Source organism: Gossypium hirsutum, chromosome A03 (assembly GCF_007990345.1).
Source record: "Gossypium hirsutum isolate 1008001.06 chromosome A03, Gossypium_hirsutum_v2.1, whole genome shotgun sequence".
NCBI classification, from domain to species: Eukaryota; Viridiplantae; Streptophyta; class Magnoliopsida; order Malvales; family Malvaceae; genus Gossypium; species Gossypium hirsutum.
The window spans coordinates 22,593,579-22,665,667 of NC_053426.1; the positions used below are offsets into that span (position 1 = coordinate 22,593,579).

Below are 72,089 nucleotides of genomic sequence, written 5' to 3' on the forward strand. Positions count from 1 at the left end.
GAATTGGGCCTGTTGGCCCACTAACTCGTTTTTGGCCCATTAAGCCCAAATATACCGAAGTGCACGAAATTACGCACTCTGCAATCATACTGCTTGCGATTACCAAAATTAACAACCAAACCACCTCACAAGCGCTCGCACACTCGCAAGTTCACAAATGCCAGCTTTTCGGCTTTTCGGCTTTTGCCGATCTAATCTATGAGTGGGTGTTGTTTACACACCTATTTTATGACGATTCGCTAATGAGATCTCCCCCATGATTAACCTTGTTGATCTTACTAGCCTCCAAATAGATCTTGATCGCTAGCCTTCGATGCGCACATATAAAAAAAACCGAATGAAAAATAATTTTAATCTTGGCAAAAATCGATAGTCTCCCTAAAGTATTTAGGGGTTTTTAGCTTATCCTCAAATTACTAAATAAAGAAAAAATAAGATCTGAATGATTACCACCAAAGACGTTCTTGTCAGAAGCGTTTCCAACACTTTTCAAATCTTAGATCCACTATGAATCTATCTTAATCGCAAGTAGGAAATAGATCTAAAAATTAATTCCCGAATCACTAAAGTATGGATGTTTCGGATTTTAGTATAATGAAAAAGAGAAAATAGAAAAATAGGAAAGAGGAGATGACAGTACAGATTCGGCTTTAAAGGAAATTAAAGAAGGAAGAGATGAGATAAAAGAAAAGAAAGAAATGAAGAGTAAAAGAAGATAATTTCGGTTATTATCGATGAAGGAAAGATGAACAAAAAGGGAATAATTCATAAAAGCCAAAATTAAAAGAACAAATACGATACTTAATGCTTATTAAAAATTCTTTCTAATTTCAAACTCCCTTGCTTTGCTCCATGAATTAGGCATTTGAAATTCATCCAACCACCTAGCAGCCTTATCCACCGTTTGACCACTTCACCCTGCTACCTGGGAAGAGTTTTGGTCCAACTCTACTACTCTCCCACACGCATGCAGCAAAAAAAGGACATCCGCGCGCTTAGCAGCTCGAACCTGGGCCTTCCACACGCATAGGCACCCTGCTGGCCACTGCGTCGTAGCTTGCTCTTAGATATATGACAGTCGCAATTAAATTTAAACCTTAGCTGCTGAAGTCTTGGTCCGCCTAAAAACAAACCAAAATAACGCCAGCACCTAGATTCGAACTCGTACCCTCTTAGTCCCTGTAACGCGCTGCTGCCACTACACTAAAGCTCTTCTCATGATATAATCTGCTCACAACTAAACTTAAGACTTATCTGCTGCAGTCCCGATTTTGTTTAAAAATAAAACAAAATATGCTACTTACCAGACTCGAACTCCTAACCACATGCACATTCTTAACGCCTCCTTGCCACTTGACCACATGCCTCTTTTGTGTCACCTTTCCTCTCGAAATATTTATAAGGCCTTCTTGCAGAAATTCTTGGTTGTAAAAAAAACAACCATTTGCGCACGCCGTGCCTTAAACCCAGGCACCTCCCAAGCCTTTCCTAGCGTGCTTAGCCACTGGGCCAGGCGTTCCTTCATGCTAACTCAACCTAATTTATTAATAAGACCTACTACCCAGATTTCCTTAAGAGGCCAAATTTAAGAATTTTGTGGGCCGAACCCTAGACTTTTCTCCACACTATAAGCCCTTCATTACTTATTTAATTACCAATAATAATAATTTTATAAATATATCTAATAATAAAAATTTCAAATAATACAGTAAATAAAAATTTTCATAAAAAATTTTTCAAACATACATACAGTATATATTTTTTTTTCTAATAGTAATAATTTTATCCCATAATACTAATAAAATTTAAAATATCCGTATTAATAAATACAGTAAAAATTTTCTAGTAGTAATTCAAATTTTTTTTCTTAAACGATAATATTTAAAACTTCTTAATAATTCAGGTTTTCTTCTATCCGCATCTTAGACTTAAAGCCCAACTCTTCTAGGCCCCAAAAATCGGGGTGTTACAGCAACCCACTAATGAAATCCATCGTTACTTTCTCCTATTTTCATGACGGAATCTTAACTGGCTGCAGCAAACCTGAAGGCAATTGATGATTTGCCTTAACTTTCTAGCATGTCAAACATTTAGCCACAAAATTAGTAACTTCCCGCTTCAATCCTTGCCACCAATACAACTCTCGAAGATCTCAATACATCTTATTCCCACCAGGGTGCATAGCGTAAGGGCTACTATGCACCTTCCTCAGTATAGACTGTCTCAAATTAGAATCATTCGTGTAACAGCCCGATTTAGGGCCTAAACAGAATGATGGTTTTAAGACCATGAATTCGACGTAGGAAAACTTGTTTTTATTATATTTTTATGGTCTACAGTTTTACGAAATGATTTCATAAAAATTTTCGTTTGAACATTTTGATGTTTGAGCACTCAATTTAGTCGAAAGGACTAAATTGTAAAAAGTGAAAAAGTTGAGTTCTACTTGTTAAAGGTGTCAAACTGTTATGAGATTTTAAATTAGAGTGAAATTATGAATTTATTTTTATACAATGATTAGTGATTAAGTCTGATAATGCTTCATACCCTATTCCGGCGTCGAACACGGGTAAGGGTGTTACATTTAGTGATATCAGAGCTATGGTTTAGTCGGTTCTCGGACTTTCCTAGTATGTGTAAGAGTTAAGCTATACATGCCATATTACTACCTGTGATAGTGTGATGCCTTCCGATCCCGATGAAATAGTTTTGTTGAGACAGAAGTGTTTTCCAACCGAGCTACCATCGACAGTGTAAAAAGGTGTTAAGTAAGTTCGTATAATTTGGTGGATATATTGGTTACTTAAATTGATCTTGGCCACTTGTGATGATATGTGCGAGATCAAGTGTAAAATGAAATAGGCATAAGTGGAGAAATATAGACAAGTGAAAAGAAACGAAAGTTTACCTCGTTATAAACTCATCCATGCTCGTTTGACATTGATATGATATTATGTGTCTAACTTATTTGCCTAAGTGAATGTGATAAATAGATTTACTCAAATTTGTGGAATGTATGTTTGAGTGCATTTGTTTTAAAATATGAATATGTGTGTAAGTCTATCTAAAGTGAATTGTATAACTGTGAAATATTAAGATCAAATGAGACTCGTAAAAGGTAAGAGTACTAGTTCATGATGTTTATGTGATAATGAATGAGTCGTGAATAAGAATTTCTCTTGGAATATGAAAGATGAGATGAAGGGAAAGTTTATGTTATGATAAGTGTACATGTTGATTGGAAATTGTGTGATGCTATGAGTGTAACTTGTGAAATTAAATGAATGTTATGAGTAATTCTATTTGAGAATTATGAACGCATGTATAAGTGTATTTGTTTGTATAAGATGATAGGAGGGTTGTGTAAAATGAATATGCATGTTGAGTTATTTGAAGCAAATTATATATATATTGATGAGTGTTAAGTTATATGCATGAATATATAAGAGGCAAGTTAGAAGTGTTACGACCTCACCCCCTTTCAATAAGATTAACTGACAATGTGATAGCGTTTGAGAATGGTTTGATAAATAAACTCAGTTGCAGAAAAGATGTCAGGTTAATATGAAGGTTTTATGAATTCTGAAATGTTACAGTTAAAGAAAGATTAGACTTAGTTAATTAACTCATCCAGGTATGATGCTTAAAGTATATGATTGCTGGATTTTTTAAAAAAATAAATTTTGATTATGAATGAGATAATATGGATTTAGTAATGATAAAGTTAGACAGAAGAATAATGATTGAGCTGTATTAATAGATGAATGCAAAGTTTTTGGTTAAAAAAAAGTGAAACCAAATGTGAGAATTGGAAATAGTTTTCGATTAATATAGAGGTCATATCGAGTTGAAACTTAGTTATATTGGATTTCAATTTGATAGTGGGGTGATTTTTAAAGTACTGCTTTGAAGAAATTTTTTTGGGAGATGTTTAAGAAATTTTGAGAAAAGATATTGAATCTTTTTACCGGTAAGATTTTCGGGGACGAAAATCCCTAAAGGGGGGAGAAATGTAACATCTCGAAATAGGGCTTAAATAGAATAGTGGTTGCGAAACCACAAATCTGAGATAGAAAAGTTTATTTCGATTAATTTTTATGATTTACCGAGTGATTAGATGCATGTGTTAGAGTATTGATAAGAAAATTTATAGATGGCATGTTTAATTTTCCTATTAGGGCTTATTTGCAGAAGTTGCTTAACAGCCCGATTTAGGGCCTAAACGGAACGATGGTTTTAGAACCACAAATTTCAAGTCAAAAAATTTATTTCGATTAAGTTTTAAGGTTTATTTATTGATTAAAATATTGTGTAAAAATATCGTTAAGTAATTTTACTGATAAAGTGCTTAATTGGACTTTTATGACTAAATTGCAAAAGTTGCAAAATATGTGTTCTAATTCATAAGTACTTGATTGAAATGGGGGTTTAAAGAGGAGGTCCTTAAATAGTAATTACACCATTATATTTCGTTTGGACAAAAATGGGCATGAACAAGACAAAATTTTAAAGAAAGGCCTTAAGTGCATTTTAGTCATTTGGTAATTAAAAGAAATAAAAAGGGAAAATAAAGCCAAAATTGACTCATCTTTTTCATGGAGGCCGAAATTAGCATGGGGGAAGCCATGGCTAGGGTTTTCAACCTTTCCAAGCTCAATAGTAAGTCCGTTCTAGCCCCGTTTTTCAAGTTCTTTACGATTTTGGAATCCTGGTAACTTGATTAAGCTTATTCTAGCAATAATTTAAGCTAGGGTTCATATTTGGAAAAATACCCATAGGAGAAATGTGTTTATTTTGATATTTTATGGTAGAATATGAAGGCTGAAATTATGTTAAACAACTTTTGCTAAGCGATTTTAAGCAAAAATGAGTAAAACAGCTTAATCGGTAAAAGTTGTTATTGTTCATAACTATGTGTTAGAGTGAGAATTTGATGTTGTTATAGAAGGGAAAAATGATCAGCATGTCATAAAAAATAAGAATAAGGGATGAAGATTAATTCCCGAGCCTAGGGGAAAAAGTGTAAATATGCAAAAGTTTAGGGGCAAAATTGTAATTTTGTCAAAGTTTAAGTTAAGGACTGTTTTGAATAGTACATTAATTAAATAAGTAAAATATGATGTTTTAGATCCCGGAAAAGGAGATTTGAATCTAGAATGGGAGAAAATTTGAAAATCGAGAAAGTTGGTAAAATGACCGTTTTAGTATCGAGGTAAGTTCATATGTATAATAAGCATTAATTCATGCATGTTTCAATGTAAAATTGATATATTTACTATGATTGCTGAGGTGTTGAAAGTAAGTATAATTATGATGATTTAAATGTTGAATATTAATTCGACATGGAAATGAGAAAGTATGTAAGTTTGTATGTTTTTGTATTTCAGCATATTTTATGCATTGTAGCTGATTTTTGAATCATAATTGACTATTGGAAGTATGGAATCAAGTATTAGAAAGAGAGAGAAATCCCGGTTGAACCTTCGGAAAGATTGGATGATACAGATGGTATGTAGCTAGGTCACATGTATGGTGCTGAGTGCACATCATGTGTACAAGAGAGCTATGAGACATTATGATGTAGCTAGGTCGCATGGGTGATACTATGTGTACACCATGTAGACAAGAGAGCTACGGGATATATGTAGCTAGGTCGCATGCGTGGTTCCAGGTGAAGGACACCATGTAGACAAGAAAGCTACGAGATAAATTGGCTAGGTCACATGGGTGGTACTAATTGTTCACCATGTGTACAAGAGAGCCAAAATTATGTGTACAATCAAGCTAGGTCACATGAGTGGTGCTAAGTGAAGGCCACTATGTGTACAAGAGAGCTTGATTTTCAAGGTGGGTTGTGTGCAATACCATCGCGTATCTGTTATTATTCCGAAGCGTTCAACTGGGAAATTGATTAAATGAAATTGTGTATGACTTTGTGATGATAAGTGTAAGTATATACGTGTGTAACTTATGAGCAATATGCTCGATATGTGATTGGAAATTGGAAAGATTGTTATGGGAAAGTGATGAATACAATTGAAGTGTGAAAGATCAAAATTGATAATAAAACTGTTCTGGATAGTTGTAGTGACGTGAATCTAAAAATTTACCAAAAATAATAGAAATTGAATCAGAGACTGAATGAGATATCAAATTAGAGCTTAATGAGTCTATTTTCATATAACAAAAATAGAGCAAGCAAAGGAATTCTATATTTTGAGATATTTAAGTTTTTGAGAGACTAGTTCAGAATGACTATGTGATCCCCTGTTCTGACTTGGAAAAATCATTAAACATTGTAAAAAAATAATTATGGGATATAATTTATATGCTTGAAATCTTTAATGAGTCTAGTTTCAAATGAAATAAATAATAACATCCTTTGGATTCTGTATGAGGAGAAAATTAATTCGTAGTGAAGAGTGGCTATAACAGTTTAGTAGTGAAACAGGGGTAACTTCAATGAATAAAATGTACTAATTGGCTAGACAAAAAATTCTGAAAATTTTATGGTACGAATATATGTGAATCTAGTTTCAAGGAAAATTAACATTTTGTAATTTGGAGTTCTGTAGCTGCTGGTACTCTACTAGATAACTTATTTTGAACCTGTTTATGATTGTAATAGTGAAAGTATGTGTGTTTGTGATGGTAATATTCCAGGAACATATTGTGACTTTGTTTAAAGTATGATAATGTATTGTTTATTAATATTTACATACTTACTTACTAAGCTATAATGCTTACTCCCTTCCTTTCCTTTTTCCTATAGTGTAGCAAATGTTAGCTCGAGTTGGAGGTCGCTGGAGGTTAAATCACACTATCAAACTATTGATCGATATATAAAGGTTTTAAAGTATTTAAGTCTTTGGCATGTATGGAGACTCGTTTAATTGTTATTAAGTTGCTAGGAATTGGATTAAAATACTAACCTGTGTTATTTGAATGTCTCTATTGTATAAAATAATTTAATATTGATAGTCTTGATTATGTTATTAATTAAATGATGCAATTTATGAATGTGCATGCTTGCCTATGTGTGTGGTTGAATTAAAGCATGATATGGGCCTTGTAAGCCCTTTTTAAGGGACAGCTTGAATGAGTTTGAAAAAGTTTTAAATTAGAGTGAAATTATGAATCGATTTTTATACGATGATTAGTGATTAAGTCCGGTAATGCCTCGTACCCTGTTCCGGCGTTGAACACGGGTAAGGAGTGGTGCATTTAGTTGAGTACTTGTAATCATTTAAAAATCGAGACATAAAATTTCATCAATTTTAAACTTTTCAAACATATTCAAGACTATCTACATTAAATGACTTTATACAATAGAGACCTTCAAATAACATAGGTCAGTATTTTAGGCCAACTCCTAGCAACTTAATAATAATTAAACGAGTCCCCATACATGCCAAAGACTTAAAAATACTTTAAATCCTTTATATATCGATCAATAGTTTGATAGTGTGATTTAACCTCCGGCGACCTCCAACTCGAGCTAACATCTGCGACACTATAGGAAAAAAGAAAGGAAGGGAGTAAGCATTATAGCTTAGTAAGTAAATATGTAAATATTAATAAAAAATACATTATCATGCATTAAACAAAGTCACAATATGTTCCCGGAACATTACCATCACAAACACACATACTTTCACTATTACAATTATAAACAGGTTCAAAATAAGCTATCTAGTAGAGTACCAGCAGCTAAATTATTTCTTACTAGAGCTACAAAACTCAAAATTACAAACCGTTAATTTTCCTTGAAACTAGATTCATGTATACTCTTACAATAAAATTTTCATAATTTTTGGTCTAGCCAATTAGTACAGTTTATTCATTGAATTTACCCCTGTTTCACTGCTCAACTGCCCTGACCACTCTTCACTCCAAATAAATTTTCTCTTCTTACAGAACTCATATGATGTTATTGTTTATTTTATTTTAAACTAGACTCATTAATAATTTCAAACATATAAATTATATCCCATAATTATTTTTTTACAATTTTTAATGATTTTTCAAATTCAAAACAGGGGATCACGTAGTCATTCTGAACCAGTCTCAGAGAAACTTAAATATCTCAGAATATAGAATTTCTTTGCTTGCTCTGTTTCTATTATATGAAAGCAGACTCATTAAGCTTTAATTTGATAGCTCATTAAGTCTCTGATTTAATTTCTACTATTTTTGTTAAAATTTTAGATTCTCGTCATTGCAACTATCCATAACAGTTTTATTGTCAATTTTGATCTTTCACACTTCAATTGTATTCATCACTTACCCATAACAATCTTTCCAATTTCCAATCGCATATCAAGCATATTACTCATAAGTTACACATGTATATACTTACTTTCAACACCTCGGCAATCATAGTAAATGTATTAATTTTACATTGAAACATGCATAAATTAATGCTTATTATACATATGAACTTACCTCGATACTAAAATGGTCAATTTACCAACTTTCCCGATTTTCGATTTTTCTCCCATCCTAGGTTCAAATCTCATTTTCTAGGATCTAAAACATCATATTTTACTTATTTAATTAATGTACTATTCAAAACAGTCCTTAACTCAAACTTTGGAAAAATTACAATTTTGCCCCTAAACTTTTGCATATTTACACTTTTACCCCTAGGCTCGGGAATTAAACTTCATTCCTTATTCTTATGTTTCATGATATGCTGATCATTTTTCTCTTCTATGGAAACATCAAATTCTCACTCTAACACATAGTTATGAACAATAACAAATTTTACCGATTAAGCCATTTTACTCATTTTTGCTTAAAACCGCTTAGCAAAAGTTGTTTAACATAATTTCAGCCATCATATTCTACCATAAAACATCAAAATAAACACATTTCACCTATGGGTAATTTTCCAAATATGAACCCTAGCTTAAATTATTGCTAGAATAAGCTTAATCAAGTTATCGAGATTCCAAAAATATAAAGAACTTGGAAAACGGGGCTAGAACGGACTTACTATTGAGCTTGGAAAGCTTGAAAACCCTAGCCATGGCTTTCCCCATGCTAATTTCGGCCTCCATGAAAAAGATGAGTCAATTTTGGCCTTATTTTCCCTTTTTATTTCTTTTAATTACCAAATGACTAAAATGCCCTTAAGGCCTTTCTTTAAAATTTTGTCTTATTCATGCCCATTTTTGTCCAAATGAAATATAATGGTCTAATTACTATTTAAGGACATCCTCTTTAAACCCCTATTTCAATCAAGTACTTATGAATTAGAAAACATATTTTGCAACTTTTGCAATTTAGTCCTAAATGTCCAATTAAGCACTTTAACAGTAAAATTTCTTAACGATATTTTTACACAATATTTTAATCAATAAATAAATCTTAAAACTTAATCGGAATAAATTTTTTGACTTCAAATTCATGGTTCTAAAACCATTTTCCTGTTTAGGCCCTAAATCGGGCTGTTACAGTAATTTCTGCAAATAAGCCCTAATAGGTAAATTAAACATGCAATCTATAAAATTTCTTATCAATACTCTAACACATGCATCTAATCACTCGGTAAATCATAAAAAAATTAATCGAAATAAACTTTTCTATCTCAGATTTGTGGTGTCGCAACCACTATTCCATTTAGGCCCTATTTCGAGATGTTACAATTCGGCACACATATCCGACTTCAGAGACACAACATACCATCAGAGTTCAACCCAAAGTCTGAAGTACTACCACCCTCAACCTGTCAGAACCGAAGACCCAAAGACTCATCCTCCAGTTGTTTACCTTTAATCTACTCGATCCAAGTTGGTTTCACTTGCAGCTCAGCTAATAAACTCCATCGTCGAACAAGCTAAGTCGAGCAAACATTGCTCTCGGATCTGTCATCGCCCTACAGCTCAGTGCATCGACCACCATATTAGCCTTACCAGGATGGTACTCAATAGTACAATCATAGTCCTTAAGCAGGTCAATCTATCTATGCTGCCTAAGATTCAACTTCTTCTAAGTCAGGAGGTATTTGAGGCTTTTTTTTATCTACGTAGATAATGCACTTCTCACCGTAAAGATAGTGCCTCTAGATTTTCAAAGCAAAAACTACGGCGGGCAATTCTAAATCATGCATCGGGTAGTTTGCCTCATACGCCTTAAGCTGATGAGACGTATATACTGCCACCTTACCCTCCTGGATCAACACACATTCCAAACTGACATGTGATGCATCACTATACACCATGAACTCCTTCCCAGGTTCAGGCTGTATTAGAATAGGAGCCTCAATCTGTAACATCCCAATTTAGGGCCTAGTCAGAACAGTGGTTTTGAGACCACATATCTGACATAGAAATAATTATTTCTTGATTATTATGAGGTCTAGGATGAGAATGTATGCTTAGCAAAAATTTCATGGAGAAATTCTATGCCTAAGATGCTCAATTTGACATTAGGGACCAAATTGCAAGATATGTAAAACTTGAGTTGCAGAAGCTTTTAGCATGAAATTGAGTTGGATTATAAATTAGAGGTCCTCAAATAGTAATTTGACCAAGTTCTAAAAATTTGGAAAAAAAGGGCATGCAAGGGTAAAATTTTAAAGAAAGGCCTTAAAGGCATTTTGATCATTTGGTTAATTAAAGAATAAAAAGGGAAAAATCAAGCAATAATGTTGTCCATCTTCTTCATGGTGTGCTGAAAATTCAAGGGGCTCCATAGCTAGGGTTTTCAACATTACAAGCTTGATTGTGAGTGCTCCCTAGCCCCATTTTTGATGTTCTTTATATTTTTGAGATCCTTGAAGCATGTTTTAGCCATTTCTACCCTTATTTTAAGTTAGGGTTCATATTAAAGAACTTACCCATGTGTGACATGTTTGTATTTTGCTATTTAATGGAGGAATATGAAGGTTTGATGTATGATAAACATATTTTGTCAAGTGGTTTTCCATGGAAACACCTAAAAAAGACCAAGTTGCAAAAGATGTAAGAGTGGGTAGTAGAAAAGTGAAATAAAGGAAAATGTAGGCTGTTATAATCTAGAATATAATTTGGATAGGCTTGGAAAATTAAGGGAATGCATGTATTTCATTACACGAGCCTAGGGTCTAAAATGTAATAATGTGTAAAGTTAGGGGTAAAAAGGTAATTTTGCCATAGAGTGAGTTTTCGAGATGAATTTGAAGAATGTGATGAATTAATAATTTAAATTGTTTATATAGACTTAGAAAGACTAATTCCGGAAGTAGATCATGGAAAACAAAAGGTTTTGGAATAGTCGAAATCTATACCCGAGACATCATCCATGTAAGTTCGTGCAACTTAATTGGATGTTTATGCATGTCAACTTTAATTGTCGTGTTGAATTGAATGTGAAATGCATAAATAATGAATTGTATGAAAATGCCTATACGAAATTGATTGAAATGGGTAAGAATCTGTTTGAATATGGAATTCTGATGGATAGGTCACTTCTCATGAGAAATGGGATCCTGCATGTGTTGCAGAAAGGATTTAGCCCAGACGGGTAATCCATTAATCTCATTATGGAAAGGATTTAGCCTGGACGGGTAATCCTAAAACGAGCCTATTGAGCTTACGTTTCAATTAGGATTTAAGCTGGACTGGTAATCCTAGTTGACTGGATTTAGCATGGACTGGTAATCTAGATTAGACTCTGTAAGGTATTCTTTATCATGTAAAGGATTTAGCTTGGACTGGTAATCCAAAAAGGCCCTTAGAGTACATAGAACAGCTAGAATTTAGCCTGGACTGGTAATTCTGCTGTAAGAGATGTGGCTCGAGAGTGTACCTGATAGGGTACTACTGGATATGAATTGAAGGTTAATAAAATAGTACACATAGAGCACACTAAGTTATTAAATATCCATCGGGAATTCAAGGATTCACTAGATAAAATATTTGTAAATAACATGAGAAATACAAATTTGAATATGTATATGGTGTGATGAGCTCAACTATGGATCTTGAAAATTTATGTGACTAACTTGTTCATTGAGTGCATGTGTTTAGGGAAATTATTTATAATTGATAGGTAACATGGCTTATTGTGATTATGTGTTAAAATGACCAGTAATTTTACTTTCCGTTACATGAACTTACTAAGAATGGAATGCTTACCCCCTTTTTACTTTTCCTTATCTTATAGAACACTTAGACTCGTGAAGGTTAGAGGACGGTGGGAGTTTGATCGCACTATCAGCAATCTCGTTTTGGGTATAAAGGAACTATTCATTTTGATATAATGGCATGTATAGGGTAACTTATCTTTTGGTTATATGTGTCATTTAAATTAGCCAAGTGTAATGGCTCATGATAGATCATGAATTATTTTGTATATGGCCATGAGATATGGCTAATATGTTACTATTGGGTTGTAACCCTCATTAATTATGTATGCATGCAATGTGTTCATGTTGATGTGGTTGCTTGTGAATGATGGATGTAAGGTATGGCATGTTTATTTGGTGAATGGTCCATGATCAATGAGTATGACCACAACAATGCTATAAATATGTAAAGTTGGAAAAAAGGATATAAAAACCTAGAGGTCATGAATTGGTATGAAAAGATTAGGAAATGCATGTAAAAATCGAGATAGTGCATAGAGGTATTAGGGATACAATTTAATCATGGATTTGGATATTAGAATAGTTCAAATGTGATTCGTTGCATGCTGAAAACATGTATAAATGAGTGAGGTTTTAAAGGGTAGCAAAAAGGCTTGGAAAATAGCCTTGAAATTGTCCATATGGGTAGACACACGGGTGTGTGTCTAGGCCGTGTGTGACACACGGTCTGCCCCACGGGCGTGTGATCTGGCCGTGTGTCCCTTGCACCCTAATTTTATAAGTCAGAATGCCCAGTAGTTAACACATGGGCTAAGACACGGGCGTTTCTCTTAACCGTGTGAGAGACACAGCCTAACCACATTGTTGTGTACTCTGGCCGTGTAAAGTCTACACCATTTTTATGAAAAATCATTTAATTTTATTTGGCCACACGGCCTAGCCACATGGCATGTGACGTGTCCGTGTGACCTTATTTTGGTTCTGACGTCATAGTCAGAGAGTTACACGGCCTGAGGACACGGGCATGTCAAGAGCACACGGGCATGTCCCCTTTTCACACTGGCGCATGACTTTGCATTTAAGAAAATTTCCCAAGTTTCTCTAAATTTTTCAGTGTAGTCCTGAACTATTTCTGATGTATGTTTTGGACCTCTAGGTCCATACAAGGGACATCCCACATATGTTTGAATGTCTTTTGAATTAAAAGAAAAATTTATAGCCTGGTTTTGTTTGAACAATTGTATGTATGTCCGGTAATGCCTCGTACTCTGTCCCAACCTGAGATACGGGTAAGGGGCATTACACAGTCAGTACAGTCTTGAGCTTTTGAAAGCTCTCTTGTTGCACAAAAAACTAGACAAATGGTACATCCTTACGTAGCAACTTAGTTAAGGGTACTGCAATCAATGAGAAGCCTTCAACAAATCATCGACAATAACTTGCCAGCCCCAAAATGCTGTGGATTTCAGACGCATTCTTAGGTTACTTTCAATCCAATACAACCTCAATCTTTTGAGGATCAACTCAAACCCCCTCAGCAGACACCACACGACCCAAAAATGTTACTTCACGTAACCAAAACTCACACTTGCTAAACTTAGCATAGAGCTGTTTTTCCCTCAAAGTCTAAAGAACCACTTTGAGGAGCTCGTCATGCTCATCCTCAGTCCTTGAATAAACCAGTATGTCATCAATGAACACCACTACAAACCGATCCAGGAAGGGCTAGAACACTCGATTCATCAAATCCATGAAAGCTGTTGGTGCATTAGTCAGTCCAAATAGCACCACTAAGAACTCAAAGTGAGCATGTTAAGTCATAAATACAGTCTTATGCACATCAGCCTCCTTAACCCTCAATTGATGATAACCAGAATGCAAGTCAATCTTAGAGAACACAGATGCCCCTCGGAACTGGTCAAACAAATTATCGATCCTTGGTAATGGATACTTGTTCTTGATGGTCAACTTATTCAGTTGCCGATAGTCAATACACATCCTCATGGATCCATTCTTCTTCTTAACAAACAGTACCGGTGCTCCCCACGGAGACACATTAGGGCGAATGAACCCACGATCCAACAACTCTTGAATTTAAGCCTTAAGCTCCATAAGCTCCTTCGATGCAATTCGGTAGGGAGCGATAGACGCCGAAACTATACTAGGCAAAAGCTCAATCCCAAACTCCACTTCTCGATTCGAAGGTAAACTTGGTAACTCCTCAGGAAAAACGTCTAAAAAATCCCTTGCAGTTCGGATATCCTTCACAGTAGAATCCCTAGGAACGGAACCACTAATATAGGCCATGTATGCCTCACATCCCTTGTGAACCAATTTGTCAGCCACTAGTGCAAAGATCACATTAGACAAATAATTCTAGCGTTCTCCAATCACAACTACCTCAAGATCCTCCTCAATTCTCAAGACAACCTTCTTAGTCATACAATCCAAGCTTACACGATGCTTGACCAACCAGTCCATCCCCAAAATTAGATCAAACTCCCCAAACAGAAGCTACATCAAGTCAGCCAAAAATACCATCCCCTGAACCTCTAAAGAAACATACCTATACAGTTTGCTAACTCTAATAGATTACCCCAGCGGGCTCAGCACAGTCACCTCACTAGAAGTACTCTCAACCAAAATCACCAAATATTTGGAAACAAAGCAGGCAACATAGGAATGCCTAGATCCTATATCTATCAATGCAATGTAAGGCACATCATAAATAAGAAACATACCCGTGGTGACATATAGAGCATCTCTGTCCTCTCGGCGATGTGCAGTGTAAACAAGAGTAGCCTACCTCACCTCAGTCTGTCTAGCACCTCTGCCCGGTACTCTCTGACAACTGCCCATACTATTACCACCTCTAGCCTAACCACGACCCCTAAGTGGCTGCTGAACTACCCTCTGTGGCTATGCAGTGCCAGTACCCAGAGCTTGCATCTGATCGGCCCTCAGTGGACATTCCCGAATGCGGTGCTCTAGTGACCCACACCTCAAACACACCTTAGTCCTCCTCCAACACTCGCCATGATGGCATTTACCACAATCGACACATGGCTGCATTCCAATTGTAGTAACAAGAGGCCCAGCTCTAACGGCCCATTAGTTTTGGCCTTTTTCTTTGGCCTCTACACAGTACTCGAGGGCTCTGAATCCCTCTTATTCTTACCTTTTTCTCTGTCATGGCTTTGGCTCTCAGTACTTTTAACCTTCTCGGTGATCCTCACCTTCTCAACCAGTGAAGAAAAATCAAGCTCCCTCTACGGAGCTATTAGGACTCTCAAATTATCCCTGAGGCGATCCTCAAAGTAGACACATCGCTCATACTCAGTCGCCACCATACCTCGTGCACAGCGGCTTAGTCGCAGGAATTCGGCCTCATACTCAGCCACAGATTGATCTTCCTGAGTAAGGTTCAGGAACTCCCTCCTACGGCCATCCACATAGCTCGGCCCTACATATTTCCCCTGGAAGGTAGTCTTAAAGAACTCCCAAGTCAGACGTTCGGGCTGAGTGCCCCCCTTAACAGTCAGACACCACTGATAAGCCTCATCCCGCAACAGTGAGACTGCACCCTTTAATTTCTGCTCGGGGGTGCAATCTATATCCTCTGCGATCCTCTCTGTGGCCTCAATCTAGTGTTCAGCCACATTAGGGCGACCTCAGTGACACCCCTAAAGAGCTCAGCTCCATTGGAACAGAGTCATTTCGTAACCGACGCTCGGCTCCCAAATCTAGTATTGGGCCTAGCAGCCCTCTCCAATGTCATTAAGATAGCCAGGGACAATACATCATCCCCAGCCATGTGTTTTGAGACCCAGTCTCAGTAGCAAGTGACATTGGCATATTCGGTATACTACCCAGAGAAGAGGACACAGCTCGAACCCCTCGACTGCCTCTACGTCGGCCTCTAGTACCTCGTCCACGAATACCTCGTGCAATCATGTCTAATCAGATTATCTGTATTACGAATTTTATGAATCAATTAAGTTTTCAGTATTTATTAACAGATGTTTTATGTAAAGCAGTATCATAAGTTCAGAGTTTGTTTTCGTTTGTCGTAATCTCTAGTAATTTCTATAGTTTTAGTTTAACTATAGTTTCCAATATGTACTAACTAGAGTTTTCTCATAGTTTACTACCTACAGTAGTTTCAGAATATGATAACATTTTCAGCTTAAACAAAAATCAGTTCCAAAATACTTACAGGATCGATGCTGGAGACATGATGTACCACATACTCAGTCAAATCATTTGAAAATAAATTCTCAAAACAAGGTTTAAAACCCAAAATCCATGATCAAGTTTTGTAACCTAGCTCTGATACTACTAAAGGTAACACCCCAAACCTGGCCCAGACGTTATGGCTGAATCTAGTAATATCACATGATAGGTTGTTTGAAAACTAAGTTTCTATGATAACTCTATTTCCGTTTAATTAATTTTCTTATCTCTTATTAATTCCAAAATATTTACTCGTTTAATTGATTGTTTTAAACATCATTCATTGTGAAAGCTTTTAAAACCGTTTTGAGTAAATCGTGTGTTTAGAGAAAACTTTGCCTTTACGAAAGCTGAGTTTTCCTACGTCTAGCAGTTATAAATCCATAAAATAAATAAAAATGAAATTTAAGCCAAAGTCCCAAAAAGTCCCCAATTTACATCCAAATAAACCGCGATAACTAAAACCATAAATCATAAATTATAAATCGTAAAAGTCCAAAAATTATGGTCACCATCGAGTCCTCCGCTGCACCGATCCGGCTAGGTCTGAGGATTGCATGTGCACATTAAACAGGGAGGGGTGAGTTTATGTAAACTCAGTGTGTAATCCTACAGAAAAAAAGCAGTAAACACAGGGCACAGTCAAAAATAGTCTTGGGCCTAAGCCTCTTTCAGTATCAGAACGGTTGGGCCTTAGCCCAACTCAGTATCAGTATCAGTATGCACAAGTTTCTTAGCCCATCATAGTATCAGAAATAGATATACAGTATTCAGTAACCAAGTCCTACCCAACCAGCCTTTACACACCATCACCGTCCAACCCTACACTCCATATGGGTTTTGAATCAACCCACCCATCCCTACACTCCAGGTAATACCAAATGCGGCACAAAACAGTAGTTTGCAGCTGAGATGCCATTATATTAGGCTTAAGAGCCTTTCAGTACAATTCCTCCAAATAAAATCAACCCAACCCCATGCAATACAATATACAATACATGACATGTTATCTCATGATAACGGTACATATAATCAATAAATGCATACATGCATAATATCATCATACTCAATATATATATCCATCCATCAATCAGTCAGTTCACACAATTAGAGGTCTCAGTATTGCTTACCTACCCTACAGTAGGTTAACAGTCGACTTGGGTGGCCCGTGCAACCCTAGCAATCAATTCAGTGAAAATGGGCTGACACACCCATGTGGCCTGCTCGTGTGGGCCCACACACGTGTGGCCACATAGCCCAAATTTGCCTTGGCTGTATGGATCACAAGGCCTGGTCTAGAATCCCACACATCCATATAGACTATCTATATGGGCCCACAAGCCTGTGTGGCCCAGACGACCTAATTCAATCCAGATCGTGTGTCGCACACGGCTAGCCAAGCCATCACACGGTCGCGTCATGCGCGCACGGCCTAGCCTTGTCGAACACACACCCGTGTTAAGGCACACGACCTACCATACGGACGACCACATGCCAGTATGGTGTCGACAGTGGGGTTTTTAGCTTTCACTGAAACCTTATATTCTGTATAATCGAGTACACACCTAGTACTGTTTCGATGAAGAATCACTCCCAAGCAAACTAGCACCTAATATCGTAACCACAAACCTTTCAAGATTAGTCATAATTCTTAATTACCAAAATCATGAAATTGATAATATTTCAAATCAAATGTTTAACACTTACCTAACAACCCCAAATGATTCTGTCACGATTCTGAATGAGGAAAGGCATTATCTTCTTAATTTGCTGTTTCCATGACAGATAGTGAGTCTCCAAACGACTCTTGGAAGACAAAATTACAAACAAAACCTTTACCTCCACTTATCGAACAACTAATTAGAGGGTGAGCTAAAAGGAGACAATTGAAACAGAAATCCAAAATAAAAGAGAAAAAGGAAGGAAAAATTTCAGCAGAAGGGGGAAGTAGAACAACCGTCAAAAAGAAAATTGAGAGAAAAATTCGAAAAGAGAGAAAACCAAGAAGTGACCAAAAATCCCTTGATTTTCACCAAGATGTGACTGAAAATCCCTTGATTTTCTCCCACTATCCCCTCCATCACAACCATTTCAGAATTCTAATTTTAATCGAACTCACCCACTCGCTACACACCCCCATGCAAAAAGAATTCCCTTGCTCGTGCAAGGATTCAAACACAAGACCTCCATCCCTCCAACACTCCAATTATCCACCAGACCAGCAGGCCCATTCTGATGTACACTTACAAACAATTACTTAAAAGCCTACCAGCCAGAAATAGGGGTTAAGCCAGAAAAACACTAAAATTTGCCAAATAGAAGGCTTGAACTTGGGACCTCTCACACACACCCAGAACACTTAGCCACTGAAGCAGATACATATTTGTGTCAATTAATTGCCAAAAGCAGAAACATAAAATTTGGGGCGTTACAACACATCTGTAATTGTATCTGTATCACCTTCTGTATATAAATTTATATTCGTATCTAAAACTAAGATTGTATTTGTATCTAAATTACATCTATTTCTGTCTATTACTGTATTTGATTTTCTTCTATTTGTTTGGGTTGAGTTACACACTGAGCTTGTAAGCTCACCCAAAATTTAGAATAAAACATTCTCTGCTTAAAGATAACTATGCACTTTTGCTAAACATTAAACTTAGTATTTTTAATAACCTAAGCTAAACTTTATATTTCTAAACTATAGATAAGTAAAATGAGTTCACGCAATTCACATAGTCATTGTACGCGAAGGTTTGGTGGTTGTCAACAGGTGGCTCAAATTGAGTCTTCCTTTGTGGGAAATGTGCCCAATTTGGAAACGAGTGAGACTATAGTGATGTTTTTCTTGGTTCTAGAAAAACACAATTGTTCTAGATACAAGTTGTTCCAAACAATGGTTATTCAAAACATAAGTATTCTTGAAATGCCATTATTCTAAATAATAGTTGTTCTAAACTTTAGTTGTTCTCAATAGGAGTTGTTCTCAAATAACAACACTGGATGATAATTGTTCTAACTAAAGCCCTATTTTGAACATAGTTATTCTAGACATAGTTATTCTCTGAGCAGCAACTCATCTGAGCAACAACTATCCTGAACAAGAGTTGTTGCTCCAAAAGAGATACACTTGGTAAGAAAATTCTTGAAATATAATAGTTTTTATTTCAAAGAAAACATAAAACATTAGTAACAAAAAATTGAGTATCTAGAACATCTATAGCTAACATATCTTTTTGTTTGCGCTTAATTTATATTTTTCCTTCTTGTTTTTGCATTGTAATAAAATTGATTCCAAAAATTTAAATTCAAAATTAAGTTTTAAATAATTTAATATTTTTATGGGTTTTGTAACAGTCCATTTTTCAGTGATATCAAAATAGTGGTTTTGGGACCACTATTCCAATGAATAAGTTAGTATTTTATTATTTATTTAGTGTCTATAGGATTTTATTATGGACGTATTGAAATTTTGTTAAGAATTTTTAATGTTTAAATGCTTAATTTAGTAAAAAAGACTAAATCGTAAAAGGTGAAAAGTTGGGTTCTAATAGATAAGAGAGTCTAATAGCTTTATAAGTGAATGTTAATGGACTTGATTGGTAATTGTACCATATATTTTGATAGTGGATGTACATGGATTTGGTATTATTGAAATTTTGATAAATTTTAAAAGGCAAAAAGGTAAATTAGTAAATAAAACTAAAAATAACATAAGTAAACATGTCCATCTTCTTCAATTCATCTCATCTCCACCAAAATTCACCATAGAAAGGAGCTAGGGCATTCGTTCAAGTTCAATTCATTGCATGTAAGTGTATTCAAGCCTACTTTTTAATTATTTTTATGTTTTTGAGATCGTTGCAACTAAGTCCAACTAACTTGTACCTTCGTTTTTGAATCTTTTAAAAATTTTGGAAGTTTCTATTGATGAATCTTGAATATTTTTTATGATAATTATATGTTTAAAGCTTTGGTTGGGATATTTGGTTGTTTTGTGGAGTGATTTTTGTTAGATTTTGATTTAAGGATTAAATTGTTTAAATGAAAAAATTGTAGGGTTTGGTAGTGATTTTGATGTATAATAGGGACTGTTAAAGGTCCTAGTGTATTCGTTTGCAATTAGATTCTTAGAAAATGGATAAATTTGATGAATATCGGGTTAAAGGACTAAATTGCAAAAGTTATAAAAGTTTAGGAAAATGTGTAATTAATGAAAAGTTAAGGGTCATATACATTGAATGGAATTTTAAATATGTATGAAATTAATGTATTTTATTTAATTACTATATAGATCAAAATTTGGATAAAAAGGACAATAATTTAGGAAAAGGCAAAATAGCAGACGAGCCTATGCGTGTTGTTTAGAATTGAATATTAGGTAAGTTCATAGTTTTTCAATAAGTAAATGAATTTCTATTTGTAATGTTACATTATAGTTCCTTATTTAAAGGTTAATAATCAATTATTGAATGCTTTCACTTACGTTCCCCTATTTGTACTTCGGTACCCCTAAACGCATTTACATGAGTTGTTTATACTCTAGCAAACCTGAAATCTAACAGTATAGGAATTGTATCTAATATTGTTAGATTTAATGTAATACTATGATCTTACTAAGTTATGTAAACTTATCGGTTTTTATGGAATATTTTGTAGAGTTCTGTTGCTGACACTTTGGAATGATTAATCAACTGGCTCACACTATCCATCTAAGTTGGTAATTTTTGTGTCTCTTAGGGTAGTGGCATGTATATGTGGCTAAATAGGTTGTTTTGGTACAATTTGATACTTTACTAACTATGTTAATAGGTATGTTAACATGCTTGTAAATAGGTTACTTTTTGGTATAATTAGAATGGTATGAAAGTGAATTTTTGTGGTATGATTTGGTATATGATTGAACTAAGTTATTAAGAAAGAAATGGATCAATGTTGATATTTTTTTGTTATTTATGTTTTGATATCATTGTGGTGTCTATGAATGGAACATTGGTTGGTTGATTTTAGGACATTAAAATGGCATGTTTGTGTAGTGGTGATTGATGCTTATGTTCATTGGATGTGTGTTTAAAAGGTTAGATTGGTTAGGTATGAATTGCTTGTGGAATGCCTAGATTATAGGTAAATTTTGGGTTCACACGGCTTGGGATACGGGCGTGTGACTCAGCCATGTAAGACACATAACCTGGTGACACGGCCATGTGTCATCTGAAGGTATCAAAGGGATCAAGTCAGTAAGTTACAAGGCCTGGCACACGGGCGTGTGGGGTAACTTAGAGTGTTACACGGCTTGGCACATGGGCATGTGACACGACCTTGTGATCCTACTCAGAGAGTTATACGTGTTGGGGCACGGTCGTGTGTCCCTAGTTCGTAGGTTAATCAGCCTGAGACACAGACGTGTGCCTTAGCCGTGTGAGGCACACAGCCTGGCCACACGGTTGTGTGACCCCTGATTCCAAATTTTTTGTGAACTTTTCTTTGACTTTCCAAATGTTTTCAATTTAGTCCTAAATCATTTCTAAGTTATTTCTAGGGACTCGAAGGCTCGATTTAGGGATGGAATGTGCATATGTGATTGATATATGATATGTTTATGTTAGTGAATGAAATATTGCTTAAATATTTCGGATTGTTTGATAATGCTCCATAACCCTAATCCAGCGACAGATATGGGTTAAGGGTGTTACAGGTTTGATAATAAATGTTGAAAAACATTTAACTAATTTATTTAATTGCAAGCATGAACAAAAAAAAAATTATAAGTTACATATCACTTTATAAAGAATAGATTTAATGAATAATTAATTTATTGTTTTATCTTAACAATATATTATCTTTTAATTAAAAACATAATAATTTAAATTTGCTACTTTATTATAGGTTATTTGTTTTTCTAAAGAATTATTATCAAAAATATATTTGATTTTTCTACTTTTATATTAAAATTTATCTTGTTTAGTTATGTTTATTTTTAAAATTTATATATATTAAAAAATATACTTATATTCAAGACTTTTAGTAAATGCCAAACCATCTTTTACAATTTAATTCAATAGATATTTAAATATATAGTAAAAATTAAACTTAATTTTTAATCCCTTAATTTTTTTCAATTAGTTTATTAAAAACAACTTAGTTCATTTATACACAACAAAGTTTAATATTGATTTAATTGTATAAATGTAACTTTTATTGTAATTTAATTTTATATTGTGATAAATAAGACAATTTTTATATTGTAAGCAAATGTAAATAAGACAATGCTGATGGTTTCTACAATATATTAAAATGAAAATTCATCTTTACAATTCCATAAAATTCACATATCAATGTACATTGAATGAAGACTCATGTGTAATTTTGTAATTTATTTTAATTTTAATAATTTTTGTTATATAAGTTTTAAATTATTCATATATTCATATTATTTTGTATATGCTTATAAATTCTAATTCATACTCTAAAATCCAACTTGGTCAATCTGAATCTAAATAGGGTCTAACTTGATTTGAACCCAAAAATTGAAGAATCCAAACTCGTCCAATAGTAACTTAACATGAACTTGAAATGACGAAATAAGTAACCATACTTATCTAAATTTGAAATAATTCAAACACATAATAATCCAATCCCAACTCTCAAAACCAAATGAAAAAAGAATGTTTTGCAACATGAATTAATCAATCCAAATTAGCCCAATTAAAACAAATTTGACTTGTCTAATTATGTTTCTTATCATATTTTAAATATTTATACAAGTTGTCAATATATATTTAAAAACTTTCAAACATGAAGAAAAACAACATAATACAAATATATGATTGAAAATACATATTAATACCATAGAATGAATTGCTAAAGTGTACTAAAACAAATTTATATAAATTTATATTATGTTGAATAGAAAAATAATATGAATACCAGCCAAACACATATCAAACATATAGTTTTGGTGCAACAAAATTTAAAAAAAAAAAGAAGGTCACAACAAATCTAGTTTTACCATTCCCTAATTATCCCTCATTTGTTTTAATCCTGTCACTGCCTTGTCTAAAAAATAATAAAACATATTCCTAGATTGAATTATAGCATGTGTTACAGATAGCTTTTATGTATTTTTACTGGAAATCTAATTCTAAAAATTATCAAGTAAGATCTAATCTAACTTAAGAACTTAATTTTCTTTTCATTGAAGAAAATAAGATTCAAGCATAAAAAATTTAAAAGATAAAATTAAAAACTCTCTAAATTAGATGAATAACATAACTCTCAATTCAAACAACAAACATAATGTTTGAATGTTAAAAAGGAACATGATATAGGTGCTTTAGCTTGAGGGAAAAGACTATGATCTGGGGCAAAGTTAAAAAACACAAAACCATCATAACATAAATTGATACAATACCTTGGGATCAAAATAGAATTAAACAAATAACTCAAATTATCTCTCATTTCTCCTAAGGGAAAAAAGTATTGGTTTAATGGCTATTGTTGGGGTTGATGTTGTCACCAAACTAGAACATCATCTCATCGCGTCCCACATGACTTTGAGGATTGTTGTTGTTGTTGTTGTTGTTGTTGTTGTTGTTATTGTTGTTCATTAACTTCATGATCCATTGTTGCGTCTTTATTGGATCCATGTTATTTACATTTGATTGCACGATGTCCTCTGTACCTATTCTCAGCATCACTTTGGGTATTACCATTGTCATCGGTGGAACTGCAACCATGGACGAGGATGATGATGATGATTCCTTTTGACTATAAAGGGGTTTCATAGCAAATGCATCTGTAACGCTCCGATTTTTGGGGCCTAGAAGAGTTGGTCGTTGAGTCTGGGATTCGGATAGAAGGAAACCTGAATAATTAAGAAGTTTTAAATATTACCGTTTAAGAAAAAAAATTTTGAATTACTACTAGAAAATTTTTACTATATTTATTATTACGGATATTTTAAATTTTTATGAAATTTTAATTAGTATTATGAGATAAAATTATTATTAGAAAAATATTACTGTATGTATGTTTGAAAATTTTTATGAAAATTATTATTATTTTCTGTATTATTGGCATTTTAAATTTTTATTATTAGATATGTTTATGAAATTATTATTATTATTATTAGTAATTAAATATGTAACGAAGGGGTATAATGTGGGGAAAGGTCCGGGGCTCGGCCCATAGCTTTAGCAAAATTCTTGAATCTTGCCTCTTAAGAGAATCTGGGCAGTAGACTTCATTAATAAATTAGGGCTGATTTTTAGCACAAGCAGGCATTTGGCCCAGTGGCTAAGGACGCTAGGAGGACACTAGGGAGGTGCTTGGGTTCAAGGTGTGGCGTGTGCAATTTGAGTTAAGAGGAGTTGCGAGTATAAGTTAATCAAAAAGAGCTTATAGCGCAGTGGTAGTAGGGTGTTAGGAGTTCCACAAGGGCACGGGTTCGAGTCTAGGCGCAGGTATGTCTTAATTTATATTTTTAAAATGAGCGGGACTTCAGCAAGTAACCTTTAAGATAAAATGTGACGGTATATTGTTGAAAGCAAATGCACGTCCCAGTGGCCAGTAGCGTGCTGGGCAACCTGGAGGTCCCAGGTTCGAGCAGCGTTACATGCAAGAGGGTGCTTCTTTTTGCTGTACGCACGTGGGAAGGACCGTACGGGATTGAAACTCTACCAGCAACAAGAGGAGTTGGCTGAGCGGTGGACTGCTGCTAAGCAGTGGAGAGTTTGAATTAAATCTAAACTTTGAATTTGGCCATGGATTAAGGAGTGATAAGGGGAGAGATTTTAGGGATTTGGGAGAGGAATTAGAGTTGGCCGAATAGAGGGAATTGGAGAGGGGATTTCGGCAGAGGAATTTTAGATTAGCATTTTCGGCATTTAGGAATTTAGCTGTGCCGTTTTCTTCTGTAAACCATAGTTTTACTATTTTCTTCTTTTTTCTTTCTTCTTCTCTAGCCGAACCACCACCCTTCCATCCACTTTTCCTTCCTTTTCTTTTCCGAAACCTATTCACTATTCCCTCCCGTTCATCTACTACTTCTATCTTTACTTTTGCCGAAAAGTCACAAAACCCGAAACCTGTGGTTCCAATTTCTTGTTGACCAACAACTCTCTGTTTTCCTTCACTTTTTAGTGGCCAATCCCTTTATCTTCTAGGCTTTAAACGGATTCAGGAAGAGAAACTGTGGTAAGTATTCGTACTCTAAATTGATTTCAATAGTAACTATTGACAAATGCCGAAACCCCTATAGTTTAGGGAGGTGGCCGATTAGAGATATAAGCCTTATTCGGCTTCTTCATTTGTTTTATGGGTTTTATGGTGGAGTAGATACGTTGGAGGAGCAGCAAGGTGTGGGGTGTCGATTTGGATAAGCTTGGATCATCGGAGTGACTAAATCTAGATCTAGTCATCAATTTCGGCAAAGGTATGAATTCTAGGGCCATTGTGGATGGTGGCCGAATATGTAAGTGATGATAATAGGTAGTTTTCGATTTGGTTTAAATATTAACATGATCTAATCTATAAGCGGTTGATTATAGGAGAAATCGCGTAGGAGATATCATCAAGGAATATTGCAAATCAGGTGTGTAACGAACCCTTTTTCGTAGCTTAACTTGATATTTTTCAAAAAGTTGAAATGTCGAAATTCTGGCATTTCAAGGACTTGTGAGCAAGCGAACACTCATTGGTTAGTTAGATTTGCTAAGTTGATGATCGGGGTCGTTGGAACAGGTAAGAGCATGATTTTTAGCATCACGGTAAGTTGGGCCTCGAGGGGCTAAAATCGGGCCCAATGGGCTTCCGGGCCCATTTGGTAGAAATTGGAATCTTGTCAGATTGCGCATTAATATGGCTAACACCGTTATGGAAATGGGCTAAATGGGCCTAGATGACTAATTCGACTATGTAGGGCCCATTAAGGGTTTTTGGACCCAATAACTCAGTTTCGCTAAGAATGGGCTAGAATCGCTATCGTAACACATGAAATTGTTAGTAACTGATAATGAACATGGAGAACCCTAATATTTGGTAATATTATGAAATTACCCTTATAATCAAAAAATGACTATTTTACCCCTAGGTAAAAATGACCATTGTACCCCTAGGGTTTAATTATGAATTTGATGCATGAGATTTTGATATACATGATTTGACATGATATGCACATGATAAATTCATATATGCATGGGTTGGGTTTTTATATGGATGGAGGAAGTGCAAAAGGGTTTTGCCCCAGTTTACCGAAAAGGGCTTTGCCCTAGTTTACCGAAAAGGGCTTTGCCCCAGTTTATCAAAAAGGGCTTTGCCCCAGTTATTAAAAGAGGCTAGGCCTCAAGTTATATGATAAAGTAGCTATGCTTCCAGTAGAGAGTTTGGTTGGGTGGGTTGAGTTATTCCCCACATGGAGAGCTTGGTTGGTACGGGTGGAGAGTAGCGGTTGGAGGGTTGAGTAGTCTCCCCAAATGGGCTTGCATACATCCATTAATAATGCATGTGGTATTGATTTGGGCCTATAGGCCATACCGTTTACAGTAAAGGCTTTGGCCCAGTGATATGATAATGAAAAGGCTTCGGCCCAGTGACATGAATAATGCAAAGGCTTTGGCCCAGTATATGTTGAGATTGAAGTTGGGCTTAGGCCCAGTGGGCTGATATTGTTTTGGGCTCTGAAAGGGGCTTGTTGCACACTGAGTTTCCAAACTCACCCCCTTCCTTAACCTTGCAGGTGAGCCTTGATGTGGGGGCATGGAGCCGGAGGGGATTCAGAGTGGCCACGGTGATCGCTTTTGGGCTTTTGAAATAAGTGATTGGTTTTCTTTAGTTTACCTTATTTATTATTTATTTTTGGGTTGTAATAATGCGATTTTAACTTTATTTTCTTTTCTGGGATTATTTTATTTTTAATAACTTTAAACTGGTTGATAATAATTCAAATGGGTTAGACTTAGGACGCGTTTTCAAAATGATACTTGTTTTCAAAATAACACAACGTCACGATTATTCGATTTATCAAAGATATCTACTCAAAGAAATTTCAACTCGTTATAACAAAGTGTGGCAATGGTTGTGGGCATGTCTAGGATTGGATCCAATCGAAGAGCTAGGTACTTAAGCAGCCTTCATGGCTCACCTCCTCTGTTACGGATTCCTACCTGGTGCCCAACTTCCATTCACTTGGTTAAGCTGAACAAAAGTTGGTTTTAAAGCACTAAAATGAAATGTGGATTTTTAACTTCAATGTGGTACGTTGGATTCGACCATAACGTCTGGGCCGGATTTGGGGTGTTACAACATCCACCCTTTTGTCAGTATTAATCACTTTTTCATCAAGCAACAAGTTGAGATCATTTATGTCCCCAATGTTCAAACCATGGACGACCCATTTATCGTAAATGTTATTGAACATGACTTGAGTCATCTTTTTCTCCCGGTTGTCCTTGAATGCTTCTTGAGTTGTTTCACTATTTTGATAGTCCTTCGGGGGAGGAAACTCTCTTGGTTCACCATATTATTTCTTTGTTCCATCTTAGGGATCATCTTGAACTTAGAGAGCACTTGTTCGACTCCTATAGGGGATAGCCAAGCCTCAAATTGAGATTCATAAGGACTACACATGATAGCACAACCATTGATCCCACAAAGGGTATTCAACTCACTCACCTTTTTCATGAAACCCTTCTTTCTTTTCTTATAGGTGGCTTTCCTTGATGAATCATTAGTTGTAACACCCCAATCCCAGCCTAAACATTATGGTCGAATCTGGTGATGTCACATGGAAGGGATTTTGAAAACGAAGCTAACTCGATAAAACCCTTGAGCTCATAAATTACTTTCATTTAATTCAAAATATATATTTAATTAGTCGACTTGCCTTTAATCATATCATTTTAGCGGAAGCTTAGGAAAATCGTCATGTTTAAGGAAAACAGTTCGCATTTTAAGAAAATCATGTTTTAGGTAAAACCATCATATTTATAAGCAAGTTAAAACCAAAACCCAAAACCAATGCCAAAGAGTCCAGAAAGTCCCAGAAAATAAAACCTCTCCAAACTCAAAGCCCAAAACTTAAATAAAACCATAAAACAAAATAAAAAAGTAAAAGCTGGTGGTCACCGTCGAGTCCTCCGCTGCATCGATTCGCCAAACTTTGTGGATTACCTGAACAGATTAAATAGAAAAGAGTGAGTTTACGTAAACACAGTGTGTAACCTCATAGAATTAAGCATGCACACAACCAAAAACGTAGAGACAGTCAGACACAGATTCAGGCTTAAGCCCATTACTGATCCAGATGCAGATTCAGGCTTAAGCCCATTCCAGATACAGATACAGATACAAATACAGATATGCAAATAAGAATCAGCAATTAAATATCTTATCCCCATCCTCTACATACTATCTCCGACCATCCCTACACACTGTAACACCCCTAACCCGTATCCGCCGTCGGACTAGGGTTAAAGGCGTTACCGGACAACTGAAAGCATTTTAAGAACAATTCTTATACTTCATCAACAATCATATTCAAACATTACCACAGAGTCCCTAATATAGGTCATTGAGACCTTAAACATGCATTAGAAAGGGGTCGAGACTAAACCAAGCTCATACAAAATTTTTCAAAACTTAAACAATTTTCAAAGTTGTACAGGTCACACGCCAGTGTGAACAGGCCGTGTGCTTCACACGGCTTTAGACATGCCCATGTGTCTAGGCCGTGTCAAAACAGGGCATCCATACTGACTTGTCCACACGGCCACAAGACACATCCGTGTGCCAGGCCGTGTGAAAATTAGGGAGGCTACTGACTTGGCCACACGGCTGACCAGACGCCCGTGTGTCTAGCTCGTGGTCGAAACTGACTTGGCCACATGGCCTAGCACATGCCCATGTGTGAAACCGTGTGGTCTGCCCAAGCTCATTTCGAAATGGCCCTCGAGCAATACGGCTGAGACACACGCCTGTGTCCTGCCCGTGTGGGTAAAAATAGGCCATTTACATGGCCAATTTGCCACCTCTTTAAGGTCCTCCCTACAAGCATCAAAACGACAACATTTTATATCAAATTCTCAACCATTTCACAACCAAATCATACCCCATTCATGCCATTACAATATCAACAAATTTAGTTCTCAATTTACCAACCAAATCTAAACCAAAATCATACCAAAGCATATATTTCAATTTACATCATTCAATCTCATGACCAAAACTTACCACTTTCTCAAATATACATATACCAATAATTACCAAACTCCAAAATAAACACTTACCACAATTGACCATTCCACTTGATCATTCATAAACACATCACATAAGTATATTTTGCATTACATATCATATACCAAGACCAAACGATAAATTCAACCATAATTAAGCCATATCACATGGCTAAATATACACTTCACAAAACATATTCAACTATCTGTAGCCTATACATGCCATACTTCAATATTTACACTTTCAAAATGTACCAAAATAGAGTTTGATAGTGTGGTGATGATCCTCGACGATCCCCAAGCTCCCAATAGCTACGATATCTATAAAACAAAGCAAACATACATCAAGTAAGCTTTCAAAAGCTTAGTAAGCCATATACAAATAAACTTAATACTTTAGGCTTAAAAGTATCATCAAATTACATATACTTCATAGCCAAATTATCACAAACCTCAATGTTCATATACATTTCACATATTCCAAATTCTTTAGCACATATAGCATATTTTCTCATGCTTTTATCACATATCAACATTTGTTCACTAAAGTACATATACTTACCTTTTAACGTCAAACATACCTGAATCGAATACATGTTCACATGATAATTCATTTTCTCGGAATTCCCATTGAACCGTTCTGAATCATAAGGATACGCGGATAGCTCGAAAAGCTCGTACAATGCCAACGTCCCAGATGTGGTCTTACATGTAATCAAATATCGATGCCATTGTCCTAGATAGGGTCTTACACAAAATCAAATACGATGCCAACGTCTCATATGTGGTCTTACACGTAAATCATAAGTCGATGCCAACGTCCCAGACGAGGTCTTACACAGTAACACATATCAAATCCTATGTCATGACATATGTATTCTAACTATTCCTAAGTTTCGTATGGGGCTTTTAAGACGTTGGAACTTTGTCAATACTTTCTCGGATGTCTCATATTCAAAGCATAAAGCCATTCATCATTATTCAATAACATTTAAGCATAAATAAACCATTTCAAATAAATTTATTTGTATATAGACTTACCTCGTATGGATTTGATAGACGAAATCAGCCACTCGACAACTTTCGACTTTCCCCGATCTAATTTTGTTCTCTTTAATTCTTGATCTAAATAAATTGAAATTTAACTCTTTTATTTACCAAATCATTCAAATCAATCCAAAAACACATATTTAGGGCCTTTTACAAATTAGCCCTCACATTTTCAAATTTTGACAATTTAGTCCCAAACCACAAAAATCGCAAAATACACCAAATTTCTTTAGACACATGCTTAGTCGAATATTCCTAGTGTTCATATAAGCCCATATGTTTCATTTATTTCACATTTTAGTCCCTCAATTTAAAAATTTTACAATTTACTCCAAAATTCTCAAATTCATCAAAAATTCAAATACCAAATATGTTAACCCAACATATATCTTTTATTTTCTATCAACTAAATTCACAAGGCTTACAATTTCATCAATGGCATATTTCAAAATCATCATCAAAATCAGAAATTTAGACATGGGCTTGATAGTATATAGAGCAACGATTACAAAAACGTAGAAATTATCAAAACCCGAAACAAAAACATACCTAATTCAAAGCATAATAGTGCCGAACCCTAGCAAGATTTTTTCTTTTCTTTTTCTTTGATATAATCAGCCAAATGATGAAAATATGAAGCAAATATCATGTTTTCTTTAATTAATAACATTAATTCATCTTTTACCATTTTAACCTTAATATAATAAACATTTAAACATATATTGGTTGTCCAAAAATGTCCATTTAATATATCAATGGTCTAATAACATAATAAATACCTCTCATTTAAAAAGACATAGCAATTAGGCACTTTAACAAATAGAAGGCAACTTTTACATTTTATGCAATTAGGTTCTTTTCCACAATTAAGCACACAAATGATCAAATTTTCATATGAAACTTTCACAGACATCAATTCACATATAATAGGCACGAAAAATAATATAAAATACTTTTTGACTCGGATTTGTGGTCCCAAAACCACTATTCTGACTAGGGTTTAAACTAGACTATTACAACTCTCCCTCTTAGGGATTTTCATCCCCGAAAATCTTACCATTGAATAGATTCAAATGTTGCTGTCTCATAACATCTTCAGGCTCCCACGTAGCCTCTTCAACACCATGTCGATGCCACATTACTTTTACTAACAAAATTTTCTTATTTCTCAATTCTTTAATCTCATAAGCTAATATACAAATCGGTTCTTCTTCATAGGTTATATCGGATTGAATCTCAATCTCAGACGTAGAAATCACATGTGATGGATCAGATCTACACCGTCAAAGTATCGGTATGTGGAATACATTATGAATCTTTTCTACCTCAGGTGGCAACAACAATCTATAAGCAACTAGCCCGATACGCTCGATAATCTCATACGATCCGATGAACCTCGGACTCAGTTTTCCTTTTCTAACGAATCAGAGTATTTTCTTCCATGGAGATACTTGTAGAAACACTTTTTCACCAATCCTAAATTCAACATCTTTTCATTTTAGATCCGCATATGACTTCTAACGATCGGAAGCTACTTTCAGACTATCTCGGATCACTTTTATATTTTTGTTCAGTCTCTTTTATCAAATCAATTCCGTGAATCTTATTCTCACTTAACTCAGTCCAATATGAAGGTGTATGACATTTGCGACCATAGAAGGCTTTATACGGTGCCATTTTAATGCTCGATTGAAAACTATTATTATAAGCAAATTCAATCAAAGTAAATACTGTTCCCACATGCCTTCAAACTCAAGAATGCAACATCTCAACATATCCTCGAGTATTTGAATAATCCGCTCAGATTGACCATCTGTCTGCGGGTGAAAAGCAGTACTGAAATGCAATTTCGTACCCAAAGCATCTTGCAGTTTCTTCCAAAATCATGACATGAATCTCGGATCTTTGACTAACACAATAGATAATAGTACACAGTGAAATCTCACAGTATTAGAAATGTATAACTCAACTAATTTATCAAGTGAATCATCAGATCGTACCTGAATAAAATGGGCTAATTTCGTCAATCGATCAACTACAACCCAGATTGCATCTTTCTTTCTCAGAGATAGTGTCAAACCCGAAACAAAATCCATCGTCACTCTATCCCATTTCCATTCTAGAATCAAAATCGGTTGTAACAAACCAGATGGAACTTGATGTTTAACTTTAACTTGCCAACAGATTAAGCATTTCGTAACAAATTTAGAGATATCACACTTCATACCAGGCCACCAATAAAGTTGTTTCAGATCATTATACATTTTCGTACTACCCGGATGAACAGATAAACGACTGTTGTGAGCTTCGTTCGAAATCATTTGAATCAACTCTGGATTTCTTGGAATACAAATTCGATCTTGGAATCTCAAACAATCATCATTATCAACTCAAAATTTAGAATCAGAATTCAAATCACACTGAGCTCATTTTGCTATTATCTCGTTATCAACATTCTAAGCTTCATAAATTGGCTATAAGAACAAAGGTCTCACTTTTAATTCGGCTAAAATTGAACTATCATCAGATATACACAATTGAACATTCATAGCACGTAATACAAATAATTATTTTTGACTTAAAACATCAGCAACAACATTTGCTTTTCCATGATGGTAGTCAATAATAAGCTCGTAATCTTTCAATAACTCTAGCCATCTTCTCTGTCGTAGATTTAAATATTTCTGAGTCATCAGATATTTCAAACTTTTATGATCAGAATATACGTGACATTTCTCACCAAACAAATAGTGGCGCCAAATCTTCAAAGCAAACACAATCGCAGCTAACTCAAGGTCATGCATCGGATAGTTCTTTTCGTGTGGCTTTAACTGTCTCGAAGCATAAGCAATGACTTTGCCTTCCTACATCAAAACACATCCTAGACCATTCAATGAATCATCACTGTAGATCATAAATTCTTTACCTGATTCAGGTTGTACTAACACTGGAGCTTTAATCAATAGAGCTTTCAATTGATCAAAGCTTTTCTGACACTTCTCAGACCATTCAAACTTCAACTCTTTCTAAAGTAGTTTCGTTAATGGGGTTGCAATCATAGAAAAGCCTTTTACGAACCGTCTATAATAACCAGCAAGTCCCATAAAACTGCAAACTTTGGAGACATTTCTCGGAGGCTTCCAATCAAAAATAGCTGAAATTTTGCTCAGATCAACTTGGATACCTGATGCTGATACAATATAGCCTAGAAAATTGATTTCTCATAACCCGAATTCACATTTACTAAACTTTGCATTTAATTGCTTATCACGTAAAGTCTGTAATACTATTCTCAGATGCTCGGCATGCTCGGATTCATCACGCGAATAAATCAACATGTCATCAATAAATACAACAACAAATTGATCTAAATAGGGTCTGAAAATTATGTTTGCCAAATCCATAAAGATAGCAGGTGCATTAGTTAATCCGAAAGGTATAACTAAGAACTCATAGTGGTCGTACCTCGTTCCAAATACAGTTTTCAGAATGTCTGAGTCTTTTACTTGAAACTGAGAATAACAGGATCTCAAATCTATCTTCGAAAATGCGGTCGCTCCTTTTAATTGATCAAATAAATCATCGATTCTAGGCAGAGGGTATTTATTCTTGATAGTCACTTTATTCAACTGGCGATAATCAATGCACATTCTCATTGTACCATCTTTCTTTTTCACAAATAGAACTGGTGCACCCCCAAGGTGAGAAACTCGGTCTAGCAAACCCTTTATCGGTCAATTCTTGCAACTGAGACTTTTATTCTTTTAATTCGGTTGGAGCCATTGTAACACCCCTAACCCGTATCCATTGCCAAACAAGGGTTAAAGACATTACCGGACAAAACCAGAACATTAACATTCATTTCATAAGCATCGAAGCATTAAAGATCAATCATCAATATGAAGTCCCTTATAACATGTATTAGAAAATGGGTCGGGACTAAACCGAACACATACAAAATTTCTCCAAAATTTAAACTTTTTCAAACAAGTACAGGTCACACGCCCGTGTGAATAGGCCGTGTGCCTCACACAGCTTTAGACACGCCCGTGTGTCTAGACCGTGTCAAAACAGGGCATACATGCTGACTTGTTCACACAACCACAAGACACACCTATGTCCTTTGGCTGTGGTCGAATCTGACTTGGGCCACACGGCTAGCCACTCGCCTGTGTGCCTTGGCCATGGTCGAATCTGACTTACAATCGTAGGGTACCCCTGTAACACCCCAAACTAGCCTAGAAGTTAGGCCCGAATCTGGTATGTCACATTGAAGTGTTTTTTGAAAACGATGTTCTCATTGAAAACCCTTCTTACTATTTAAAACCTCTGGCCATTTTAAAACTTGTGAAACGTTAATTCTCTTAAAACCTTACTTGCTGCGAAAGCTTAATTTTAAACAATTGTGAAAATGTGATATTTTGAAAACCAATTGTTGTTTTGGAAAACCGCATCCTACTTCTAACAAATATTAAGCATACTAAATAAATTTCCCAAATAAAAACTTAAGAAAATAAAGAGGCATTAATACAACCCAAATCAAAAACCAAAGTGCTTATTTAAATAAACAAAATAGAAAAACATGTGCAGTTGTGTGGTCGTCTCCGAGTCCCTCTGCGACACCGATCCACCTAACGGTGGGGATTACCTGCACAGTTAATAAACGGGGTGAGTTTACGAAAACTCAGTGTGTAATCCCTTTATTAGAGTAACAGTCTGTATACCGAAGCAGAAATAGAAGCAGAAACAGTCTTGCTAGAGCCCGTTAACAGAAGCAATACAGTCCAGTTCAGAGCATACGTGGGCGAAAGCCTATTACAATAACATTTGGGTCACAACCCATAACAGAATCAGTAGGACCTAGCCCAAACTAATAAACAAAACATAATGTGTGAATGTATGGATGCATGTTATCCCATCCAACCCTGCACTTGCCTCCCTCCAACCCTACACTACCTGTGGGGAATAACTCACCCACGCCATCCTTACACTTACAATGTTAGCACCGATTGCAGCACTAACCAAAATCGCAGCAAAACTGCTAATAATATGCGTGGCTTAAAGCCATTATTATGATAATACGATCGGTACAAAGCCACTGATAATAGATTGGCACATAGCCATCAATATCATATCGGCACAAAGACAAGGATAACAGATCGGCACATAGCCATCAATATCATATCGGGACAAAGCCATTGATAATAGATCGGCACATAGCCATCAATATCATATCGGCACAAAGCCATCGATAACAGAATAATTGGCTTTAAGCCATCGGTAGCTGTATCATGTTAGGCACGTAGCCATCAGCGACGATAATATAGTCGGCACACAGCCTCGGGTAAATATGATCGACACAGAGTCGTCAATAATCTTATATTGGGCTTAAAAGCCACTGTGGATCCACGGTAATCAAGCAACCATGCGATCCTTAATCAGTGGATCCACGATCGTCAAGTAACCATGCGATCCTCAATCGGTGGATCCAAAGTCGTCAAACAACCATGCGATCCTCAATTTCTTCCTTCGTTTCATAATCCCAACCTATGTGTAACATAATATTATATGAGTGCAGCAAAAATACACATGGCATACAAAATCATATAAATTACAATCACAATAGTCCAATTACAGTCATACATTCTTAGTCAAAACATAGTAAAATCAATCAAATTGTATTATCAGTGAGTCATATACCCTAGAGGGGTAGAACGGTCTTTTTACCTATTAAGGGTATTTTAGTCATTTCACCCTACAAGGGTGTTTTGGTAAATCTACAAACCAAGGGTATTTCAGTAATTTTGCAAACCAATGGTATTTTTGTAATTTTTGAAAGTCAAGGGTATTTTTGTAATTTTGTAAATCAAGAGTATTTTTGTAATTTTCCAAATCAAGGGTATTTCAGTAATTTTCCAAATTAGGGGTATTTTGGTAATTTTACAAATCGAGGGTATTTCGGTAATTTCACAAATCAGGGGTATTTTGGTAATTTTACAAATTAGGGGTATTTTGGTAATTTTACAAACTAGGGGTATTTTGGTAATTTTGTAAACCAAGGGTATTTAGTAATTTTGTAAACTAATGGTCAGTAATTCTACCCTATAGGGGCATTTCAGTAATACTAGCCTACAAATTTCACATAGTCCAATCCAATATTTACTACACAATCATACAATTTATCCACTTGAGCCATGGGTCCATTAGGCCCACATGGCCCAAAGCAACCTAAGCCCACGAGAGCACTCATGATGGCCTCAACCATCACGTCAAAGCTCCTACACGTGTGCGCTCACACGCTCGTGTGGTTACCATCATCGTGTGACCGACATTTCGGCATCCAGGCATTTGCCGTTCTACAGCTAGAGTAGTGCGAAATACACACCTATTTATGAGAATGTGTCGAAGTCCATGATCACTAACTTTGGCACATTCTGCATTGAGTCTTAATCACTTTTCCCCCTCCAACTCATCTGGTTCGCTCTATTTAAAGTGAGCTTCTTGCCAATTCTCATGTTAGCTTCCCGATGTCAAATTACTTTCAACCATTAGAAGAATTCCCTATTTTTTTATGACCACTTCAACCACAAAGCTCCAGTCCAACTCCACCTCCTACACAGCTCAAATAGAAAAATAAATACCCCATTGCACATCCCAAGACTTGAACCTTAGACCTCACAGTTACACAACACGCCACCTTGCCACTCCACCATGGGCTCTTTCTGTGTCATATTTTATCCTCAATCAATTAAAAGACATATGTGCTAACGTCTAGATTCCTTTAAAAGAAAAACCAAAATAAATTGCAAGAGCCACGACTTGAACCCAGGCTCCCTTGCAACCTTAATGATGCCACAACCACTAGACCACATGCTTTCTTATGTCATTGTTTACCACAATAATTTAAATGGCCTTCATCCAAGCACCCAGGGTTTTATTCACTTAAAACCAAAATTTTTGCTAAAGCCCAGGTTTGCACCCAAGATTTCTCCAACACTTCTCAGGGCCATTTACGACCAAAGCAGACATTTAATTATGTCATTTCCTTGTAAAATTAAATGCTTATATACAACCTCCTTACGGACCCATACACAAGGCCTAATACTTTTAGGCCCAAATTCGGGGCGCTACAATTCTACCCCCTTAAAGGAATTTCATCCTTAAAATTTCCAACTATTTGAACGAGCGCTTAGCTCGATCTACACCACTACGCTCTCGCTGCGCACTCTAGTTCCAAACTACACTAATACACTTTTAACTTAATCTCAAAACCTCTCACACCCAACCAAACGTCTAACCACAGAAGCAAACAAATATTTACCACACATGCATACAATTTCTATATTCAAACATCACATCCAAACAAAACACACCTGACTTAAAAGGAACTGTACAATCCTGAACCCGGTGCTCCTTAGACCCGCATCTGAGACACGCTCCTGACTTCCTCCGGCATTCAATTGGATGGCACCTTTTGCAAGGCTCGCAAGCTGGAAAGTTCAGACGCGTCTTAACGCGTTTCACGAAATGAGGCTCCTAGTTCAGAGGACTGTGATCCCTCTTCCTGCTACACTCCAAGCGCCTAGCCTGAAGTGTTTCACCATACGCCTTAACTCTTGCCGCAAACATTTATTACAGCACTTCCTTTACCAACCGGGTCAGTGTCTTCGTACCAAGCTCTGGGTTATTGTTACCAGAAGTTGGCGGGCTTACTTGACTACAATTTCCTGAACCATCTCATGTTCCGGGGATACGGGAGACTACTCGCGACCTTGCTTGCCTTCGAAATCCATCACAGTACTGTTGCTAACAAAAAAAAAATTTGATTTCCAGAACATACACTGAATAACTGCAAAATCTAACTTTAAGTACAGTCTAACAGAAAATTTATGGATTCGACGCCAGAGACTCGATAACCACACTTTTAGGAAAATATTCAGAAAAACATTTCAAATACTTAAAATCTTTTCATACATTTTTGAAACAATTCTTTCGAAAATCCAATTTTAAAACCCATTCCACACCCGAGTTTTGTAACTTGGCTCTGATACCACTAAATGTAACACCCCAAACTCAGCCTAGAAGTTAGGCCCGAATCTGGCATGTCACATTGAAGTGTTTTTTGAAAACCATGTTCTCATTGAAAACCCTTCTTACTATTTAAAACCTCTGGCCATTTTAAAACTTGTAAAACATTAATTCCCTTAAAACCTTACTTGCTGCAGAAGCTTAATTTTAAACAGTTACGGAAACGTGATATTTTGAAAACTAATTGTTATTTTGGAAAACTGCGTCCTACTTCTAACAAATATTAAGCATACTAAATAAATTTCCCAAATAAAAACTTAAGAAAATAAAGAGGCCTTAATACAACCCAAATCAAAAACCAAAATGCTTAACTAAATTAATGAAATAGAAAATCATGTGCAGTTGTGTAGTCGTCTCCGAGTCCCTCTGCGACACCGATCCACCTAATCTGGGGATTATCTGCACAGTTAATAAACGGGGTGAGTTTACGAAAACTCAGTATGTAATCCCCTTACTAGAGTAACAGTCAGCATACCGAAACAGAAATAGAAATAGACTGGCTAGAGCCGTTAACAGAAGCAGTACAGTCCAGTTTAGAGCATACGCAAGCCAAAGCCTATTACAATAACATTTGGGTCACAGCCCATAACAGAATCAGTTGGGCCTAGCCCGAACTAATAACAAAACATAATGTGTGAATGTATGGATGCATGTTATCCCATCCAACCCTGTACTTGCCTCCATCCAACCCTGCACTACCTGTGGGGAATAACTCACCCACGCCATCCCTACACTTACAATGTTAGCACCGGTTGTAGCACTAATCAAAATCACAGCAAAACTACTAGCAATATGCGTGGCTTAAAGCCATTATTACGATAATACGATCAGCACAAAGCCATCGATAACAAATCGGCACATGGCCATCAATATCATACCGGTACAAAGCCATCAATAACAGAATAATTGGTGTTAAGCCATCGGTAGCTGTATCATGTTAAGCACATAGCCATTAGCGACAGTAATATAGTCGGCACACATCTTCGGGTAAACATGATCAACACAGAGTGGTCAATAATCATATATTGGGCTTTAAAGCCACCGGTGGATCCATAGTCATCAAGCAACCATGCGATCCTTAATCGGTGGGTCCATAGTCGTCAAGCAACCGTGCTATCCTGAATCAGTGGATCCACAGTCGTCAAGCAACCATGCGATCCTTAATTTCTTCCTTCGTTTCATAATCCCCACCCATGTGCAACATAATATTATATGAATGCAACAAATATACACACGGCATAAAAATCATACAAATCACAGTCACAACAGTCCAATCACAGCCATACATTCTCAGTCAAAACATAGTCAAATCAATCAAATTGTACCCTAGAGAGGCAAAACGGTCTTTTTACCTATTAAGGTTATTTTAGTCATTCACCCTATAAGGGTGTTTTGGTAAATCTACAAACCAAGGTATTTTGGTAATTTTGCAAACCAATGGTATTTCTGTAATTTTTGAAAGTCAAGGGTATTTCTGTAATTTTGTAAATTAGGGGTATTTCTGTAATTTTCTAAATTAAGGGTATTTCAGTAATTTTCCAAATCAAGGATATTTTGGTAATTTTACAAATTGAGGGTATTTTGGTAATTTCAAAAATTTGAGGTATTTTGGTAATTTTACAAACCAAGGGTATTTTGGTAATTTTGCTAATTGAGGGTATTTTGGTAATTTTGTAAACTAAGGGTATCCAGTAATTTTGTAAACCAAGGGTATTTCAGTAATTCTACCCTACAGGGGCATTTTAGTAATTCTATTCTATAGGGGCATTTTAGTAATTCTACCCTACAGGGGCATTTCAGTAATACTAGCCTACAGATATGAGATTCACATAGTCCAATCCAATATTTACTACACAATCATCCCCATGGGCCCATTGGGCCCACATGGCCCACAGCAACCTAAGCCCATGAGAGCACTCATGATGGCCTCAACCATCATGTCAAAGCTCTCACACGTGCGCTCACACGCTCGTGTGGCTGCCATCGCTGTGTGACCGGAATTTCGGCATTTGTTGTTCTACAACTAGAGTAGTGCGAAATACACACCTATTTATGAGAACGTGCCGAAGTCCACTGTAACATCCTGATTTTCAGGTTTTTTGCGATTCTCGATATTTCAGTAAAGTTTTTAAAAAATTTGGTATGTGGTTGTGAAATTCATAATTTGAGTATGTAAATGGGCTTATGGAAGGCCCATGTGTTGCCAAAACCCGGTAGAATTTTTTAATTTATGACTTAAGAGTTAGGGGTACTGGCTAGATGACCTTATGTAAAGTTGTGGGTAAAATGTATCACAAAAAGAGCTTTGGTGAAGTGGCAAGGGTAACGCCACTAAGCTCCTAAAAAGGTGGCGTGTGGAGCATAGAGGAAGACCTGGGTTCGATTCCCTCTGTTGGAAAATAAGGTTATTTATTTTTATGTGCAGGAAGAGTAGGAGGTGGAACCCAGGTGGATTCTGTTGGGGGAGTTTGAATTAATCAAGTGCATGGATTAAGGAGTGATAAGGGGAGAGATTTTAGGGATGATGGAGAGATAAGGGGGAGCGTATCTAGGAGAGATTTTAGGAGATTTGAAATGGGAGAAGTGGTGGCCGGTCAAGGGGAAGGTTTAGAGCAAATTCGGTTATTGGGGTTTTAGGGTGGCATTTTTCTCTTTTTTTTTCTTTTTTTTCACTTGTGCCGATTGTTCTTAAGCAAATCCCTCTCATTTCTCTTCCATTATTTCTTTCACAAACTCTTTTCCTCTCATTCTTCCTCTCTTTCATTCATAGTAAAAGCTGAACCTATCATTCTTTTCATTGCTAACCGAATAGCAACAAGCCAAATCCTGAAGGAGTCAAGGTAAGTCGATTTATCTATAAAGGTATACACTTGTTCTTTTTCTTTTTAGTCGATTCTTGTTATTTCAAAAGCCTTTCAACTCTTTTGTCAACACCCTTTTTTGGTCCATAACCACTTTTTATTTAGTGACCCAAAAGCCGAAAGCACAGCACCCTTGGGTGACTTGGTGGCCGATTCTTAGGATCCTTGTGGTGCGATTTCTGCTAGTGTTTTGGAGCTGGGACTACGTTGAATCAGAGTTAGCACGAGATTGGAATCGTTTGGGTAGGTGAACCTTGGTAAGTGCTCGTGGCCTTAATCAATTCAGTATTATGGAAGTTAAGAAAAGCCGAAACCCCTATAGGTTAAGGAGGTGGCCGAATGTGGGTATAGGCCTTATTGGGTTCTTCTTTTAATCTTTTTATGGTTTGTATAGTGGAGGAGCTGCGAGGCGTAGTGTCAACTTGGATTAGCTGGGATCATCGGAGTGACTAGATCTAGTCATCAACTTCGACAAAGGTATGGATTCTAAGGCCATTATGGAGGGTGGCCGAATGTGTAAGTATTGTTAATAGATGGTTCTCGATTTGGTTCTATTATTGTGAGCTAATCTATTAACGGTTGATTATGGGAGAAATCGTGTAGGATATCTCGTCAAGGAATATCGCAAAACAGGTGTGTAACGAACCCTTTTTCATAGCTTGAAACGATAAATGTCGAAAAGCCGAAATGCTGAAATTCTGGCATTTCGAGGACTTGCGAGCAAGCGAACGCTCATTGGTTAGTTAGATTCGCTAGGTTGATGATCGGGAACATTGGAAAAGGTAAGGGCATGATTTTTGGCATTACGGTAAGTTGGGCCTCGAGGGGCTGAAGTTGGGCCCAATGGGCTTTCGGGCCCATTTGGGTAAAATTGGTAGAAAGTGAGAACCTGTTAAATTACGCATTAAGACTGGTAACACCATTATGGAAAATAGGCTAAATGGGCCTAGATGACTAAATCGACTATGTAGGGCCCATTAGGGGTTTCTGGCCAAAACTCGGTATCGCGAAAAATGGGCTAGAATCGCTGTTTAAAACATATGAATGGTTGGTAACTAATAATGAACACGGAAAACCCTAATATTTGGTAAAATTATGAAATTATCCTTATATTATGAAAATGACTGTTTTGCCCCTAGGTGAAAATGACCGTTATACCCCTAGGGTTTACTTATAATTTGGTACATGGGATTTTGATATACATGATTGATATGATATGCACATGATATGTATGATATGCACATGATGTATTCATTAATGCATTGGGTTGGGTTTTTATATGGATGGAGGAAGTGCAAAAGGGCTTATGCCCCAGTTTATTGTAAAAGGGCTTATGCCCCAGTTTATTGAAAAGGGCTTATGCCCTAGTTTATTGAAAAAGGGCTTATGCCCCAGTTTATTGAAAAGGGTTTGCCCCAGTTTACTGAAAAGGGCTTTGCCCCAGTTATTAAAGAAGCTAGGCCTTCAGATATACTATAAAGTAGCTATGCTGCCAGTGGTGTGTTGGTTGGGTGGGTTGAGTTATTCCCCACATGGTGTGTTGGTTGGTACGGGTGGAGAGTAGCGGATGGTGGGTTGAGTAGTCTCCCCAAATGGGCTTGCATACATTCATTGATATTACATGTGATATTGAAATGGGCCTATGGGCCATACCGTTTACAGTAAAGGCTTCGGCCCAGTAATATGAAATATGAAAAGGCTTCAGCCCAGTATACGCTGAGATTGAAGTTGGGCTTAGGCCTAGTAGGCTGATATTGCTTTGGGCTCTGAAAGGGGCTTGTTACGCATTGAGTTTCGAAACTCACCCCCTTTCCTTAACCTTGCAGGTGAGCCTTGATTTGGGGACTTGGAGCCGGAAGGGATTCAGAGTGGCCACGGTGATCGCCTTTGGGCTTTTGAATAAGTGTTTGGTTTTCATAAAGTTTGCTTTATTTATTAATTATTTTTGGGTTGTAATAAGGCCATTTTAACTTTATTTTCTCTCTTGTCTAGGATTATTTTATTTTTAATAACTCTAAACTGGTTGATATTAAATGGACTAGACTTAGGACGCGTTTTCAAAACGACACTTGTTTTCCAAACAACACAACGTTACGAATATCCGATTTCTCAAAGATATCCACTTAAATAAATTTCAAATCGATATAACCAAGTGTGGCAATGGTTGTGGGCATGTCTAGGATTGGATCCATTCGAAGAGCTTAGTACTTAAGCAGCCTTCATGGCTCACCTCCTCTGTTACAGATTCCTACCTGGTGGCCAGCTTCCATTCACTTTGTTAGCTTAACAAAAGTTGTTTTTTAAAAACACTAAAACGAAACATGGATTTTTATTTCAATGTGGCACGTCAGATTCAGCCATAACGTCTAGGCCGGGTTTGGGGTGTTACATCCATGATCACTAGCCTTGGCACATTTTGCACTGAGTCTTAATCACTTTTTCCCCCTCCAACTCATCTGGTTCGCTCTATTTAAAGCCAGCTTCTTACCAATTCTCATGTTAGCTTCCCGATGTGGGATTACTTTCAACCATTAAGAAAATTCCTTATTTTTTTATGACCACTTCAACCACAGAGTTCAAGTCCAAATCCACCTCCTACACATCTCAAATAGCAAAATAAATACTCCATTGCACATCCCAAGACTTGAACCTCAGACCTCACAGTTACATAACACGCCACCTTGCCACTCCACCAGAGTCTCTTTCTGTGTCATATTTTATCCTTAATTAATTATAAGGCATATGTGCTAACGTCCAGATTCCTTTAAAAGTAAAACCAAAATAAATTGAAAGAGCCAAGACTTGAACCTAGGCTCCCTTGCAACCTTAATGACGCCAAAACCACTAGAACACATGCTTTCTTATGTCATTATTTACCATAATAATTTAAAAGGCTTCATCCAAGCACTCAGGGTTTTATTCACTTAAAACCAAAATTTTTGCTAAAGAGCCCAGGTTTGAACCCAAGATTTCCCCAACACTTTTCAGGGCCATTTACCATCAAAGCAGACATTTAATTGTGTCACTTCCTTGTATAATTAAATGCTTATATACAACCTCCTTACGGACCCATACACAAGGCCCAATACTTCTAGGCCCAAATTCGGGGCACTACAACCCTAGAGGACACACGACCGTGCAACATAGCCGTGTGTCGCACACGGCTGAGACACACACCAGTGTCCTTACTCGTGTAGACAAAAATAAGCCATTTGAATAACCAACTAGCCACCCCAAATGGGTCAAACCTATAAGTACCAAACCAAGCATATTTACACAACAATTTCAGCCAATTTCTATACCAAACCTTATAACATTCATGACATAACATTATCAACCATTTCCATGCTTATAAACTCAACTCAATTATGCCAAAACATAAGACCAAATCATATCAAAACATATGGTCTCATAATCTCTAAATTCATGACCAAATCTCATACCAAAACTTACCAAACTTACCATTTCTCTTAGCCATTCATGAACACATCAAATAGATCATTTTGCATCACATTTGATATACCAAAATCAAAACATAAACACAACCATATCAAACCATATCACATGGCTAAATATAAACGTTACAAAACCTATCCAAAGTACTTCTAGCCTATACATGCCATACTTTACTGGATATATTTTCAAAAGGTACCAAAATGAGATTCGATAGTGTGGTGACGATCCTCGACGATCCCTGAGCTCACAGTTGCTTCGATATCTATAAGAACAATGCAAACATACACAGAGTAAGCTTTCAAAAGCTTAGTAAGCTTGTACCAAAAATCATCAACAATTTATAAAATGTAAAACATCAACACCGGGGTACTTATTAATTCTCAATTCATCCATCAATTCTATACCAACACCACTCATATATTAATACCAATTCAATGAACTTCATATGCATAACATCATCTATCACATAGGTATCAGACATACCTGAACATTTTCGTATTTATTCATTTTCATTCTCATCTCTCGTTCAGATATTTCAAGACTTTCCGAAGATTTTTCATGCTTTAACATCATTACACTTAGTTCTTTAAGGGTTAGCCAAAGCTAGAACGATTTCGCACACTTAGTGCCATTTCAATTAACCGAAGCTATCTCAGTATCGCACACTTAGTGCCTTAATAGCCGAAGCTATTTTGAATTGCACACTTAGTGCCAAATACCATTGATTTATCATCGTATTCAATCATAATCAATTATACATACAATCTATGCATAATCCAAGCATCAAAAATATATTTGTAACATCATGTTTTACGTGCGAACTTACCTCGTACTCAGAATTGCCGACTCGGATTGTTTACTCTATAATCTTCGACTTCCCTTGGTCTAAGTCTGAATTCCTCTTTTCTTGATCTATATGTATTCAAAATTAATCCTTTTATTCACTAAATCATTCAAACCAATCCATATACACACAATTAGGGCATTTTGCAAACTAACCATCACATTTTCACATTTTGATACTTTAGTCCCTAAATCACAAAATCACAAAATACACATAATTTGCTTGTAAACAAGCTTAGCCGAATTCTCCTAGTACTCATACTAGTCTACACATTTCATTTATTTCACATTTTAGTCCCTCAATTTCTCATTTTCAAAATTTAGTCCATTTTACTCAAAATCATCAAAAATCTAAAAACAAAACATGTAAACCCAACATCAAACCTTCATTTATCAACAACTAAGTTTACAAAGCTCATAATTTCATCAATGGCACATTTCAAAATCATCATCAAAATTAGAAATTGAGGCATGGGTTAATAGTATACAAAGCAACGATTACAAAAACGTAGAAATTATCAAAAATAGATCAAAACACATACCTTAATCGATGAAAATCAAGGCCAAACCCTAGCTTGTATTTCTTTTCTTTTTCTTTTGATGATTTCGGCAACATAAGCATGAAATGAGCTTATTTTAATCTTTTGTTTTATTTTAATTAACATATAATCTAAATGATAATTTTGCCTTTTTATACCACTATTCCGACTAGGGTCTAAACTGGACTTTACAGCCATTCTATACGGAGCTATCGAAATCGGAGTAGTTCTCGGTATTAGTTGAATGCCAAATTCAACTTCTCGTATCGGAGGTAATCCTAGAAGTTCAAACACATCAGGAAATTCACAGACAACAGGCACAGATACAACTTTCTTTTCTGACATTTTCGAATTAATTACGTAGGCAAAATAGGCTTCACAACCTTTTCTCACAATACTCAGAGCTTTTATTGACGAAATCATAGCCGGTAACCCATTTAAATCACTGATTCAATTTAATCTACTTCATCATTCTTACATCTCAAATCAACAGTTTTCCATTTGCAATTCACAATAGCATCATGCAACGTTAACCAATCCATACCCAAAATTATATGAAACTCATCAAAAGGCAATAACATCAGATCGGCCAGAAAACAAATGTCTCAAAACATTAACGGGCATTTCTTGCAGACTTTATCAACCAAAACACATCTGCCTAGGGGTTCGATACTCTAATCACAAATTCAGTAGACTCTACAGGAAAAGTCTTACTAGATACTAAATTCATGCATATATACGAATGTGTGGATCCAGGATCTATCAAAGCAATCACAGAAGTATCATAAAGTGTGAAAGTACTAGTTATAACATCTGGAGACGAAGCTTTCTCACGAGCTCGAATGGCATAGGCTCTCGCAAGTGCTCTAGCCTCGGATCGAACAACAATGTCTTTAGTCCCTCTTTGACTACCACTCACATTTCCCGTATTTCAGAGAGGTCGACCACGAGATGCATTACCACTTGGCTTCAGATTTTCCACAATTTCTTGCTCGACAGACTCGGGGCAATCACGGATAAAATGGACTAATGATCCACATTTGATTCAAGCCCGATCATACAATCTACAATTTTCGGGATGTCTTTTACCATAGAGTTTGCACTCAGAGCGATCAGATCGAACATTTCCAACACTGGCAACAGATGTAACTAGAGCTCTGAAACTCGAATGCGATCTCGTACGATCTCTACTCGCATGTCCCGCATTAGCCTTTGAACGGCTATAATCATTTCGAAACTAGACTGAAATGATTTACTTGCAGATCTCTTTCTCATGTCTCTAGCTTCAGAGTTGGCTTTTCTTTTCTCTTTCCCGAGCTCTTCAACTTTACAAGCTCGTTCAACAAGCACAACGAATTCTTTTATCTCTAGAACCCCAACTAACAATCAGATATCCTCGTTCAAGCCATCCTCAAATCTCTTGCACATTATAGCTTTAGTCAAGACACATTCTCGTGCATACTGGCTCAATTTCAAAAATTTTTGCTCGTATTCTACAACAGACATACGATCTTGTTTCAGCTCAAGAAACTCTTTGCATTTCTGATTGATGAATCCCTGACTGATGTATTTCTTTCGGAATTCAACTTGGAAGAAATCCCAGGTGACTCGTTCCCTTGAAACCACGGATATCAATGTCTTCTACCAGTAATAAGTAGTATCTCTCAAAAGTGAAACGACACATTTTATGCATTTATCCGGATTCAAAGACAATTCATCGAATACTCGTATCGTGTTCTCTAACCAAAACTCAGCTTTTTAAGAATCATATTTTGTAGTAGCATGGAATTCATTGGCTCCATATTTTCTAATTTTATCAACTGGAGGCTTATTTGACAGAGTCAGATTAGCTTGTTGAATAATAGGGACTTGTGGAGGATTTGTTGGGGTTGGGGGTTGTTGAATAGTCTGATTAGTTCGGATGTATTGGGTGAACCAATCAATCATCATCTGATAGAAGGCATGTCTAGCCTCTCCATCATGGCTACTCGTAGCCGGCCTAGAATCAGATGGCATTATCCCTTGCGCAGGAACAAGTGCATTGTGTTTGACATCATCAGCTACGGCTCGTTTGGGATCCATTGTCTATATAAAAACACATTTTCATTCTCAGGATTCATCACACTATCGCATTTCATAAATATGGCATGTATAGCTAGACTCACATACACTACGTTAGTCCTAGAATCGACTAAACCATAGCTCTGATACCAACCAAATGTAACACCCATAACCTGTATCCATCGTTGGACTAGGATTAAAGGTGTTACCGGATAAATCAGAACATTTTACAACAATTCTTATACTTCATCAACAATCATATTCAAACATTACCATAGAGTCTTTAATATAGGTCATCGAGACTTTAAACATGCATTAGAAAGTGGTCGAGACTAAACCAAGCTCATACAAAATTTTTCAAAACTTAAACATTTTTCAAAGTTGTACAGGTCACACGCTCGTGTGCACAGGCTGTGTCAAAACAGGGAATACATACTGACTTGTCCACACGGCCACAAGACACATCCGTGTGCCAGGCTGTGTGAAAATTAGAGAGGTTACTGACTTGGCCACACGGCTGACCACACGCCCGTGTGTCTATCCCGTGGTCGAAATTGACTTGGCCACACGGCCTAGAACACGCCTGTGTGTACGGCCGTGTGGTCTGCTCAGGCTCATTTCGAAATGGACCTCAAGCAATACGGCTGAGACACACGCCTGTGTCTCTACCTGTGAGGGCAAAAAGCGGCCATTTACAAGGTCAATTTGCCACCCCTTTAAGGGTCCTTCCTACAAGCATCAAAACCACAACATTTTATATCAAATTCTCAACCATTTCATAACCAAATCATACCCCATTCATGCCATTACAATATCAACAAATTTCATTCTCAATTTACCAACCAAATCATACCAAATCTAAACCAAAATCATACCAAAGCATATATTTCAATTTACATCATTCAATCTCATGACCAAAACTTACCACTTTCTCAAATATACATATACAAATACTTACCAAACTCCAAAATAAACACTTACCACAATTGACCATTCCATTTGGTCATTCATAAACACATTACATAAGCATATTTTGCATCACATATCATATACCAAAATCAAACCATAATTAAGCCATATCACATGGCTAAATATACACTTCACAAAACATATTCAACTATCTCTAGCCTATACATGTCATACTCCAATATTTACACTTTCAAAATGTACCAAAATAGAGTTTGATAGTGTGCTGATGATCCTCGATGATTCTCGAGCTCCCAATAGCTATGATATCTATAAAACAATGCAAACATACACAAAGTAAGCTTTCAAAAGCTTAGTAAGCCATATACAAATAAACTTAATACTTTAAGCATAAAAACTTCATCCAATTACATATACTTCATAGCCAAATACTATCACAAACCTCAATGTTCATATACATTTCACATATTTCAAATTCTTTAGCACATATAGCATATTCTTTCATGCTTTTATCACATATCAACTTTTGCTCACTAAAGTACATATAGTTACCTTTTAGCGTCAAATATGATACTCATTTGAAACATACCTGAATCAGATACATGTTCACATAATAAATCATTTTCTCAGAATTCTCGTTGAATCGTTAGGAATCATAAGGATATGCGGATAGCTCGGAAAGCTCGTACAATGCCAATGCCCCAGAATGGTCTTACATGTAATCAAACATCGATCCCACTGTCTCAGACAGGGTCTTAAATGAAATCAAGTACGATACCAACGTCTCTAACGTGGTCTTACACGTAAACCATAAGTCGGTGCCAACGTCCCAGAAGTTGTATTACACGATAACACATATCAGATCCTATGCCATGACATATGTATCCCAACTATTCCTAAGGTTCGTACGGGGCTTTTCGGATGTCGAAACTTTATCGATACTTTCTCGGATGTCTCATATTCAAAGCATAAAGCCATTCATCATTTTTCAATAACATATAAGCATAAATAAACCATTTCAAATACATTTATTTGTATATAGACTTACCTCTTACGGATTCGGATAGACGGAATCGGCTACTCGACGACTTTCGACTTTCCCCGATCTAATTTTGTTTTCTTTAATTCTTGATTTATATAAATTCAAATTTAAGTCTTTTATTTTCCAAATCATTCAAATAAATCCAAAAACACATATTTAGGGTATTTTAGAAATTAGCCCTTAGATTTTCATATTTTGACAATTTAGTCCCAAATCACAAAAATCACAAAATACACCAAATTTCTTTAGACACATGCTTAGCTAAATATTCCTAGTGTTCATATAAGCCCATATGTTTCATTTATTTCACATTTTAGTCCCTCAATTTACAAATTTCACAATTTAGTCCAAAATACTCTAATTCATCAAAAATTCAAATACCAAATATGTTAACCCAACACATATCTTTTATTTTCTATCAAGTAACTTCACAAAGCTCACAATTTCATCAATGGAATATTTCAAAATCATCATCAAAATCAGAAATTTAGACATGGGCTTGATAGTATACAGAACAAAGATTACAAAAACGTAGAAATTATCAAAACCTGAAACAAAAACATACCTAATTCAAAGTTTAATAGTTTCGAACCCTAGCAAGCTTTTCTCTTTTCTTTTTCTTTGATATAATCGGCCAAATGATGAAAATATGAAGCAAATATCATGTTTTCTTTAATTAATAACATTAATTTATCTTTTACCATTTCAACCTTAATATAATAAACATTTAAACATATATTGGTTGTCCAAAAATGTCCATTTAATATATCAATGGTCTAAAAACATAATAAGGACCTCTCATTTAAAGAAACATAGCAATTAGGCACTTTAACAAATAGAAGGCCATTTTTACATTTTATGCAATTAGGTCAATTTTTACAATTAAGCACACAAATGATCAAATTTTCATACGAAAATTTCACAGACATCAATTCACATATAATAGGCACGAAAAATAATATTAAAATATTTTTCTAACTCAGATTTGTGGTACCAAAACCACTATTCCGACTAAGGTTTAAACCGGACTGTTACACGCACCATGTGGGATTTAAAACACCCACCTAGCCATACACACCTTGTTGTACTGATGTGGCACATAATGGATATAATACAACCATACTGCCAGATGATAGGTGTAAATTACCTTTCAGAACACTTCCTCCAATATATATCATCCCAACCCCAATATCATATACAGATATATACATTTATAGAAAAATAATCTAACATGCTTACATGCTCATGATCTTATACAAATAGCAGATAATAGGGCAAGTAGACATGCATCTGATTCTAATCAGATCAGAATATCAAACAAACAGATCATACAATTTAGGGTTTAATTAGCCCTTACTGACCCTACAGTAGGCCCGCAGTCATTTGGAATGATCCGTGCAACCCTAGGGAAAAATTCAAATAAATAGGGCCACACACCTGTATGGGCCCACATGCCCAGATTGGCCTTGCCCATGTCGCCACATGCCCAATTTGGCCTAGCCCGTATGGCTCACACGACCACACTCCGACCATCACAGGGCCGTGTCTTGCGCACGACCTGTCCTTCATTGATCACATGGTCATTTCATCGTACACGGCCTACCACATGCCCGTGTGGTGTCGACAATAGGGTTTCTTGGCTTTCGCCGAATTCTATTTTTTTCTGCATTTCGAGTATACACCTGACATGGTTTTGATGCTAATTCAAGCACGAACCCCCCAGAACCTAAAAATAGACATACCAACGCTCAGAATCATACTTAATATACGATTACATCGAAACCATAAACCAACAATGATCCAAATCAATGTTCATCACTTACCCCAAACTCTGAATGGTTTTGGCTACAATTTCGCAAGAGAAGAGCCCATTTCTTCTTAATTAGTTGCTACCAAAACCTAGCAATTAGGCTAACGAAAACAAAACTTTAACTCTAGAATGGCACTAAATGGAACCTACTCTTAACTCGATGAATAAAACTTACCACAATAAACTACATCCAAGAGCTGAAAGTACCAAGATTAGTGGGAAAACAAAAGAAATAGGAGAACAAGAAAAGATAGTTGGTAGAATGGTGGAGAACATCAATTGATTTCAAATTTTGGAAGACTTTTCAGGAAATTGAAACAGAAGAAAATTAATAATAATAATAAGATAATAGCAGTTATCCCCAAACCCCTCAAATTACTCCCCACTAACCCACTAACAGCCACTTCTCAGAAACCCAACTCCACTGAGGCACTTGTGGAGAACTGAACAAAAATAAATACACATCCATGCATAGGGATTCGAATACAAGACCTCCAACACACCAACTCCCTTACCACTCAAACCAGCAAGCTCATTCTGATATAAAATTACAACCAATTAAATATAAGCTCACTGAACAAGGATAAAACTTAATTCCAAAAATAACCAAAATTACTAAAGTTAAGGCTTGAACTTAGGACCCCTCAAACACTCCCAAAACACTTAACCACTAAAACAAATATACAGTTGTGTGTCAAATATTTAAAGAAACATAAATATATTATTTAGGGCGTTACATTGGTGATATAAGCAAGCTTAACTTTCTTCCTTATCATGGCTTGCAAATCAAAGAGGGATATTTGAATTGTTTTTTTTTTCTTTTTCTTATGTATTACTTACCCCAACAACAATTGGATGCTCTATATAGAGGTGAAGGGAGTAAAGATCATCTCAAATTAAATGACAATAATAGCCAATAATTTTAGAAAATAGAAGATATCATTATAATGCAATACAAAATTTATCAATTTGGTAAAATAAAAGTTGCTAGTCCTTTGTATAAACAAATTTGAGATTTAGCCTTTGTACTTATCAAGTTAAAAATTAAGTCCCCCCAACTCTTTTATTTAAAAATATTAGTCTAATAATTAAAATTGCAAGTATTTTTCATCAAAATTTATCAATTTGGCAGGTTGATGAAGTTTTCCTCATGTGGCACAGTATATGATTGACAAAAAATAGTCATGTTAAGTTCATAAATTTTAACAAAAACTGTGACAGCCCAAAATTGACCCTAGTCGGGAAGTGGTTTCGGGACCGCTAAACCGAGTCACCGAAATGTTCAAATGTGATATTTATTGTCTAGAATATGTAATTATGAATGTGTGAAAATTTCAAGCTTCGATTTAGTCGATTGCATGTGAGTTTTAGTAAATAGGACTTATGTGAGAAAATTTTGAAATGTGATAGGTCAAAGCATAAGGACCTATTAGTGCATGTTGAAAAAGGGGGGACTTGCATGTCAATTTCCCCCCTCTATTAGTAGTGGCCGGCCATGACAAGGATGGTAGACCAAGTGTGATGGGCAAGACATGTCATAGACATGTTGTGTTGGTGCATCATGGGTGGAAACAATAAAATAATGAGCATGGTAATTAAATAATGAAAGGGAGGAGTGATGAAAAAAAAAAGAATGGTCTCATCCATGCCCCCCCCATTGCCGTGAGTAAAAGAAAAGAAAAGAAAAATTTTGTTCATCCTTTTTCATCTTCTTTTGGCCGAAAATTCTAAGGAAGGAGGAAGGAGTTCTTGCTTCATGTTTGGTTTGGAAGAGGATTAGGAGGAGGTTTGGCCATACTTGTATCTAGATCAAGGTATGTTTGAGGTTGTGCCATGAGATTCATGCATGTTTTTAGTTGCTAGCTTGAGTTCTAATTAGCCCATGGTTTAAATCTTTGCTATGTCATGGGGATGATATTCGGCCTAGGTGGATTTTGTGTTAATGCCATTGCATGCTAAATATGAAGCTTGTTAATGATGCATGTGATGGTGGATTGATGATTCTTGAATCTTCTTTTTAGCATTTTTGAGTGAGCACATATGTGCATTGGTTGCTAGATGGAGAAAAATCGGCTAGCAAGTTGTGTGCTAAGGCCGAATATAATTTTTGTATATTAATGAGTAATGCATGTGTTAAATTGATGGAAAGGGAGAGGATGCTTTACTAGTGTATATATGTGTGTATTAGCCAAGTTTTGAACTTGAAACAAAATGGTGTTTAGTCAATACAAGTGACCATACTTGTAGAATGTATTAAGTGTTGCAATCGGCCCCAACATAGACATGCATATTCGACCATAGGAAGGAGATTGGTGTTGCATGTATTCGGTTAGAGGCAAGCATATTGATGCTTTTGTCTTGGCTTAGAAAATTCGGCCAAGGGGGAAAATTAGCTAAAATGTTGAGTTTGATTCATGATTTCCGTACATATGTGACTTTAATGTCTAATGTATAAATATGGGCTAATTGCCTTGTGTTCCTCTTTTCGATGCTCAAATGATTAAATCAATTTATTTGTTTAATTAAGCTCAAGAGCAAAGGGGAACTAAATTCGATAAAGGGAAGGAAAAAGTGGTCGAATAGTTATCGGAATCGTTCGACAACATCCGAGGTAAGTTCTTGAGTAAAAGAGCTTAAATTATGATTTGATTAGATCATGTTTTAAGCAAATCAAAATCATGCTCTTTGTGTGTGGCTATTGAGCCGAAATTGCAAGAATGATAAGTGTCTTGTGTTTGAGTTTTGCTAACGAAAACGAAATACGAATGTGCCATGATTTATTGTTAAATGTGCATGGTTATTTGAATGATGTCCGGGCTAAGTCCCGAAGGCTTTGTGCTAGGTGACCGTATCCGGACTAAGATCCGAAGGCATTTATGCGAGTTACTAAATCCGGGTTAAGTCCCGAAGGCATTTGTGCGAGTTACTAAATCTGGGTTAAGTCCCGAAGGCATTTGTGCGAGTTACTATAACCGGGCTATGTCCCGAAGGCATTTGAACGAGTAGCTATATCCGGTTAAATTCCGAAGGTACGTGATTTGGGAATGAATGATCTTGCTGTAAAAATTTCAGTTAATACGCTTGAAATATCCCAACATTAAGGTATGTTTCGTATGTGCTTTGAATTAGTTGAGCCCTTACAAATAAGTATTCGCTCAGTTGATAAATGAGCTACCGGCCTTTGGCTAAGTTGATCTTTGTGTATGAATAAAAGGGTTGGTAATGTGAAGTAAGTATGATATTGAAAAATTGTGCATATGAAATTATCCGTTTAGCTACATGAATGCTATACTTTTGTTGTGCTGGAATCCCTTGCTCAAAACTTACTAAGCATAAATTGCTTACTCCGTCTCCTTGATTCTCTGTTTTATAGATTTTGGTTCTCCAGCTATCGGACTCGGGATTTTGAAGTCGAAGTCACCCACACTATCAAAGCCCCCCCCCTTTTGGTACAATTTTGGTTGAACTTCGAAATGGCATGTATAGGACTACCCTTTTTGTTGGGGGTCATGGACCCTTTGGACTTGTATAATTTTGGATAGCCATGCGAAAATGGCTTATATATGTTTGAGTATAATGTTATAATCATTTGGTATGGATATGGTTATTGAGAGGTGTGGATATGCTTAACAAGGATTGACCATGGGAATGGTTAATCACTATCATAATTTGTGCTATTTATGCTAAAAGGGCTAGTTGAATCATGGAAACTATGAAATAGGTAAAGTCTACCTTAAAGGCAGATGCTGACAGCAGCAGTGATGTAGATTTGGAAAATCACTAAAAATAGTAGGAAGGGAATTAAATAGTGAATAAAGTATGTAAACGAACCTTGATGAATCTATTTTCATAAAAAAGTAACGAAACGATCATATGGACAGTATGTTAAGAGATATTCAGGTTCTCGTAAGACAGGGCCAGAACGGTTTCTGGATTCCCTGTTTCGACTTTGGAAATTCATTATAAATTAACCAGAGATAATTAGGAGTCATGCCATATATGTATAGATTCCTCTTTGAGTCTAGTTTCTATAGAAACAAACGACATCAGTATTGAAGCCCTGTACAGGGAGATATCCAAGTCGTAATGCGCAAAGGTCAGTGTAGTCGATCCCTGTAACATGGGAGACTTTGACTAATAAACTGTACTAATTGGCCCAACCAAAAATTCTAGAAAACAATATGTAGATGGGAATATGAGTCTAGTTTCAGGGAAAAATCACGAAACTGATTTTCGAGTTGTGAAACTCAAGATATGATTTTTAAAGCGACTATTACGCAGATTGGCAGTGTCTGGAAAATTTTTTAAAAAAGTCTGTTAACACCTCGTGTTCGACTCCGGTGACGGTCTCGGGTTCGGGGTGTTACATTTGATTGGTATCAGAGCTACGGTTTAGTCGATTCTAGGACTACCGTAATGCGTTGGGTCTAGCTATACATGCCATTTTATGTGATTATTTGATAGTGTGGTGATTTCTGACAATTGTAAATGTGTTTATTTATAGTAATGGATCCCGATCCCGACCGAGCGGTAGCTGATGATCTTGAGAGTGTAGCGCCTGCTCCCGCACAAGGTACAGCGCCGGCGGACTCTCAACCTAATGCTAGTAACCCGAATGATGAAGCTAGACAAGCTTTCTATAGCGTGATGAATGATTGGTTCAACCAATACATTCGAACTAATACGGCTGTTCCACAACCTCCATTCCCGACTAATACCACCCCCGCACCTACAATACCTCCGGAAACTGACCAAATAAGGTCAAATAAGCCCCCAGTTGACAGAATCCGAAAACATGGGGCTACTGAATTTAAAGCTACGGATAGCGACGATGCCGAGCAAGCTGAATTTTGGTTGGACAACACTATCCGGGTACTCGATGAGCTATCTTGTACACCCGATGAATGCCTAAAGTGTACTATCTCATTGCTACGCTATTCTGACTACTATTGGTGGAGTACTCTGACTTCTGTTGTGCCCCGAGAGCAAGTAACTTGGGAGTTTTTCCAAACTGAGTTTCGGAAAAAGTATATCAGTTAGATATTTGTTGATCAAAAATGGAAGGAATTTCTTGAGCTTAAGCAAGGTTCTATGTCAGTTACTGATTACGAGCGAAAATTTGTTAGACTTAGTAGGTATGCTCGGGAATGTGTTTCGTCCGAGGCTATCATGTGTAAACGCTTCGAGGATGGGCTGAATGAAGATATAAAAATGTTCGTGGGCATTCTTGAAATACGAGAGTTCGTAGTACTTGTCGAGCGAGCTTGTAAAGCCGAAGAGCTTAGAAAAGAAAAACAAAAAGTTGATGTGGGAACTGGAGAATTTCGTAAAAGATCCTCGGGAAAGTCTCTTCAACAGGCATCGAAGAAATTTCGAGATGATGTGGGCTGGTCTAGAGGCACTTCGGGCCTTTTTAGACGAGATCGTGCTCGACCCCCTGTGGGTACACGAGGCACTTCGGTCGCCAGTGTTGGGAATGAACGTCGAGACAGAACGAAATGTCGATATTGCAGTAAATGGCATTCGGGGAGTTGTAGATTCCCTGACCGCTCCTGTTACAAGTGCGGATCAGTTGACCACTTCATTAAAGATTGCCTGAGGTTGTCTGAACAGAATGTAAATCAAAGTGGGAAACCGGGTGCTACCACTGCTCGAGGTAGACCATCTGGAAATACGGGCAATGCTAGTGGTGGTCAGAGAGGATCTAGAGATGCTACGACCAGATCCGAGGCTCGTGCGCCTGCTAGAGCTTATGCTATACGTGCCCGCGAGGATGCTTCTTCGCCTGATGTTATTACCGGTACTTTTACTCTCTTTGATACTAATGTAATTGCTTTGATTGACCCCGGTTCTACTCATTCTTACATATGTGAAACCTTAGCATCCAGTAAGACTTTACCTATTGAGTCTACTGAGTTCGTAATTCAGGTGTCAAATCCCTTGGGTCGTTACGTACTTGTCGACAAAGTGTGTAAGAAATGTCCCCTAGTAATTCGAGGTTCCTGTTTTCCGGCGGACTTGATGCTTTTGCCGTTTGATGAATTTGATGTTATTCTTGGTTTGGATTAGTTGACCGCGCATGATGCGGTTGTGAATTGCAAAAGCAAGACTATTGATTTGAGGTGCGCAAATAACGAGATGATCCGAGTTGAGTCTACGGACTTAAAGGGGTTGTCAGCTGTAATATCCTCAATGTTGGCCCAGAAATATGTAAGGAAAGGGTGCGAAGCATACCTTGCGTATGTACTTGATGACAAAGAATTAGAAAAGAAACCCGAATCTGTGCCGGTGGTTTGTGAATACCCGGATGTTTTTCCTGAAGAATTACCGGGTTTACCACCTGTTCGGGAGATAGAGTTTGGTATTGAGCTTGTACCTGGGACTACGTCGATTTCGATAGCTCCGTATCGTATGGCACCAACCGAGTTAAAAGAGTTGAAAGCTCAGTTGCAAGAATTGACGGATAGAGGTTTCGGTCGACCAAGTTTCTCACCTTGGGGTGCACCAGTATTGTTCGTGAAAAAGAAGGACGGAACCATGAGGTTGTGCATTGACTATCGTCAGCTGAATAAAGTGACAATAAAGAACAAATATCCGTTACCGCGTATCGATGATTTGTTCGACCAACTGAAGGGAGCCTCAGTGTTCTCAAAAATAGATTTGAGATCGGGCTATTATCAGTTGCGAATTCGAGATTCGGACATACCCAAAACTGCCTTCAGAACGAGATATGGTCACTACGAATTCTTAGTGATGCCGTTTGGGCTCACTAATGCCCCTGCGGTATTTATGGATTTGATGAATCGGATCTTCAGACCATATTTGGATCGGTTCGTAGTTGTGTTCATTGATGACATCTTGGTCTATTCAAGAGATGAGACCGAACATGCTGAGCACCTGAGATTAGTGTTGCAAATTTTGCGGGATAAGCAGTTATATGCTAAGTTCAGTAAGTGTGAGTTCTGGTTAAGAGAGGTTAGCTTCTTGGGTCACGTGGTATCCGCATCGGGTATTCGAGTTGACCCGAGCAAAATTTCAGCCATACTTAACTGGAAGCCTCCAAGAAATATTACCGAAGTTCGGAGCTTCCTGGGGCTCGCCGGTTATTACCGACGATTTGTAAAAGGTTTCTCGATGATAGCCACACCAATGACGAAGCTACTTCAAAAGGATGTTAAGTTCGAATGGACGGAGAAATGTCAAAAAAGTTTCGATCAACTGAAAACTTATTTGACTGAAGCTCCAATTTTAGTGCAACCCGAATCAGGCAAAGAGTTTGTCATTTATAGTGACACATCCCTACTTGGGTTGGGTTGCGTATTGATGCAAGAAGGTCGAGTGGTGGCCTATGCGTCGAGACAATTAAAGCCACATGAGAAAAAAATTATCCGACCCATGATCTTGAACTAGCTGCCATCGTATTTGCTTTAAAAATATGGCGACATTACTTATTTGGTGAAAAGTGCCATGTATTTTCGGATCACAAAAGTCTCAAATATTTGATGACTCAAAGAGACTTAAATCTGCGACAAAGACGTTGGCTTGAGTTGTTGAAAGATTACGAGCTTGTCATTGATTACCACCCGGGAAAGGCTAATGTGGTTGCGGACGCCTTAAGCCGGAAATCATTGTTTGCTTTACGAGCGATGAATGTGCACTTGTCTGTTCTACCCGACAATGTGTTAGTAGCTGAATTAAAAGCCAAACCATTATTGATTCATCAAATTCGTGAAGCCCAGAAAGTTGATGATGAATTGGTTGCAAAACGGGCTGAGTGTGTTCCGAACAAGGAATCGGAGTTTCAAATTGATGATGATGATTGTTTGAGGTTCAGAAGTCGTTTGTGTGTTCCAAGGAATTCGGAACTCATTTCGATGATTCTGAACGAAGCCCATTGTAGCCGAATGTCAATTCACCCGGGGAGTACGAAAATGTACAACGATTTGAAACGTCGGTTTTGGTGGCATGGTATGAAACGAGACATCTCTGATTTTGTTTCGAGATGTTTAATATGTCAACAAGTGAAAGCAGAACATCAAGTGCCTTCAGGATTACTTCAGCCGATCATGATACCCGAGTGGAAATGGGATCGAGTCACAATGGACTTTGTGTCCGGACTGCCATTGTCAGCAAGTAAGAAAGATGCGATTTGGGTTGTTGTCGATAGACTGACTAAGTCGGCTCACTTTATCCCCGTGCGTACGGATTTTTCATTGGATAAACTAGCTGAATTGTACGTTTCTCAGATTGTGAGATTACATGGGGTACCTATTTCTATCGTGTCGGATAGAGATCCGAGATTCACCTCACGATTTTGGAGGAAATTGCAAGAAGCTTTGGGTACCAAGCTGCATTTTAGCACTGCTTTTCACCCCCAAACCGATGGTCAATCTGAGCGGATAATTCAGATACTTGAGGATATGTTGAGATGTTGCATCCTCGAGTTCAGTAGTTCATGGGAACGGTATTTACCTTTGATTGAATTCGCTTCCAACAATAGTTTTCAATCAAGTATTAAGATGGCACCTTACGAGGCTTTGTACGGTCGTAAATGTCGTACACCATTGTTTTGGACCGAGCTCGGTGAAAGTAAAATTTTCGGAGTTGATTTGATTAAAGATGCCGAACAGAAAGTAAAGGTAATCCGTGAAAGTCTGAAGGCAGCCACAGATCGTCAAAAATCGTATGCGGATTTGAAACGAAAAGACATTGAATATCAGGTGGGAGATAAAGTGTTTCTTAAAGTTTCGCCTTGGAAAAAGGTACTCAGATTTGGCCGTAAGGGCAAGTTGAGCCCGAGATTCATTGGGCCGTACAAAATCTCCGAACGAGTTGGTCCGGTTGCGTATAGATTGATTTTGCCCCCTGAACTTGAAAAGATTCACGATGTCTTTCATGTTTCGATGCTTCGACGTTATAGATCCGATCCGTCACATGTGATTAATCCCTCAGAAGTTGAAATTCAATCTGACTTGAGTTATGAAGAAGAACCGATTCGTATCCTAGCTCGTGAAGTGAAAGAGTTGCGAAACAAAAGGGTTCCGTTAGTTAAGGTGTTATGGCTCAAACACGGGATCGAGGAAGCTACTTGGGAAACCGAGAGCTCGATGAAAGAACGATACCCAAACCTATTTACCGGTAAGATTTTCGGGGACGAAAATTTCTTAAGTGGGGGAGAGTTGTGACAGCCCAAAATTGACCCTAGTCGGGAAGTGGTTTCGGGACCGCTAAACCGAGTCACCGAAATGTTCGAATGTGATATTTATTGTCTAGAATATGTAATTATGAATGTGTGAAAATTTCAAGCTTCGATTTAGTCGATTGCATGTGAGTTTTAGTAAATAGGACTTATGTGAGAAAATTTTGAAATGTGATAGGTCAAAGCATAAGGACCTATTAGTGCATGTTGAAAAAGGGGGGACTTGCATGTCAATTTCCCCCCCCCTCTATTAGTAGTGGCCGGCCATGACAAGTATGGTAGACCAAGTGTGATGGGCAAGACATGTCATAGACATGTTGTGTTGGTGCATCATGGGTGGAAACAATAAAATAATGAGCATGGTAATTAAATAATGAAAGGGAGGAGTGATGAAAAAAAAAAGAATGGTCTCATCCATGCCCCCCCCATTGCCGTGAGTAAAAGAAAAGAAAAGAAAAATTTTGTTCATCCTTTTCATCTTCTTTTGGCCGAAAATTCTAAGGAAGGAGGAAGGAGTTCTTGCTTCATGTTTGGTTTGGAAGAGGATTAGGAGGAGGTTTGGCCATACTTGTATCTAGATCAAGGTATGTTTGAGGTTGTGCCATGAGATTCATGCATGTTTTTAGTTGCTAGCTTGAGTTCTAATTAGCCCATGGTTCAAATCTTTGCTATGTCATGGGGATGATATTCGGCCTAGGTGGATTTTGTGTTAATGCCATTGCATGCTAAATATGAAGCTTGTTAATGATGCATGTGATGGTGGATTGATGATTCTTGAATCTTCTTTTTAGCATTTTTGATTGAGCACATATGTGCATTGGTTGCTAGATGGAGAAAAATCGGCTAGCAAGTTGTGTGCTAAGGTCGAATATAATTTTTGTTTATTAATGAGTAATGCATGTGTTAAATTGATGGACAGGGAGAGGATGCTTTACTAGTGTATATATGTGTGTATTAGCCAAGTTTTGAACTTGAAACAAAATGGTGTTTAGTCAATACAAGTGACCATACTTGTAGAATGTATTAAGTGTTGCAATCGGCCCCAACATAGACATGCATATTCGGCCATAGGAAGGAGATTGGTGTTGCATGTATTCGGTTAGAGGCAAGCATATTGATGCTTTTGTCTTGGCTTAGAAAATTCGGCCAAGGGGAAAAATTAGCTAAAATGTTGAGTTTGATTCATGATTTCCGTACATATGTGACTTTAATGTCTAATGTATAAATATGGGCTAAGTGCCTTGTGTTCCTCTTTTCGATGCTCAAATGATTAAATCAATTTATTTGTTTAATTAAGCTCAAGAGCAAAGGGGAACTAAATCCGATAAAGGGAAGGAAAAAGTGGTCGAATAGCTATCGGAATCGTTCGACAACATCCGAGGTAAGTTCTTGAGTAAAAGAGCTTAAATTATGATTTGATTAGATCATGTTTTAAACAAATCAAAATCATGCTCTTTGTGTGTGTCTATTGAGCCGAAATTGCAAGAATGATAAGTGTCTTGTGTTTGAGTTTTGCTAACGAAAACGAAATACGAATGTGCCATGATTTATTGTTAAATGTGCATGGTTATTTGAATGATGTCCGGGCTAAGTCCCGAAGGCTTTGTGCTAGGTGACCGTATCCGGACTAAGATCCGAAGGCATTTATGCGAGTTACTAAATCCGGGTTAAGTCCCGAAGGCATTTGTGCGAGTTACTAAATCTGGGTTAAGTCCCGAAGGCATTTGTGCGAGTTACTATAACCGGGCTATGTCCCGAAGGCATTTGAACGAGTAGCTATATCCGGTTAAATTCCGAAGGTACGTGATTTGGGAATGAATGATCTTGCTGTAAAAATTTCAGTTAATACGCTTGAAACATCCCAACATTAAGGTATGTTTCGTATGTGCTTTGAATTAGTTGAGCCCTTACAAATAAGTATTCGCTCAGTTGATAAATGAGCTACCGGCCTTTGGCTAAGTTGATCTTTGTGTATGAATAAAAGGGTTGGTAATGTGAAGTAAGTATGATATTGAAAAATTGTGCATATGAAATTATCCGTTTAGCTACATGAATGCTATACTTTTGTTGTGCTGGAATCCCTTGCTCAAAACTTACTAAGCATAAATTGCTTACTCCGTCTCCTTGATTCTCTGTTTTATAGATTTTGGTTCTCCAGCTATCGGACTCGGGATTTTGAAGTCGAAGTCGCCCACACTATCAAAGCCCCCCCCCTTTTGGTACAATTTTGGTTGAACTTCGAAATGGCATGTATAGGACTACCCTTTTTGTTGGGGGTCATGGACCCTTTGGACTTGTATAATTTTGGATAGCCATGCGAAAATGGCTTATATATGTTTGAGTATAATGTTATAATCATTTGGTATGGATATGGTTATTGAGAGGTGTGGATATGCTTAACAAGGATTGACCATGGGAATGGTTAATCACTATCATAATTTGTGCTATTTATGCTAAAAGGGCTAGTTGAATCATGGAAACTATGAAATAGGTAAAGTCTACCTTAAAGGCAGATGCTGACAGCAGCAGTGATGTAGATTTGGAAAATCACTAAAAATAGTAGGAAGGGAATTAAATAGTGAATAAAGTATGTAAACGAACCTTGATGAATCTATTTTCATAGGAAAGTAATGAAACAATCATATGGACAGTATGTTAAGAGATATTCAGGTTCTCGTAAGACAGGGCCAGAACGGTTTCTGGATTCCCTGTTTCGACTTTGGAAATTCATTATAAATTAACCGGAGATAATTAGGAGTCATGCCATATATGTATAGATTCCTCTTTGAGTCTAGTTTCTATAGAAACAAACTACATCAGTATTGAAGCCCTGTACAGGGAGATATCCAAGTCGTAATGCGCAAAGGTCAGTGTAGTCGATCCCTGTAACATGGGAGACTTTGACTAATAAACTGTACTAATTGGCCCAACCAAAAATTCTAGAAAAAAAATATGTAGATGGGCATATGAGACTAGTTTCAGGGAAAATTTACGGAACTGGATTCCGAGTTTCTGAACTCAAGATATGATTTTTTAAGCGACTAGTACGCAGATTGGCAGTGTCTGGGAAATTTTTTTATAAGTGGTTTAAAGTCTGTTAACACCTCGCGTTCGACTCCGGTGACGGTCTCGGGTTCGGGGTGTTACAAAAACTAGGAACCATGATATTGATGGGACTAGGATTTTTAAATTGAAAAATAACAAGGATTGAATTTTTAGCTTTTGAAGTACATAGGCTGAATCCTTAAATCAAAAGATGTACAAGGACTAATAATATATTTTATCCATATTTAAAAAAATCATATATGTTTTCTATATTAATTTATAAATGGTAATTCTAGATAAAAATAACGTATACGTAAGTATATAAAAGACAAGTGTTCACACATACCATACATGCATATCACCATGGCAATGTTTAGTTATTGATGGTAATAAAGAATACAAAAAAAATGTTTTTTGTTAAAAAAGAGATGAATAACATTATTTTGGAAAATTAAAAATAGGCAGAAAATAAAATTATAATACATAAGTGATATGTACAAGTTATATAGTTACCAGGTTAGAGTGTTTGGTATTTAAGTAGTGTAAATTGTTAACTAAGAAATGTAATAATGTGTTGTACTTTTTTTTATAAATTTGGTGAATATTTTAATTTTATGACAATAATGACAGAGAGAGTATCACAATTTTTTTTTTTGCTATATGAATAGCCATGTTGTGTAGAGGGTGAGGTAACTGTTTGTGGAAAAGAGATGCCACAATCATTTATCTTCTGCTAATGTCGGACCACTAAGATGCTTGGCTCTCCTACTAAATTCATTCCCTAATGCTAAAATTCATCTACTTGACATACTTGTAATTATTGAGGCGGAAGCATTGGGTTGCTTTGTAGATCCATGTTGATGTAGTATATGTTGGTTGAATTATTTCTTATAAGCTTTGACTATAGTTGAAGCCAAACGATTGGCATGATGAACAATTTGTATGGGATTAGTTTCTTCGCTTTAAAAGTCCATTATTTCAAAATTTCCATAATTATCTCTCAATGCATTATAATTCTTGTACCTTAATTTGTTTTTTGATCCTATAACACCCCAAACTTTGCCTAGACGTTACGGTTGAATTGTGAAGGTTACATTATTACGTAAAAACATTGTCACTTAGTTTTTATGAAAAACTCATTTTCAATTCAAAGATAAACAAAATAGATTAGATTATAAAAAATAAAGGTATTCCAAAAATTATTCATGTATTTTGACAAAAACTATGCTTTATTAACTTTATTTCAACAGACACAAATGCTTGTTCACTTGCTTGGTATATCGTCATATTAGATTTCAAAACCTTTGCAATGGAAAACATACTAGGATTTTTGTCTTATAAAACCATAGTATCTTGTTAATTAAGATGTCTTGATTAAAAATCCCAATTAGAAATAGCAAATTTGCAAAATAAATACCAAACTCAAAATTAAAGTTCCAAAACAAAATTAAAAGTCCAAAAGTTCGTAATTTGACCCAAAACATACTTTAAACCAAAATGTTTCAACCAAGCTCCGAAATCGCTGCCCAATCCTAACTCCAAGGATCACCTAGAATGAAACAAAACAAACGAGTGAGTTAGAAGTTGAGTGTGTGACTTGGCTCACAAGGAAAATTTTACTTATAGAATTCTCATATGCATATATTAGATCAAAATTTTCATTTTTTTAGAACATATATCATTTTCATATTTTTAGAACATATAACATATTAGAGTAAATCCTACCCCCATCTGTTACACACCATCTCTATCCAACGAATCATACCAATTAGGACTACAAAAGTCCATCCATCCAATCAAACTAGTACGTGGCGGTATGCCACTCGTGAATGTGCAACTGAGCTGTCAGACAGAAATTGCAGTTTAACCAGTTGTAGTAGAACTGTCAGATTACACTTCCTCCATCATATTAGTACGTACCCCAATGTATATGCATAATCATGTTAATATACATACGTTTCATATAGGTTGCATGACATACATATCTAAACATATATTTACTGAGCATAACATAACACATAACTTATACAAAGCGAAGCTTACTTAACATGCTTTCTAAGCTTACTCATGTTTAACATACTGAATTTTTCTGCTTTTATAGGCCTATCATAATGCCCACAGATCCAATTTTTGAGTACCTTAATCAACCCCTAATCGAACCTTCAAATTTGCCAAAAAAGGGCCCACATGATCCTATGGCACACACAACCCAATAAACCAGCTCATGTGGTCCACATGGCCCTATACTCCATAGGGCCAACCGCATGGCCGTGTGTTACACACGGTTTGTTACATGACCTACCACACGATTGTTTGACACTAGGCAGTTTCGAAAGCAACTTTTATTTTCAGGTATTTTTTTGAGTTTTAGTTGGGTTTTTCGGGTTAGTTTACACAACTGGTAATATTTCTTATAAATCACATGACAACACACTCTGTATCCTACATACGACATCCAAAATGCATCGATTAACAAACATGAACTACCCAAGATTTCACAAGATTAACTCTTCTAAACTAAAAATAAACCCTAAATAATGTCTGGGCCCTTACTTTACAAACAAAATGCCCAAAAATAGCCACTACCTCGCTGGAGAATTTTGATTCTCGCACCCTTTGCCTAACCAAAACCACAATAACAATTAACTTAACTAAGAACGAGGATTCAACATTAGCACAACACCTACCTTATTCAAGAAAAAATGTCAAAGCAAAATAATAGAAATAGTTCGCTAAAACTTAGACCATATTGAAATACGATGAAAGAACAAACTTCGAGCATAATCAAAAAGGAAAAACAAAATGGCAACAAGTAAGAACCAATGGAAAAGAAAGAAAATAAAAAGAATACTCAAAAAGAAAAAGAAAAGAAAAAGAAAGAAAAAACGTAAGAAGAGAGAGGTAATTGTTCGTGCAAAGGAGGAGTGATTTTAGGGATTTTGATAAGTATTTAAAAAATAAAGAAAAATATATTCTTATAATAATCCACCCTACTAGATTTTATGGAATTTAACTTGAACTCTACCACTAAAGAATTGCCAACATAAAAAATATTTCGCTTTTGGAAATAACAAGATTCAAACACAATACCCTAAACAAGAAGTCAAGGCACTTAACCACCAAACCAAATCAAATTATTTAACATAACTTAAGTGATTTAAAAATAAGAAAATTAGGGCGTTATAGCTCTCTCTTCCTTGAAGAAATTTCAGCCTCGAAATTTACCTGATTCAAAGAGATGGGGATATTGCTAACAAATCAAGTCCTCAGGCTCCCAAATGGCCTCCTGTGAACCATGATTCCACCACAGGACCTAAACTAATGGAATGGTCTTTCTCCTCAAGACCATAACCTCAGAATCCAAAATTTGTATCGGTTCCTCAAAAGACAAATTTAGTCTTAACTCAATTTCTTTCACTAGATTCTCAAATTAAATGACAATAATAGCCAATAATTTATAATATAGAAGATATCACTATAATGTAATACAAAATTTATCAATTTATTAAAATAAAAAAAATATGTTGCTAGTCCTTGTACAAACAAAATTTGAGATTTACCTTTGTACATATCAAGTTAAAAATTAAGTCCTCCAGCTCTTTTATTTAAAAATATCAATCTAATAATTAATATCGCAAGTATTTTCCATCGAAATTTATCAATTTGACAGGTTGATTAAGCTGTCCTCATGTGGCATGGTATATGATTTTCAAAACATAATCATGTTAAATTCATAAATTTTAATGAAAACTATGAACAATGATATTAACGGGACTAAGATATTTAAATTGAAAATAAAAAGGATTGAATTTTTAGCTTTTGAAGTATGGGGGCTAAATACTTAAATTGATAGAAGTACAAGGACTAATAATATATTTTATCCATATTTTAAAAATCATAAACATTTTATATATTAATTTATAAAGGGTAATGCCAACGTATACATAAGTATATAAAAGGCAAGTATTCACACGTACCATACATGCATATGCACCATGCCAATGTTTTGTTATTAATGGTAATAAAGCATATAAAAAATATATATTTATCTATTTTCTTTTTAAAAAAAAAGAGAGGATGAATAACATTATTTTGGGAAATTAAAAAAAAAGGGAAGAAAATAATATTGTAATACATAAATGATATGTAGAATTTAGATAAGTACCATGCTAGAGTGATTGGTATTTAAGTAGTGTAAATTGTTAACTAAGAAATATAATAATGTATTGTACTTTTTTATTATAAATTTGGTGGATATTTTAATGTTATGACAATAATAACAGAGAGATCATAAGTATGCCAGCTAGACTAAGTATACTAGCTTTTTTTGTTCTATAAATAGCCAAGCTGTGTAAAAGGTGAGGTAATTATTGGTCGAAAATAGATGTTGCAATCATTTATCTTCTACTAATGCCACACCACCAAGAAGCTTGGATCTCTGATTAAATTCAATCCCTAACGTTAACATTCATCTAGTTGGCATACTTACAATTATTAAGACGGAAGCATTGGGTTGCTCCACAGATCCATGTTGACGTAGTATATATTAGTTGAATTGTTTAAAATAAGCTTTAGCTATATTTGTAGCCAAAAGATTGGCATGATGAACAGTTTGCATGGGATTAGTCTCTTCGCTTTGAAAGTCCATTATTTCAATGTTTACATAATTATCTCTCTGTACCTTGTAATTCTTGTACCTTAATTTGTTGTTTGATCTAGTTAGAAAAATCTGGCATATCCCAATCATTCCATCTTGAGGATTAGTTACATTCAATCCACACAACCCAAGCTTGAATACTATCAATCTCAACTCAATATTTTAAGCTTGATACTTGGCTCGAGCTCAATTAAGCATCTCTTTTTAGGCTCGAGCTTCGTTCGAGAAATAATCGAGCTACTCAAGCTCAAGCTCTAGCTCAACTCAATAATTAAGCTTAGGGTTAATAATATATATTAGGATTAATATTACAAGCTAATGGGATAAAAATATGAAAAGCTCGATAAGGCTCGAAAGTCGTTTGAGTCAAGTATTACTAAACTCGAATCTAGCTCGATGGGTATGTCAAGTTATTTGAGCTCAAGCTCAGCTTGATAATTACTGAATCAAGTTTGATTTCTTTTAGTCAAAATTGAATAGGTTGTGAAGAGTATTACCAATTTAGACCCTTAACTCAAGAAAACGTTCAAGTGCAAAAAAGATAATTCAAAAATTTAGTATGTAATCTAAAAATTAGGCAAGTGTCATCTATTGACATACCTTTTGTCTGAGGCTCAAATTTAAAGGGAAAAAGTTAATTGCATAGATTTCGAAGGAAAAAAAAGTATCTTAAAAGGAACTTTAATTCTCCATAAGGATTTCCAATTGAAAAACTATAGAAAGGAATTGTTACACTATGCATTTTGTGTCCAAATAAGCTCATAAGAACTCTTCATAGAGAAAGATCCATAAAAATGGTATTTCCATACAAATCTATACACGCCATTACAAACTAAAAAATTGCGAGAAGTTAACTCATTTAATCAATTATCCCTTAATTTTTCTTGTATAAAATATGATCCCCATACTTGGCAACTTGAATGTATAAGATCAACAATCCTTGCATTTTCTTGTTCGGAGATAGGTATTCTCTGAAACAGAAAAAAATTTCCTTCCTTTCCCACCTTATCTCCATTCCAAATATGAATTTCTAGACCTAATTTGCATATCTCCCTCCCTTAAAATATTCTTTTCCAAATCTAAGAATTAATAGTTTTTTATGATTATACACAATTTCCATAGATTAGAAGCTTTCCAACATATTCATATTCCACCCACCAAGACACAAGCTTCAACACAATCTGAGAATGGAAATCCAAAGTTCTAAATCATCTGATAAAGTTAAAGATTAACATAATAGGGGAGATATACAAGCATACATTAGTAGATTATTAAAGGTTATCAGGAAACGCAAAATATATTTTAAATTCATATTGTTCTTGTGGAAAGTTTGCATTGATTGTTTTCTTAGAAATGTTGAACGTGTTTAGAGAAATTTTGTCTAAGTTGGTTTTTTCCTATGTACATAGGTAAACTTGAAACATATATGTGAAGGATATGTATTTATTATTCGTAGAAGTAAATTCAAAAGTGTAAACTTTATTTTATGTTTCGTGTATTATCCTATGTGTAAAGGTAAGCTTAAAACATAAGTAGTGAATGATATGTATTTATTGTTTGTAGAAGTAAATCGAAAAGTGGAATCTTTATATTAGGACCAAAAAAGTAATAAGGGAAATACCTTTTTGTGAGCAACACTAATTTAAAGTAAACAAGAAATTATATTTTATTATTTATTGACGCCTTAAAGTCATTTAAGAAACATGAAATCCTTGTATGCAGAGTGCTCAATAAGGAAAAGGAATGAAAGAATCTAATCTTTAGAAGGTAGATTTTCATCCTTCAAGGGCACCTAAGATATGCTTTCTCACATTCATATTTTGTAGGGAAATGAATTGACCAAGAGCTGTGGGTATAGCTTGTGCATCTGTAGAGGGTAGGAATTGTTGCAAACAAGTGAACGGGATGTATCAGAAGAAAGTGAGAGGAAGATTAGTACAAATTCGGTAACAATAAGTAGAGTGAAAAGTGGTGGTCGATAAGGTGGAGAAAGAGAAATATGATTGACAATCAGGCTTAACAAAGAAGTAGGTTGAATTAATTTCAGAGAGAATCCTTTGAGAGTTCAAAATGCTGAAAAAGTCAAATGTGCTAAAAAAATAGTCATTCCACCTGTTGTGAAAGGCTCCTGTTTATAGTGATTCAAGAATAGAAGTTACAAAGATGGTAATTACTATGATTATTGTAATTAATTCTCAAATACAATTTCATTAATGATTAAGAAGGGATAGTAAAAGGTTTTGTTGGTAATGGTGAATAGTGAAGAAGAATTCTTTATGTTTATAAAAGAAGGAAAAATAATTCAGTATTACAAGAAAATGTTAAGAAGAGAAATCTTAACTACCTCCGTATCTGATCCACCAAGCCAAACTATCTGAAACATCCCAAGAGGGAAGACAACCCAAGAACCCTACCATATTCCAAGGTTATTCCCACTTTTTTCTACTCCGGTGAAGTGATACCATGTGAAACATTTTTCGCGAAATATCTCTTGAAACACAAGACAATGGTTGTTCTTGGATGAGTTGTTTCTAAGTAATGATTATTGTTCCTCGTTCCAAACCTAAGTTTTTCTTGCCATAGCTGTTCCTATATAGAGATTGTTCCAAATAAGAGTTGTTCCACAGTGCTGCTTTTCTTGGTAAAACTTGTTCTGAAGCTCTTCCAGAAAAACACAATTGTTCTATATACAAGTTGTTCCAAAAAATGGTTGTTCTAAAAATAAGTATTCTTGAAACGCCATTATTCTAAATAATAGTTATTTTGAACTTTAACTATTCCCAACATGAGTTATTCTCAAATAACAACGACATTAGATGAAAATTGTTCTAACTAAAGCCCTATTTTAAACATAGCTATTCTGGACATCGTTATTCTCCGAACAACAACTATTCTGAACAAGAGTTGTTGATCCGACAGAGATACGCTTGGCAACAAAATTCCTGAAATATAATATTTTTTATTTCAAGGAAA

The 72,089-nt window shown here is 36.1% G+C and overlaps 1 pseudogene; it reads right to left on the reverse strand.

The window, feature by feature from the left end:
• Positions 1–15,342: 15,342 nt before the first annotated feature.
• Positions 15,343–52,991, reverse strand: LOC107895625 (agamous-like MADS-box protein AGL80; annotated as a pseudogene).
• Positions 52,992–72,089: the final 19,098 nt, after the last annotated feature.